General features: G+C 39.1%; 1 protein-coding gene and 1 long non-coding RNA gene across 2 annotated transcripts; both read right to left on the bottom strand.

The window, feature by feature from the left end:
- Positions 1-33,959: 33,959 nt before the first annotated feature.
- Positions 33,960-38,645, bottom strand: LOC145721324 (uncharacterized). The gene is made up of 2 exons (XR_014145003.1): positions 37,522-38,645; positions 33,960-34,321 (listed from the first exon to the last, which is right to left on the bottom strand). It is a non-coding gene; the product is annotated as an uncharacterized LOC145721324 (long non-coding RNA).
- Positions 38,646-58,723: 20,078 nt separating this feature from the next.
- Positions 58,724-68,967, bottom strand: RWDD3 (RWD domain containing 3). Its single transcript, XM_006727865.3, has 4 exons — positions 68,853-68,967; positions 61,204-61,691; positions 59,306-59,421; positions 58,724-59,207 (listed from the first exon to the last, which is right to left on the bottom strand). The coding sequence occupies exons 1-4, from the start codon at positions 68,935-68,937 to the stop codon at positions 59,093-59,095; spliced, it is 804 nt and encodes a 267-aa protein (XP_006727928.1). The 5' UTR covers positions 68,938-68,967; the 3' UTR covers positions 58,724-59,092.
- Positions 68,968-72,089: the final 3,122 nt, after the last annotated feature.

The following is a 72,089-nucleotide window of genomic DNA, read 5'->3' as shown; positions in this document are numbered from 1 at the left end:
CACATCCAAATATTTTCATTGTTATCTATTTATTTTTCTAAACTATAACATCACATCAAACGCTTGATTTCACCTGTTTTATTACTTAGAATTATTGCCTTTTAAATTGATTTAAAGAAAAATGTGGAGAAAAATATCACAGGTGGTATGTAAGCATAGCAAAGTCATGAAAGAGAAATAGAAATGACAAGTTTAAGAAACAGTATCCTAGAAAATCACTCTCCATCAGGGCTGAGTTCTTAATTTTTAAAAAGAAAGGCATTTCTTACAAAAATTTTCAAAGAAAATTAAAACCTCAAGAAAGGACAAACTATTTTAATTTTTACTTTTCTCCTGGATGCATGGAAAACATTTCTCAAAAAGAGGAAAAGCACCACAGCACAGTGATTTTCCTTGAATGCTGAGAGTAGATTCGGAGCAGACATTCTCAGGAAGATAGGGGAATTTTTCCAGAAGGTACCTCACAAGAAGCCAAGAAAGGCAAGGATAAAGAAGAGCTTTGGCCAAGTGGTAGACATGGTACCTAGTAGCTCAGCAGGTCACATCAGGGCAGGATTGGGCTGATGCTGACCATCAGGTGAGGGCCACCCACAAGGAGATTCTGGGTGGGGTCCCAGAGGTAGAAGCAAATGAAGGTGCCTGAACAGGCCAGCCATCCTCCTCTCCCCATGCTCCATGCCCTCCACATCTTGTGCTTCCCCTCCCTGCCCTTCTACCCTCCTCCTGTCCTTTTTCCTTTTTTTAAGATTTATTTATTTATTTGAGAGGGGGCAGGGAGGGGCAGAGGGGGAGGGAGAGAGAATCTAAGCAGACTCCGCACTGAGCTGGGAGCCCAACGCAGGGCTCGATTTCACAAGCCTGAGATCAGGACCTGAGCTAAAGCCAAGAGTCAGAGGCTCAACCAACTGTGCCACCCAGGACCCCGCTCGTCCTGTCTTTCACCAACTGAACTGACTACAGAAACATAGAAATCTATTATTTCATTATTTACTCTCTTTATATAAAGTTTTTTGTTTTTTCTTCCAAGTTTGAAATGCAGATGATTTTAAAGCTTTATATTTCCAGTTCTCCAAAAAGGCAGGATTAGTCTAAGAATAACCCTAAGTTGGTTTTCACTTGTATATGGTTCTAGGATATATATTCTGTATGATTCAGTGCCTCTCCCACCCCCAAGACTGAAAATAGAGCAATAATTAGTGCTGGAGCAAAGGGACCCTTTCGCCCTCTTGGCGGGAAGAGTAATAAAGGTAATATAAGAATAACTAATGGACTGGAAGAAGACAAAGACCTACAGGAGGGATGCTTCTGAGAACCATTGCATTTTGGTGTTCTTTGCAGTATTTTGAAGAAATCATAGCATTTCAAATGGTAATCAAGGGAACTCTAGAGTAATTAACTATGATGAGAAAATAGACCATTCTTAGAATGCTTCTTTAAACCCTTTTCCATGTGAGCTATACCTCCTAGAGCAAATGCTGGAATGAATGGATGGGATAGAGCTGGGATACTCACATCAAATTCTTCAGAGCCCTGCAGGAGCTGGAGGTGGGGGGGGGGCAGGAGCTGTGGGGTAAGGAAAAAGGCATTATGGGACAAGCTCCGGGGACTCCACCATCTCCCCTCCTCCCCCCACCCCCACCCCCGACCACAGCAACTCCATCGTTCCCTGTTTTCTGTATATGGGAATCACTGAAGATTCCATTTTTTAAATAAAAGGATCCCCCTGTTTTTAAAAGTTGGAAAATCAGGGGAATAGAAAAATTCATGTTCCTGGATTGACCCTGGGAAAACAGAACAACTCTAAGGATGGTAAATATTTCTTCCAAGACTGATCATTTCTTTTTGATTCCTCAAAAGGCTCATTAAGTTATATCCTGCTCCTCTGTGACCTTGGAAATCACTTCCCACTCCCCATACCCCCTGCTCCTTGCAAGGTGGAAGGGACACATAGATCAGATTGATTGGGTTACTCTCCCTACAATTTTATGTAAATTTGCCAAAGAACTAAGATCTCTGTTCTGACGAGAGTCAGGCAAGTTTAAATAGTTCTCACAGACAGAGCTGACAAAATTCACAAGTAGTTTGGGTACAAGAGACTCATTAATTTCAAATGGGCGTTTGATTCCCAAAAGGAAGACATATTTCATCAGTTGGAGCATTGTGATGTCACAGAGGAGCTTCATTAGTGTGCCAGTTAGAAGGTAGTCACAAGAGGAAGTAAAATGAAATGTAAATAACTGCCTAATTAGGTGTCCATGAAAACTGAAGAGCCTCCAAAGTCGTTAGAGATGACCGTGCAAGGCAGGCAGCTACTCAGACTAAGAATTAGTGCTTTTATAACCTTCACAGCAGGAAGGTAGCTGGGGGATTCCACATAAGTCCCCAGAAGCCTCATTAACCTGGATGAAGCGATTCAAGGCAATCAGGTGTGACATCATCCACATGGTTGAGGTCCTCTATAGCAGTAGTTCTAGAACTTCTTGGGGCCATTCTAGTAGAATAGAATACTCAGGGGCACCTGGGTGGTTCAGTCAGTTAAGCATCTGCCTTCAGCTCAGGTCATGATCCCAGGGTCCTGGGATCGAGTCCCGCATCGGGCTCCTTGATCAGCGGGGAGCCTGCTTCTCCCTCTGCTCCTCCTCCCCACACTCTTTTGCACTCTCTCTCAAATAAATAAAAAAAAAATCTTTAAAAAAAAATAAAAAGAATAGAATACTCAGGAATCACCTCCATGCCTGCCAAGGCGGGGGTGGGAGCAGGAATAATGAGAGGAAATTTTATCAAAAGGAATGAGTAAAATGTAACTGATTTTGACAAAGGGCATTGCAAGTATTTAGTTCATATTAGAACCATGCAGATACAGTCTTGTGCCCATGAATATTACAAAAGTTAACCCACAGACCAAACAGACATGAAGTAGACTTTAAACCGTAAATTGAAACCTTCCACTCAACTGGAACATTAGAGAGCTCTTTTCTCCTGCACTCGGGTGTTAAAGCTGTTGCTATTTCTCCCATCTTTCCACCCCCATCCTTGTCTACAAAATAATGTCCAAAGTTCCTAGCATGCATCGAGGCCCCTTCCAGATCTCCTTTCCCTGCCTTACCTCTCACCATGTCTTAGGCTGGTCCCTTATACATCTTGCAGTCTGTGCTTAGTCTAGTTATGCCCTTTTATCCAAAGTCTCTGAATGCCAAAATCATATTTATCTTTTAGAGTCTAGTTCAAACTTCACTTCTTTCCCTGAAGAGTTCATGATTCTTCCATTGTGTTACAGACACATTTCAAGCATCTACTTTAGCATCTTATTCGACCAAGGGTGTGGGGAGAGCAGTTCTCCCTTGTGCCTATGGTCAGATGTATTGGCAAAGATCTAGAAATCAATGGTGTGCAACCAGGAATTGTGCACGCGGGGCATTGAGAGGGGTCACTGAGTAGGTAGCAAGCCCCGGGATGATGGGAAAGGAGGATCAGAGGACAGTGTGGGGTTGGCCTCCTGCATCTATCCCCAGCCTACCCCCATGGATACATGTCTAGGTCATATCGACTGAACTTGAGAGTGTGAATTCTAAAGCTCAGTGCCTGCATTCAAATTTCAATTCTGTTACATACTAGTTGCCTTGAGTGAGTCAGTTAACCTCTCTAGCTTCAGTGGAGATGGTAATAATAGCATTCCTGCCTCATGGTTCTGTCATGAGAATTATACAAATTAATTAAGTTAATGAATACAAAGCTCCCCAACAGTGCCTGTCACACAATAAGCATCATATAATAAGCATCAGCTATTATACTTAGGAAGAGAGATGACAGTTAAGTAAGAAACTGAAATGCTATAAGGCCTTGGGGCACATGCAGCACTAACTTGGAACCACTAAGTTGAGAGAAAACAAAAAATAGGTGTTCTTCCCACCTCTACCGTTGACTGGAAGCAGCACGGCACTTTGAAATGGTGGCCTCCAGTGGGAGAGGAAGCCGAAGGCTCCAGGGCTTGACAGGGGCAGCGGCAATCAGAGAGATCGATCGTCAGCAGCGACAGCAGCAGTGACCATCAGGAGCCGTGGCCATCTCTGCGTGGCCTTTGTGGTACCCAGAGGTGAGGTGGCAAGACGTCCAAGGGGTCCAGTGAGTGCAGAGCAATGTAAGTGACAGAGGAGCCTGGTGGAAGTGAAGCCACCGGGGGACATGGTAACTGTCAGCAAAGGCAGTGATAGCAGCATAAGAAGGGTCAGTACTCAGTGGACACCACAGGGTAAGACACCGGACTTACCCCCATGCCTATGAGAAGTATTCCCTGGGTCAACCAGAAATACTTGGGAGGTGGGCTTTTGCCAGGACACAGAGGTCCTCTAGTGGTCCAACGAGCTCAATTCCTCAGATTATCATGGGTGTGACTTTATGTTTACAGAAAGGGAATACTGAGACATCATTAAAAGCACAAGCTTTGGTTTCAGACAGGCTTGTACTTCAACTCAAAGTATGTACTAGGCATCTGTCCTGTGCCTCAGGCTCTGCTCTAGTCGGTGGAAATACCACAGTGAACAAGGCAAATACGATTCCTCCTCACATGGAGCTACCTTATAGAGCGGGCACAGACAATAAGCAAGTAAGAAAACAAATCAATGGGATCTTGCCTGTTTAAGAGCTATGAAGGCAATAAGACAGGTGATATGGTTTACAGATGGCGTAGAGAGTGCTACTTAAATATGGCAGCCAAGTTGAAGTCTCTCATTCACAGTGAGGGCTAATAGCCAGGGAAGATCTGGGAACAGAGTGTGGGACCCTAAGGTAGGAAGACTTGGCATATTAGAGGAACAAAGGAAGGATAGTAAGTCCAAACAATGATCAGCAAATGATGGCACAGGGGCCAAATCCAGCCTGCTACCTGTTTATTAAATAAAGTTTTATTAGAACACAGCCATCCTCATCCCTTTGTCTACAGCAGCTTTCATGCTATAAAGCAGAGTTCCCACAGAGACTGTATGGCCGGAAAAACCTGTGAGAGTTACTACCTGGCCCTCTACAGGGAGCGTGCCCACCTCTGGTCTAAAGGCTGGTGAGCAGGCTGAGTGAAAGCAGTAGGAACTGAGTTGAAGGGGTGTTGGCAGGCGGCAAACCGCAGACACTGCAAACTTGCATTATGTCCCCATGTGATGGAGAGTCCCTGGAAGGGCCCAGGCAAGGGAGACGCGTGATCTGCTTCATGTCCTCCACTCGGGGAGCCGTGTGGAGACAGGCGGCGGGGGCCAAGTGGCAGCAGGGACACCAATTAGACAGACGCTGCTGAGCCCAGTGAGAGGCGAAGGTGCCTCGGAGGAGGATGCCATCAAAGCAGATGGGGACAAGTAGTCAAGACGTAATGTCCCCAGGTATAATGGGCATGAGAATCCCAACTCAGCCGGCAAATGGCCGGCGAGTGACTCTGATGCTCTCAGCCTCAGTTTCTCTTCAGTAAAACCCTCAGACCGCTGTTGTGTGGATTAAATGACAAACGCACCTGAGGTATCTGTCAGAAAGTAAGTGTTCAGTAGACGTTGGCTGTTATTGTTCTGCTGTCGAGCCGCTGATGTTGACTGGTGAGGCCCATGGAGCGCTAGGTCCCACCATGGCCCTCGCTGGGCTGGTTTCGTGGCAAGCTTCTCTCCCTGACTAGATCCGTGAGACAAGGAAGCTCTTATTCATCTTTCTATCCCCCAAACGGTGCCTGGCACATGGTGGATTGTTAATAAATGTTTATTGATTAAACTATCAAGTTGTTTTGTTTTGTTTTGTTTTTTTTCGAAAAAAGGAAAGGTATTATTCATTCTGCCATTTTCACCAGAAGTGTTTTGTTTTTAGGGTTGATATAGCATTTTTTTTTTTAAAGATTTTATTTATTTATTTGAGAGAGAGAATGACATAGAGATAGCATGAGAGGGGGGAGGGTCAGAGGGAGAAGCAGACTCCCTGCTGAGGAATATGTATTTTGGAGCCTGATGTGGGACTCGATCCCGGGACTCCAGGATCATGACCTGAGCCGAAGGCAGTCGCTTAACCAACTGAGCCACCCAGGCGCCCGATATAGCATATTTTGATGACACAGAACATTCTGGATACAGAGGTAGTTGTCTGGATACAGTATCTCTGGATACAGAGATACAGAGGTAGTTGTCTCTAAGGAGAACTAGTACCCAGCATCCTCTCTGGTGCAAAGGGAAACCCAGATACTGCTCCCCAAGAACCTCTAAGCTGACAAAGTATGTCAACGATCATAATTATATATTAAATCTGTACTAAAAAGTCACCATGCACAAGAAATTCAATCATATCAGAACATCTACATATCAAAAAATCTCTGCCACAAAGTGGACCCAACAAAAATCAAAAACCATTGTTCTAAGTGTCAAATTGTTTTCCGACTTTTACTTCGAACCAGTTGGACATCCCGACGCCTCGTCCAGCCATATCAAAGGAGCCCCCTTTTTACATGATTACCTTGTTTCTTGTATGGATTCATTTTTCTGCCTATAAAACTAAAAGGATCTCTCCCAAAATTGAAATTTCAGAATTTTTGGTCAACTTTCTTGTTCTTTGACACACCACTTAAAAGAAAGACTGGAAATCTACCCACCACAAAGGAGTTAAGTTTTCCCATCATGAAATGATCAGTGCTGTCTAAACAATTGTTTCAAATGAAATTAAGTCTGACATACACATTCTCAGATGAAATATGATATTCATAAAGTAGATACATACTTTGTGACATTTTTATTTTTTAAAAAGGGGTCAAATACCACAATGGTTGTAAAATACATATTTCAAAACCCTGAAAGGGCCAGCCCAAATTAACCGTTAGTAGGCATATTACACTTATTGCTCTATCTAAAAAATTAAGTAGAATTCCTTAAAAATCAAAGTGAAATGGAGAGGATGTCTCAATAATGATCACCAAATCTGGCAGTGCTGTGCAAACTTATTAATTTAGCCAACAAACTCCGAAAGTATAGGAAACTGAAAATAAGAAAAATATTTAAAATAACAGAATATTAAAATGAGAATCCCCAACAATAGTAAGGGAAAAGGTGGAATCCTTGAAACATCAGTGAGTAGCCATGAGGAGGGAGTTGTTTTTTTTTAACACGAAGCCTGGCATCTCACAAATAACGTATGTTCCATATTATGTGGCAGTTGCTATAGTAACAACCTTTATTTTCTGAAACAGTACACAGATGTGTACAACATACTAACTTGCTGGTTATAAATTACGGCTTTTCCCATAGTTCAATAACTTAAGAATTCTACGTTTTTGAAATCTCAGAAGTTCTGTTGTTATTAAATTTCTTTTATGAGATAATTTTCCTTGTACTTTCAAAATGAGAGTGTTCCCAAACAGGCCAAAAGAAAGGAGAGATGAGAAAATGGGGTATTTCAGAGAGTAGCAGCAGACTGAGGACTGTTTTCTACAGAGCCTGGATGAAACCCACTAAAATGAGAACATTATTTTAATGAATTAGGCGTCATGTACAATAGTGATGAGAAATCAGTCGCTGGCAAAATGATGTTACAAATAAAGTTATGAATTGATTTTTTATTACAAGATGCCATATTTACAGTTTTAAAATAAATGAAGATTATTTCTTAGAAATGTTACGAAGTTGGGGCGCCTGGGTGGTTCAGTCGTTAAGCGTCTGCCTTCGGCTCAGGTCATGGTCCCAGGGTCCTGGGATCGAGCCCCACATCGGGCTCCCTGCTCCGCGGGAAGCCTGCTTCTCCCTCTCCCACTCCCCCTGCTTGTGTTCCCCCTCTCACTGTATCTCTCTCTGTCAAATAAATAAAATCTTTAAAAAAAAAAGAAATGTTACAAAGATTAATATAATTTTACAAGCGACAACAGTGTGGGGGAGTGAGTTAGGCTGGTTACTTGACTTCAAATGAAGTTTTTTTGAATCTTAAGAAGGCCTGAGTCTGGGAAAAATGTCTATTCCTATATTTAATAACAGATTAGCATCCCTTTGTCAGGCTACAAAACAGAAGAGAGTTTTACTGATTGGGATATTTTTCTTTTTACATTTTAACCTTAATCAACAAATATTTATCAAGTGCCTTCCATGTGCAGGGAGCTAACTGTCCATGCCTAGATGCATGTAGATATGTGTAGAAACATAAATTACAGGAAAACTGAGTTCTGTAGATGTTTTTTTCCTGTTCTGAAAATTTACATATGTTTTCCATGTGCTGGATCTGAATACTTTCTTAATAGACGGTTCACATTGTAGATTTATAAACCTTGTCAAAAAGAGTCATCTCTGCAGCATTTATCAGGCTAAAGTTTATCACCTGAGAAACACATTTGAAAATAAGGTTATACATTTAGCATTTACAGTTAAAAGTCAACTTTCCAAAATGGTGTGTGTGTGTATATACACATATATATATTTCATATACATATACATTTATACATATATATACATATATATATATATGTATATATATTTCTAGATATAAGGAAGGGTGCAAGTATCCTTCCGTAGAAAGTAACAAAGTAACAAAGCACCCCTGATTTAGAAAGTCCCGCAATTACAATGCTAATAGATTTACCTAACAAACACAAAACACTTGGAAATGCTATTTCAAGTGACAATACAGTTAAATTCAAATTCAAAATTGTCTTATAGCAGCAATGACAGGATGAGAAACAACTGAATACCGTGCAGACAAGAACAAATCATTCTGAAAAGCTTGCACCATTAAGTGGTTGTTCAAAATTTTTGCTAATGCTTTCCACACACACACTCCTTTCTGTAGCATTCTGAGATATATTAAAAACAGGACCATGACTAATCCATTCAAGTCCTGACGTTATCAGAGAGAGAGAGAGAGAAAGATTTAAGTTATCACCTAATGGGGGCTTAGAGGCTAGAACTCGGAACCCAAAAGAAAAAGAGTACTTCACTGTTAGATGCATTTTAAAAGTATTACTTAAATTACATTTAAGTCATCAGATAATTATGAACTTTCTTCTCTTTTATATTTATATGGCATATTTATTGAATTGCACAGTATGCTTTTACAATAAAGTGCTTTTTACGTTGCCGCCTTTGTTCATCCAAAATAAAACTGACAGTTATCCTTTTATAAGCTATTCCGAGAACATTTTCTCTTCTTTGAAGCTGATTGATGCACTACTTTAAATGTTCCTGCAAATATCTTTTCAATTCAAGTTTTTGCATAATGTAATAAGAAGATAAAAGAATTCTATACTTCAACAAGAGACATTACAAAGCAAGTAGAGACATTATCAAGGGCATTAACATGCTCCTAATAGCAATAAAACCTTTTAACTGTCTGATGTAGAACATGCTCCCACCAAACCACCACATATTATGGTAATTGGCTCCAATTTCTGAATCTTACGTTGTAAAGTTACAAAGAGTTAGGTAGAACTGAAAAACAAATCCAGGATGCTCATCTTGTTAGCGTTCCGGCTATAAGATGTTTGCCTGCTACCTTGAATGAGGACTGGTCTGGTCTGTGGAGCTGTGCTTCCCTGTGCTATCATATTTTTGCATCCTATCTCATTTTTATTCCTCCTGACTCTGATATAAATACACATTTTTCCCGCAAATAACCCTTTTCTAACTCCAAAACATCATAGTAACACAAACAGCATTTTTCTCGGAATTTCAGTGTAACAAATGGGTTCTCTGTTCATGCCTGTGTCACCTCCCATTCACTTTATGTGTTCTCTCATCACAGGAAGATGCAATCGGGGAAAATATTCCATGAGGATGCTTTGATTTTTCTTTACAACACACTACTAAATTATGTGAGTAGCCTCTCCATTGTGGCCGAGAGGAAATATAATTTCCAACTAAAGTTGAGCCCAGATTCTGTTAAATTAAATAGCATAGAAAAAAAAGTTCTTGGCTTTATTCCTCTTAGATGGGAAGCAGGGCAGTGGAGAATTGACACGAGTCGGTCCTTGGTGATTAACCTGCAGTTTATGGTTGTGTTTCCAGGTGACGTGCCCATCGCGCACAGGAAGGTTCTTGGAGGCTGTGGAGAGCAGCCTGTCTGCTTTGAGAAGTGCAGATCTATCAGGATCCAGAATCGGGCTCTGAAAAAGCTGTCATTTCATGTCTCTAAAACAGCCTCTGATTTAATGTACAAGATGTCAAGAAGTAAAGGACAATAAAATAAAAGCCAAAAAGGAGAACTATTTCAATTAAGAGTCATTTCTATACCAATTCTTGGAAATCACGTAAAATAAAAACTGTCAGAATCAATCTGTGTTTAAAAGGTTGATTTTTGTGGTGCTTACACAGAAACTGCAAGACAGAAAAAAAAATACAAATTATTAACAGAGCAATTGAACCTTAAAAAATTCCTTTCTCACTAGATAGATATTTGGTTATTAAATTTCCCTAAGGGACCCAGGGAAAGCATTTGTATAGCAGGTGCTGGGAGTTGGGAGAGAGAAGGAAAGAAATAAACCCTCATACAGAAAAAAGTAACAAATGTGAGCTGCAGTCCTATAAGAAGGAGTTTCATGCATTTCCAAGAATTGAATATTTTGATTGTCAATAATTAGAAGCCGCATATAAGACTTTAGGAATTTACCTTTTATTGTCATGATTTTCCAATGGTGTTTGTCCTTTTCAGAGAAAGATAAATATTTCTTCAAGGACTGCCCTGCCACCCCAGTAATCAAATATCTTAAAGGTGAATTGAGAAAAAAAATCTTGATGAAATTTGGGGCAAACTTTTAGCTAAGAGTATAATAATAATAATAAAGATATAAGCATCGCCAAAATATAAATAAAATTCTACCAAATGTGACTTCCTATGGAAGACACAAATTTATTATTTTCATTTCTTTTAAAAATATGCTGTTTAAGAAACATGCATTATAACTCCATCCTCCTCCTGTCCTTAGAATTTTTATGATGTTATCCTTTTTATTCCGCATTTTCTATTGAAAGAGAGATTGGGCAGGGAAAGAAGAGGTGAATTCACTTGCTGTCCCCAGTTGATATGTACATTTCAGGGAGATGCCCCTTTCCACAGTCTATTTCTGGTTCCTTTATTTAAAAAAAAAAAAATCAAGTTTCTCTGAAGGGAATACTTTCCAGAAGGAAATTCACTCCCTTCTCATCAAATCAAGAACTTTTCTTAAAGTAACTCTACCACAAGCAATAAGAGGAGCAGGCTAAGTACTGCCTCCAATCACAAGAAGGAAAATAACAAAATCAGCTCACTCATGATTTCCTTAATATACTTAAAAGAGATACAATCCCACTGAAGCCTCTAAAAATAAAAATGAGGAAAGGGCAACTTTATTGATTCCCTGCAAACCAAAGAACGTGTAACTTATTGATAATACTAAACACTATCTAAGCCTTTAGTGATTTCCAACCAAAAGTCTGCCTCTGAATGAAGGTTTAAATCGTCGTATTAATATATTAGGGGGGAAATTATCATGGGAGACACTTGGAAATTAATTAAAAACCCGGCACTCAGTTTGTTTGTGAGAGGAGATAAATATCACACATGGGAAATGATGCCTGACAACCGCCATAGTTTTCAGATCCAAAATTAGACCCTGACAGCTACGTCTTTGTATGACTCTCCTTGGGGTATAATATGCAGAGATATAGAATGAGAAGATTTCTGAGAGAAGTATTTATTACTGACACTTCCGAAACATTCCACGGGTGGCATCAGCAAAAGCAAAAGCACCTTAGACAGAAATGTCAGGTTTTCTTCCAAGATTTTTTTTCTATTCTTCTTCCCCCCTTCCCATCCCTCCCTCCCCATGCACCACCAACCCCCTTCTTCTCCAAAATATTATATTTTTTTAGAAGTTCAACAGCAGCCCCTGGTGGAACTCAGCAGTTGTTTCAGCCTGAGCACAGTTGTTCAAGAAACTCCATCCCTCCTGTCAATAAAAAGAAAAGTCTGTCCATGTGTAGATCACCACATCTGAATGCTGTTACTACAGGTCAAGAGATCAGAATGCAACCCCGAATGTACAAAAGCTGTGCTTTGTGATGGTAATTTTGACCAATTTCAGTAGCTGAAGTTTTGAAGAAAAAAAAAAATATATATATATATACATATATATGTAACAAACAATAAACATCTGTCTCAAATGTCACATTCATTTTATGCATAAAGACCAATAATGAACTGCTCGTGAATAATGCTTACCAGGGTGCGTGGAAATGAAGAGATCCCTCACGCATGAGCCAGTGGTCACCATTTTGTTTGGCTCATGTTGTGACAGAATCAGCTTTGTCACTTAGCAAAATGAGCTATACAAAATGACAATTCTATGCAAAGAAGGGTGTTCTCTGGGTCACAGCTCAGAAAGCACCACAGAATGCCACCATCTAGCCCCATCAAAACGGCAAGCTAGACTTAACAAGAAAACCTACCAAAATGCTCTTCAGAGAGGCCATGACTATTCCTTGTCCTGCTTAGTTGGCAGCAACAGATTATCAGTTGAGGACAAGGAGGGAATGTGTTGCTCTTTGCATCAGGCACGGTAAGTCTGTGCCCTTCATAAAGGTGCCAATCCAGCTTCCCCGCCTATGGGGCCATCTGCCTAGAGGGCAGTCACCTTTGTCTTAGCACAAAGTCATGGTTCTGTTGCTAAACCCTGTGCCTTTGGGGCTGCATCACTGCAGAGGAGTTGCTTTTTCCTCGTTCACACAAAGGTGCCATATAGGCTAGAGGTAGCCTTGGTCCTAGACAAGGAAAGAAGCTTGCTTCCCTGATCCTCAAGTGTGCCAGGGTTGGGGGACACGGTAGGCACTCACCCTCCATGAGGCTCATGCTAAGACAAAGGAACAATTGGCAATTTACTCAAAATACCTAAGGTTTACTTGAGTAAATTTACTTACCATCTTTCACTTGTGTGTTTTGACTTTCCTCTTCTTAAATGATGTAGTTTATTAAAAGGAAAAGAAAATAGAACTTTTAAAGCTCTAAATAGCTTTATGATAAATACTAGAATAGCATTTATATGTAAAAGTGGGGTTTTTTTTTAATTTTGCAAGTATTACACTTTACATTAGCCCTTCCCTTGCCCCTGAATTCCCTTACATCTCTTGACTAATCTCACGGGAAACCCAATCAGTGAGTTGATGTGTTGAGATCAGAGATAATCCCATGACAGGCTGCTTACTGAGAAGCTCATGGGCACTGTATCTGACACAGGGGAATAAGAGGTATAAAAAGAAATAATACTGGTCTCCAGTGAGTTACAATCTAATGGAGGAACTATATCTATCTGGATAATTTTAATATAATGTGGTAGCAGCAAGCAGAGTCCTAACAGACACAATGAGGCCCTTAGCTGGCCTTCTGTAGGGATAACACTTGCACAAAGTCATAAAGAAACTATAAAGGAGCTATAGAAAAGAAAGGTAGAGGGCAAGATAGGAGGAGAATCCCTAGGACCCAAGGGTGAGGGTGTAACACTATGTGGTATATCTGAAGAACTCTGGGCAGTTTGATCCTGCCAGAGCATAAAGGACAAGATGGCACATGTGAGTAGAGGCTATCAAGGTGGGTCGGGCCAGTCATGGAGAGCCCACCTGCCCTCTGAAGGAGATTGGGATTGTCCTTTAAGCCATGGGGAGCAATGAAAATACTTCTGTTAAGGAGTGGCACAGATGGGGATGGACTGAGACTGAAGGTCAGAAGGCTGGTCAGGGTTTTTTGTGATTGTCCAAGAGAAAGAGGATAAAGGGGGGTGCCTGGGTGGCTCAGTTGGTTAAACAACTGCCTTCAGCTCAGGTCATGTTCCTGGAGTCCCGGGATCAAGTCTCGCATCGGGCTCCCTGCTCAGCGGGGAGTCTGTTTCACCCTCTGACCCTCCCCCCTCTCATGCTGTCTCTCTATCTCATTCTCTCTCAAATAAATAAATAAAATCTTTTAAAAAAAGAAAGAAAGAAAGAAAGAGGATAAAGGCCTGAATCCTGAGGGTGGTAGTGGGTTTGGAGAAGAAATGGTAGGTTTCAGAAATATTCAGAGATGAAAACCGAGAGCAGTTGGTGACTTAATGGATATGAGCACTGAGGGGGCAGTCTTGGATAATTCCCAGGGTTCGGGTGTAGGAGACAACGTAGATTTTGATGCCATCAACTGACTTAGAGACCAAAGGGCCCAGAATAGGTGTGAGGGGAGAAGAAGACACTCTAAAGTAGTACTTCTCAAAGTATGCCCTCGGGTGCCCTCCCCTGGCCTCCGGACAGCTCCCTGGGACCCTGGTTATTAACACCGCCCACAAATGTCACGGCCGGAGAGGGCCTCACAGAGGAAGTCCAACCACTTTCAAACTGTGTGCTGAGGGGGTCCAGGGGGTGGCAGAGCAGGCAGGGCTACAGTCTGCCTTCCTTGATTCAACCCAAGGGGTCTACTTTTCCTATTGTGTATATTAGAGTTCTTCAGAAACTTCAGTTTGAAAAAGGAAAACCACAGTTTGGAAGCCACTTTCTCTCACAGAGAGGAAACTGAGGCTCACAGAAGTTAAAATATCTTGCCCACAGACACAAGTCTGTAGCAGAGGCTGAGCTAGATCTATGGCACCTAGTTTAGCCACCTGAATCTCTCTGTGCTATGGTTTCCTGCATGAAGTAATTGTTTACTTTTGCTGTGCTTTATAAAGTTGCCAGAAACCTCCTCACTTCTACCATGCTCTTAGCAATTTCCTCTGTTTTAGTCTTTCAATAAATGTTTATTGAGCATCTTCTGCATGCCAAGACCTCTTTTACTGAGACCACCTGAGCATTTGGGTTTGGATCTCCGGCTGTAGTCTGTGATTCTCTGGTAGAGCTCTGAAGTCCAGCTAGTATTCCACTGTGACTGGATGCAGTATGACCCAAGAAGTAGATAGGTATACTGGGGATTATTTTAGCCCCAAGTAAACAGTATTGTGAGTTTCCTAATTCACTGGAGGATATAGCTAACTTATGTTTTTTAATCTAGTTTTTGAAAATACATTTTTTTAAAAATCCATGAAGCTCCTAATGTACAATAAGGTGCTATTTATAATTTTTTAAGGAATGACTTTTCAGATGTTACATACATGTTACTGTGCTCCATACTGGAAATAATGCCCCAAAACTCAATAAGCTTAACTTTATGAAACTTAGAACTGATATCTGAAGTAATTGCAGGATACATTGCTTTCAAAAAGTGAGAATTCAGAACTTAAACTTGATAACCCTTCTTCCGCATCATATAACTCAACAGCTGTTTGTCCCAATAGGGTAATTCCTAAAACAAGGAAAAGCAAATCCCTGTTCAACCTAGAGAAATAAATAAAGAGAGAGACAAATGTGAACTGAGGGGCTTTTGATCTATCTCTCAAAGACCATTCCATCTTGAGAATCTTGTCACAAGACTTCTAGAAGGGAATAGTGGGCTGCCGCTCTGTCAGGTGTATGAGTCAGGGTGGGCAACAAGAAGCAAGTAGGGGAAGCCCTCCTGCTTGGCCACTGCCAGAGCTGGGATCCACACAGGTCTTTCCAGGAATATTATATAACATCTTAACTACAGAAAGAAATCCATTGCTCTGTCTCTCCTCTTGGGAATTCCAATCTTCATCTTATTAAATTCCCTAAAATAAGGGACCAGGGAATCAGTCTTTCTTCAACTGCCCCTTTATACACCACCACCTCACCCCAATCAATCTATCATTTTCTTTCTGTGCTCTTTCCATTTGCAGCTAAGTCTTAAAATCAGAAAATCTGTGTACACCAACATATATACAACCCAATTAGTTCAAAAAGGGCATTAAGAGTACACTTATCTTAATGAGCACTGAGAAATATATAGAATTATCAACTCATTATATTGTACACCTGAAACTAATATAACACTATGTTAATTATACTTGAATAAAAATAAAAAATAAATAAAAACAAAGAGCACTTGAGGACTTAGGGTTTACAGGCAATTCTAATAAAGGAAAGATAGAATAAAACTGCTAGGTTAGGTACAAAACTGGTTAATGTCCTCAGGGTAATTAATTAAATCTTTGAGATTATTTTTTCCATCAGACAGAAATTTACAAGTTAATGGTGTAACCTCACAGTTTCTGGGCTCTAATCAAATAGTAAATGGCAAAGACAAGCATAAGTATATTCTCCTAGAGATTTTATAATTTGGGGGTGAGCCAATAAAATATAAATAAAATATAAATAAAACTGTGTGGAGGTGAGTTGCAAGTAAGAGAGAAGGGGAAAGAAAGAAAAAAATCCAAGATAAAAGCTCAAAAAGATGTCAAGTCTCACCTGTTCCAACCCCATTTCCTTAGAGATGAAAAATCCAAGTCAAGTAACTCGTCTAAGATTATCCCACCCCACTATTCTCACATAGCAGTATGGCTGAGGGTAGGGGGCAAATAAGCAAACAAAAAAGTTTTAAAAATCAAACAAAAGCTTATTGGCTCCACAGGTCCCCACTTACACTAGCCTCCTTTATACTGTAAAGTGTGCTAGTGAATGGGCACACTGAATCTTGATGGAACAAGCATTTATTTTATCACTTGTCCCCATTGCCTCTCACACTGTCCTCCTCAAGTAAATCCAGAGTTAACGTTCTTTTGAGATGATCATGGTTTGGTATTTTGGTCTAGTATCCTAAAAAATCTTCCTTCATAGCAATTTCTTTCATCCCCTCAACAAAAGTTAATTGGAAGCTTACTATGCACCAGCCACAGAGAGTATTGAGAAAGAGAGTGAGTTCTTCTGCTCTCTCATCTGCTTACAACTTTGTCACTGTGTGTCAGGATGCAGGAACCATATGTCTTTCCCAAATCCAATAAATTTATTTATCTATCAGCTTTTTTTATACCAAAGGTTTAAAATGGTTTAAAAATCCCTTGAAGCTCATCTTCTGTGTGGTAAATAACAATATCGGTATATTACCCCTATGTTCCTCCTTTGGGTATTCCAGCATCCTCCTTTCTGTGAATTCCTCCAAAATTCTGCCCTCTAGACTGGCCTTGTCTGAATGCAATGACATTGAGTTCCAAATTAATGAAATTCCACATACCACATGAAGGCTCACTGGGAGCATTTAACAAAATGAAGTGCCTTGGTAAGCTCTTCAAATTCCTCAGAGTCCAATGACTGAAGATAATCCAGAATGGAGAACTGAATGTGGCTTAAAGACACAAGGTAAATGGGGCATAGAATTTTCTGTCAGGTCCTTAGAAGCATCTGATGAAATGCTATTAAAAGGTCCAAAACCTTTAACATGACTATGAAAATGAACATAGCCTCACATACCTAGGATCGAAAGAAATTATGTTGGGCCTAAAATACAGTTGGTCACCTTGTTGTTGAATAAAAAAATGGAAAATGTGACCCAGCTCTGGAAGGCACTGTTCCTAAAGGTTAAGAACATGGCTCATCTAAGTAGTCAATAAATATTAGCTATTATTACTATTTCTTTTCTGAGCATTTCAACTTACTGCTTATTACTATGATTAAAAATATTACACAATGCCTCCAATAAGTCTGTGAAAATTTGCTTTAATTATAATGTTAGATATAATTTTCTTTTTGGAAATAATAATGTACCATATGTAAAAAAAAAATTAATCTTATGCTTGCCTCCCTTGCTTTCCAGCCCTTTTATTAAATTTAGTTATGATAGGTTCAAAAGCCAGAGCAAACATCCTGTTAGTTAGAAACATTCTACTCACACCAGGAAGGTCCAACTGGCATGAGAGATCAACTACAAGTAAAGCACACTAAAGATTGCCTGAAACACATTCTGACACAATCCTTCTCTTTCAAAACAATCAGGCTGCTTTAGAATACCTAAGTGAGAAGTACTTTTCCAAGTAACAGAAATCAGTAGATTTAATCACATATTTATTAAGGTAAATTTTGCACAAAATATTGTGCAAGTTGCTCTGAGAAAAGTTACGATACATGTCCCTGTCCTCAAGGAGCTTGCTGTCATGAAGTCCATATCCTCAGAAACTTTTAGTTCCACACTCCTCCCAGCCTATTCTGAATAAAGATGAAGAAAACCAAGTTTTTTTTGAAACTATAAGAAACCTTTGATTCAATCACTATGTCTCATACCATAGCTTAAAGACTATATTTTCCTTTGTGTATTTGATATTTGAGAATAATGAATTAAAAAATTATTGGGGAAAGTAGGTCTGTAATTGACCTCCTAGGGAAATGACGTGAAATCCCTTCAAAATTCTCACCAGGAGCAGAAAAGAAGTGGATTCAGATACAGCATTCTGAAACCTTCCCAAGCTTTCTCCACTGGAATTCTAATTAGTAAGACCCCTTTAAGCAATTTTAAAGCTGCTTAACTTAAATACAGGAAGTGTTTCCTTGGGCTCTATAATACTTTTGCAGAGCTGATCCTATTTCCTGAGATTAAATAGAAGAAAATTCTTTCCTCAGGAGACTAAACTGCACACAATTAGATCATTCACTAGAATGTTCATATAAATTCAAAATATACCATGGTTAGAGTAAATGTCTTCTTCATAAAAGGTAACACCCTAGAAATGCTAAGTGGAGCCATGACTAGTTTTACTCGAGTTTTGGTCTTTGTGGGGTAAAAGTTCTCTGAGAAGAATTACTGAGGTGCTAACTCATTTTGACAATGAAACCAAGTACAAAATAACTAAAACAAAAAAGAATTTAATCCTTTTTCCTAACTAAAAAACATCTGTCAATATTTTGCTTCTTCAGAGTTTTGCTTCCATTCATAAGAATAAAGCTGTACCTTTTTGTAATCTAATTCTTACTCTTTGTACCACTTAACACTTAGCAGTAGGAAAATTTCAGAAGCTTAATACCAAGTTACTCAAAGGGCTGGTTGGTAAGGGGAGTGGAAAAGGATATGCTTCTAAAACTTTTTTATTGTCCAAGAAAACAAAGGGGAACACTTTTCAATCTCTTGCCATCCTTCTGTAAATGTACATCACCTCACTAAATTTGATAGCTAAATAGTGTTCTGACAGTGTTGTTGAGACTTGTATGTCAGATTTAGAAATGTTATTGTGGAGACTTACTTTGATGGTGAGATTTTAGAAGCTTATCTTCCTCCTAAACAAATGTATTATAGAATGATGGATAACAGAGATTCAAAGGATTACAATGAGAGATCAAGGAGTTCACCTGTAATATCTATCGCATTGACAGCCGACTTTATTGAAGTTTCACAATATTAACTGCCTCTCTGTGGACTGGCTGAGCCGGCTAGGTGATTATCAATTTATCACCAGTCAAAACACAGATTGCTTCATGTACAATGTCTGTGGCATAATCATGTACCTTAAATCCGATCAAACTAGAATGATCCTACTAGGATGATTCTTATAAAAGTGAAGAAGAAACATTAGTGGGGAAATTCTCTAATGAAATTATGTCTAATTCATGGTTGATAGAACATCTTTACTGGAACCTACATCAAGAATGCACTACTCCAAAAGGAAGTAAAACAAAGCCCAGGAGTTAGGATGCGGAGAACGTTAGAAACTATTACTCCTTCTTCCTGAGGCTTGCTTTCTCTAACCACTCACTCCCACTTCCGAGACAGCAAGCAGGAAATTGACCAGTCTTTAAAATCACCTCCACAGTGCAAGACTTGCACCTTGAAACTCCACTTAGCATTATGGGAACTAACTGAATTACATGTAGGAAATTATCTGGTTAACAATGGACCAGCACTGAGATGCTTACATTATATCTTTGACTCTATAATCAATATAGCAAAAGCTTTTAAGTGTTTTACATTTCCACCCTATTTCCTGTTCCTATCCTCTAACAAGGTCTAGTCTTTCTCCACATATTGAGTTCCGTTGTCAGTAGCCATTCCAATTAATATTTGTTAAATGCAGGAGTGGAAGGAGAAGATTTTGGTCTTGGATGTTTGTTTGATCAGGGCAAGACTTACTAGCTACACTAACAAACACTTACTAACCACTTACTGTGGTACTAATCTAAGTACTTTTCATATATGAATTCATTTAATTTTCTTAACTACCCTGTGAGGAAAGTACTATTATTTTCCCTGTACTATCAATGAAAAAAGTGATGAATAGAAATATTATGTACTTGTCCAAGATTACCCAGCCTACAAGTTGAACCAAGCAGATGAATCTACAACCTTACAAATTCTGAGACCCAATTATTTTCAGTCATAGACTGATTGGATTGAGTTGCTCTGCTCTTATTCCAGCTGCCTACCATTGTATAAAGTTAACCCTCTCTAGAGAAAAATAGCACCATCCAGAGCCTTTACAATTTTTCATGCAAAGTTTCTGGCACTCAACAAAACATTAGCCGACATACCAATAAATCAGAAAAAAGAAAAAAAAAGACAATAGAAATAGGGTCACAGATAATTCAGATATCAAAGTTATCAAACATGGATAAATATATTTAAAAAATAGATGACAAGATAGCTTCACTAGAAAAAATGGAATCCATTAAAAAATAACCAAGTGGAAATTCTAGAACTGAAAGATACAATAATTAAAATTAAGAAGTCAACAGAAGGGTTTAATAGCAGATTAAACACAGGTAAAAAGAGGATTAGTACTGTAAGATAGCTCAGTAGAAGATATTTAGCCCAAAAAACAAAGAAAAAATAGAATGGAAATATAGAAGACAGTGCAAGAGACACATGAGTGACGGCAAAAGTGTAATGTAAGTATAACTGGATATCCAGAAGTACGTTCAAGAGGGAATGGGGGCCAAAGCAATATTTGAAGATACAATGTCTGAGAATTTTCTAAAACAGACAAAAGCTATCAAATTCCAAGCAGGATAAATAAGCTACTAGTCACATCATAATAAAACTGCCAAATGGCAAAGACAAAAACTAAGCCATAAGAACAGCCAGATGAAAAAGCATATTACCTTCAAAGGAGCTACAACAATGACAACTAAGTTCTGAACAGACACCTTGGGAGCCAGAAGAAAATAGAATGTATCTTAAGTGCTGAGAGAAATTTTGACAACTTAGTAGTCTATACACAGTAAAAACATCCTTCAGATACAAAGACATCAAAAAAAAAAAAAAAAAGGATTTGTTGTCAGCAGACCCATACTAAAAGAAATACTGAAGGGGTTTTTAGACAGGAGGAACATGATCCCAGATGGAAAGACTGAAATTCAGGAAGGAATGAAGAGCAACAGAAAGGTATATATGAGTATAAATATAAATGACTATTGACTACAAAGCAGTAATAATATACTATGAAGTTTAAGATACATGATTAAAATGCATGAGAGCAGTAACTCTCATAGCCAAAGGGGATAAATGGAATTAATATGTTATTAAATCCTAGCATTATCTGAGAAGTGGTAATTTGTATTAGACTCTATTAATTAAAGATGCATGCTGTTATATCCAGTAAATATAATCCCAAATATATCCTTACATTACTTACATTAAATGTAAATGGACTAAATACTTCAACTGAAAGATAAAGTTTGTTCAACTAAATGAAAAAATAAAAATTCAACTGTACATTGCTAAATTAGCACATCTGAAATTACAGAGAAAGAGTGCAGAGATATATAAACACTATCATTAAACATAAAAAGGGACATTTCATAATGGTATTTAAAAGTTAATCTCCCAGATGTGAAGATGAAAAAATGATAAAACTAAATCATAATTTAGGGATGCTTATAATTATGATAAGACTCTTTTTAATAGCAAGAGCAATTAACAAAAAATCCAAGATAGGGATGCCTGGGTAGCTCAGTCAGTTAAGTGCTAACTCTTGGTTTCAGCTCAGGTCATTATCTCATGGGTCGTGAGATGGAGCCCCAAGTCTGGCTTGGCACTCAGTGGGGAGTCTGCTTGAAGATTCTATCCCTCTGCCCCCACCCCCCACTCGCTACTCACATGCTCTCTCTCACTCGCTCGCTCACTTGCTCTCGTTCTCTCTCAAATAAATGAATAAATCTTTAGGAAAAAATCCAGGATAGTGGCATGAGAGAGAACTAGGCAGGAACATAAACAAGAACAGGGCTATCTTTAAGCTGTGTTGTGGATTCACAGACTCTTATTTTTCTATTATTCTTTAAACTATATATATGTGATACATTACCTCTCTTTTGTGTGTATGATTTATTTGACAATAAGAGAACTTTTTAAATAGTAAAAAAAAAGTTAATCTAGAAAGATGTGACAATTTTAAATTCAGTCTCTCAAAAAAGTAAAGCAAAAATTAGCAGAACTAAGGAAACTTCAATAAACTTTGAAAAATTACTCACTGAACAATCAGGCTAAATAATATATTTTTTTATTAATATATAATATATTATTTGTTTCAGGGGTAGAAGTCTATGATTCATCAGTCTTAACAATTCACAGCATTCACCATAGCAAATACCCTCCCCAGTGTCCATCACCCAGCCACCCCATCCCTCCCACCCCCCTCCACTCCAGCAACCCTCAGTTTGTTTCCTGAGATTAAGGGTCTCTTATGGTTTATCTCCCTCTCTGGTTTTGTCTTGTTTCATTTTTCCCTCCCTTCCCCTATGATCCTCTGTTCTGTTTCTCAAATTCCACATATCAGTGAGATTATATAATTGTTTTTCTCTGATTGACTTACTTTGCTTAGCATAATGCCCTCTAGTTCCATTCACGTCTTTGCAAATGGCAAGATTTCATTTTTTGATGGCTGCATAATATTCTTTTATATATATATAAAATATCTTCTTCTTTATCCATTCATCTGTTGATGGACATCTAGGCTCTTTCCATAGTTTGGCTATTGTAGACATTGCTGCTATAAACATTGGGGTTCACGTGCCCCTTCGGATCACTACATTTGTATCTTTGGGGTAAATACCCAGTAGTGCAATTTTGGGGTCATAGGGTAGCTGTATTTTCAACTTTTTGAGAACCTCCATACTGTTTTCCAGAGTGGCTGCACCAGCTTGCATTCCCACCAACAGTGTAGGAGGGTTCCCCTTTCTCCACATCCTCGCCAACATCTGTCATTTCCTGACTTGTTAATAGGCTAAATAATATATTATATAAACTTGATTTAATTGACAGATATAAAATTTTCCATCTAATAAGGAAACGTGAGACATTTACCAAAACTGACCACATTCTGGGCCATAAAATGAGTTCCTAAGTCCCCAAACATTTCAAAATATTGAAACCATTAATGTATTCTTGGAACCAGTGGAATTAAGCAAGAAATCAGTAACCAGATAAAAACTAGAACATCCACAAAATATTTGGAAATTGGTCAAAGAAGAAGTCAGAATAGAAGTTAGAAAATATTTTGACCTAAATGATAATGAAAACATGACATCAAAACTTGTGAACACAGGTTAAGCTGTGCTTAGTGGGAAGAATCAGTGACAATGGTTATTCGAGGAGGGATGATGGCTGAGAAGCAGCATAGCAGGGGCTGGTAATGTTCTATGTCTTGCTGGAGGAGGTGATTACATGAGTATTGTCCCTTTGAGAAAAATGCAGCATGCTCTACACTTACGATTTGGGCATGTTTCTGTATGTGTGATTATACTGCAAGGAAAAATTTACTTTAGAAAAAATCAGGAATTATTCCTGACTCTTCTTTTTTCTCACACCTCACATCCAGATCATCAACATTTCCTGTCAGCTTCAATTCAAAATTTATCCAGAATCTGGTCATTTCTCACTACCACCATTTGCTAATCTTATATAAACCAACATCATCTCTTTCTTGATTCATTTCCCTTTCATATCTGGCCTTCCTTCTTCTACCCTTGCTCCTTATAGCTGATTGTCAACACAGTCATTAGGGTAAGCTGTTAAAGCTGAATCACATTACGTCACCACTCTCCCCAAAACTGTTCAATTGGCGTCTCATTTTACTCACAATAAAAGCCAAATAATGGTCACGACTACGTCTCTACATCATCTGGATTGCCATCCAGTCACCTACGTCATCTCCTACCCCCCACATCTTGACCACTCTACTCTAGTCTTACTGCCTCCTTGCTCTTTGCAAACATGACAGGCACATTCCTGCCCCGTTACATTTGTACTCATTCTTCCACGTGCCTGGATGTTTCTTCCACCTAGATTCACATGGCTCATTCCCTCGCTTCTTCAGATCTCTGCGTAAATATCACCTTCGTCCTTGACCATAATCATTGCAATTTCTTCCACTACCAACAACTTCCAATCCCTTTTCAGTTCAATTCACGAGATATTTATCCAGTGCCAATGTGAGACAGGTACTTAGGTGCTTAGGACAAATAAGTAAACAAAACAAAGATTCTTGCCTTCACGGGCCCTAGATTCTAAAAGGAAGAGACAAACAATAAGCATAGACACTTTAATTATACAGTGTGTTGGAGGTGGATAAATGCTTTGGAAATAAAACTGGGACAGGTCAAGGAGCATTTGTCAGACTGTTCAGAGGGCATGCGGAAGGAGTTTAAATTAAATTATAAATAGGGTTTTGGGAGCAAGCTTTATTGAGAGGAATGACATCTGAACAAAACTTTGAAGGTAGAAAGGAATTAGTGACTTAGATATAGGGAGAAGAATGTTCATAACAGGGAGAACAAGTGCAAAAGCCAGAGGTGGGAGTGTGCCGGGTATGTTGGAGGGACAGTAAAAAGGTACAGTGGCTAGAGTGATGGGTAGGGTGAGCAACTAACTGTCCAAGTTCACCAGGGACTCAGGGGTTTCCTGGGATGTGTGACTTTCAGGGCATCCAGGGCAAACTGAGATGGTTGGTCGGTCACCCTAGTGAGAAAGAGTTGCAGGAGTTGAGATCAAAGAGATAATGGGGCTGAATCATGAAGATCCTTGAAGACCTGGTTTTTAAAATGACGAAAGTAGGGAGCCATTGGAATGTTTTGAAGAAAGGAATGACATAATCTGAGTTACATTTAAAAAAATCTCTTTCGGGCACCTGGGTGGCTCAGTCGTTAAGCGTCTGCCTTTGGCTCAGGTCATGATCCCAGGGTCCTGGGATCGAGTCCCACATCAGGCTCCTTCCTCGGCGGGAAGCCTGCTCTCCCTCTCCCACTCCCGCTGCTTGTGTTCCTGCTCTCGCTATCTCTATCTCTGTCAAATAAATAAATAAAATCTTAAAAATAAATAAAATAAAATAAATAAATCTCTTTCTATTGCTGTGTTGAAAATGGGACATACAGAGACAAGGGCAGAAGAAGTGACACCATCCCAGATGCTATTGCAGTAATCCAGGTGAAAGTTGATGGTGGCTTGGACCAATGACTTCTTAGTAGAGATGGTAACAAGTGGTCAGCTTCTGGAAAGGAGAACAAATAAGATTTCCTAACAGATTGGATGAGGAGTATAACAGAAAGAGGAAGGATGACTTCCAGGGGTTTGATCTAAACAACCGTAAGAATGGAGTTGCCATCAGCTGAAGGAAGAATGAACATACAGCAAGTTTGACAAGAAGAAAAATCAGCCCTATGTTAGACATGTTATATCCCCTTTTCTGCTTCATTTTCCTCCATAGCTCTTACCAACACTGACATGCTATGTATTTTATTTATTTATTATTTATATTCACCCACTAGAATATAACCTCCAAGAAGGCAAACACTTTTGTTTGTTTTGTTCACTGCTCTATCACTAGCTTCTAGAATAAATTCATCCACTATGTAAGGATTTACAGAGTGTCTCCTAGATGATTGGAACTGTGCTAGGCTCCAGGAATACAGTAAAACATGACATGTTCTTAGGATTGCCAGGTAAAATACAGGATGGCCAGTTACATTAGAATGGCATATAAATAATGAATAATTCTTAGTATATGTATGTCCCATATTCAAATACGTATGCCCCATATGCAAATATTCAATTATGGGACATAATTATACTAAAAAAATATTCATTGTTTATCTGAAAATCAAATTTAACTGGGCATCTTATATTTTTACTTGCTAAACCTCAAAACCATCATGCTTTCTGCATGTAAGGAGGCTAAATGATAATGGGATATACAGAAAAATAAGCAGTCTATATATAATAACTCTAGGAATACAAGATACCATGGGAGCTTGCAGGAAGGGTATCCACACATAGACTGTGGGGGAGCACTTGAGGAGCTTCCTGAAAGAAATGACATTGTAATATGGTAACTGAGAGTAGAGTTATCTAGTTGAAAAGGAGAAGAACATTCCAGGGTGATGGAACAGCATGGGCCAAACTTGGAGGACAGAGAGACGGTGGGATAGTTGCATAGTTGACCTGGTGTCTCAGATGCACCCCAGAAAACACAATTGTGTAAGATGGGAATTAAAAGAGTATCACCAAAAAGCACACTTGCCTGAGCAATTACTCTATCAGAGACCTGGGCAAAGGCCAGTCAGTAAACATGGGCACCTGTAGCCAGCAGCAAGAGCAGTGAGGGTGACCATCTTCCTGCCCACTAGGCAGTCGTGGCAGCAACAAGAGGGTTCTGAGAGTCACTGCCCACCAGCTGCATTTCACTGGGCTTGACTGTCATGACCAAAGACAGAACGGAGAACAATTCTCTTCCAGTCCATCCTTGAGATAGTGACTGTGTTCCCAGTTCCCCCACAGGTAGAAACAGGCAGATAGAACAAAACCTACTTTTATATACAAAACAGGTAAACACTCCTGAAAAGTTGGGGGAGGGAAGAAATCCTGTAGGAAAGACTGGAATTTCTGTTAGCAAAATGGCTAGAAGTTGGTGCCCTTCGCAACCTCTTTTGAATCCACAGTCTGGCGACATTTGAATTCCACAAGAGTATGCATTCTCAGCAGGGGTGATCCAACTCCCAGAGAGGGGAAATTGGTTCTTGGATATTATATTGGTTTGTTTCCCTGCAGAAGGCTAGAGTACATCAACTGATCTATAGTGTATCTGTGGTTCTAAAATTACACCAGGTTTTGGTGGAGGAGAGTTTTTTTTAAATGTCTAAAAAGGCTACTTAAAGATGGCAAGAATGATAAAAAAAAAAAAATTTGATAAACACGGAACTAGAGCAAAGCTCTACTTAAAGGATGGAGACCAGGTGGGTGTGAAAGCTGTGTTCTTCTGGAAGAAGGGTAGGGGGCAGAGACAGAAAGGAGCAGGAAAGGAAAGCATTCTGGGTGGTGCAAACAGCAAATGCACAGACTTTCAGAAAAAGTAGAAGGTAAACAACATAAAATGCAGGAGCATGGTCGAGTAAGATAAGGTCCAGGAAGGCTTTATTGGATTTAGCAATTAGGAGGTCACTGATCATTTAACCTCTTTGTGCTTCAGTTTCAATACTTGTTAAATTAAATTGAAAAATAATCTCCAAGGCAACTACAGCTCTAAAGACTCTCTCATGCGGGCTGGGTCTCTTTACACATAGAGACACACACAAAAACACATCCACACACTTATAGCCACTCCCAGCACACATGCTAATCTCTTTCCTTAATCTAATTTTCTTATCTCTCTGCAGCTATATTTGCCTTTGGAGAATTCCAGTTCTCTTTGTTTAATGATAACAATGCCTTTTAAAAATCAGTTATGAGAGTCTACAGTTCCCCAATAAGCTGAGCTGCTGGACAATAAACTGGTTAATATTAGTTCCTAAAAAACATTCGTAATGCCTTGTAAATACCTTTTATAATGCAATAAACTCTTCAGAATGTGACCAGATTTTTCTTTCACTTTAAAAAATGATCTTAAAGCCCAGATTCACTCAAATGGGGCAAAAAAAAAAAATTATTTCCTCCTAAACTATCACTCATTCATTAAATATTTTCTAAGTGTCTACTATGTTCCAAGCAGTATAATATGTGGTTGGGAAATTAACAGCAAATAAAATAAACAGTCTGTAGCTTCCAGGAGCCCAGAAGGAGGAAAGTAGGGGAATAAATGAGAAGTTGGTAATATTAACACCACATAGTCACTGCTATCATCTGGCCACATGGGTATCACACCCGAGCCTTGGACGTGCTCCTGAAAATAGAGCTCTGAGGAAGAAGTAAAGTATCAATTTACCGAAGAGAAAGATGGTGGCTTGGACAACAGCCACTCTAGAAAGGGGAGTTCTTAACCATTTGGGGGCCAAAGACCCCTTCTCAGAATCATGTATTTAAATGCCTAAAACAAGAATGCAAATGCAACCAATCATATTGAAATACGGTTATCATCTTAAAAATTTGTGATATGTAGTATTTCTTTACTAACACATTAAATAACCAGACCCAGCAGCTGTCTTAATAACAACTATAATTTTGAAGCAGTGATAAGCACAAATGGCATGTTGAGCTACTTGTAACCCCATAATATGTTATAAAAATATCTGTGATTTTTATTGATGACAAAGTCACAGATACTATTAATAATTCTGTGGCCTGTTGCCTACATTTATAACTGAACAGAATGTGAATTTTCAGTTAAAGCCTGATGAAAGTAAAGAATTATTTTACTATCTAAATCCACAGGCCCCCCTGAATTCCATCCAGAGAACCCTTGGTCTCTGCAGCCCCCTGTTCTAGGACATTAAACTCAATCAGGATTTTCTCCTTCAATAACATAGCTCCATAGTCACTTCTAGAGCTATAGTTCCCTCATTGGGATTTCCCAAAGATGTAGCTTGTCCATTATTTGGGGCACACTGCCATCCCATGGCTCCTCCTGAGGAGTTTAGTGTTAATAACATCCACAACAAAGCAGCCTTTTAGGGCATTAGACCAAACCTGCAAATTAATGCACTGGCTCATCACAATTCATTAATCAAACTCAGACTGGATTTAACAACAGATTATTAAAGACTCAAAATTATACCCACAGAAGAAAAAAAAAAAAAACAGGCAGCTCCCAGAGGGTCAAATGTAATGTGAATGGTTTTGCATAAAACCATAAACCTGCTATTAAATTAAAAACAGGAAAAATTATGCCCACTGCTTATCTCCATTTTTTTTTTAAAGGAATGTTACGCTAATTTATTTCTTTGCTGTTCCTGGTTACACAGTAAAAGACTAAAAGGTTACAAAGCAGTGGTTCTTTTGATGTTTGGTTGAGCAACTTACACTAACATGTACTGACTGAGGTAAAGAAATTAATGAAATTACTCCCATAATTCATTACTAATGGAATACTGTCAATGCTTTCAACTGACAGTTCACACAAATCCTCCACAGACAGCGAGACACCTCATGGAGACTGTAGGGCTCACTCCTTCTGCTCAACAAAGCAGAACTCGGCTGCCTTGTGCTACAATTTTACTGATCTCTCACCTCCGTGTGTTTGCTCTTGATGAGCAGGTCTGTTCTCTCTGGGAACAAAAGCAGGAAGGGGAAACAATGATTGGAATTTTTCTTTCTCTTCAGGGAATTTAGGGAGACCCACTGGGGATTCCCAACGATGTATAAACATTCAGAATGCTGTAATTGGGCAGATCACAGAGCTACAACCGGCTGTGCAATGAATTTTGCTAAAGGTTAATATTTTAGAGCAGCAATCATAGATAAAGAGCATAATCCTAATAAGAAGTATGAAAAAAACTAATTTAAAGAACTGTATAATTTTGTGACATCTTTGCTCTTTCCCCATTAGGACTGAATCATTAGTTCTTCCTGTTTTTGCAGAAACAGAAGCAAAAATTACTAGCACACATGCTGATTGTAGGTAAGTGACATTTCTGGAAATACAAAATGTTTTATTCAATGTAGGTACCTGTTTGATACTATAGAGTGTTTTGGTCTTAGTACTGTCTAGTTTAAACTCTAAACTCCTAAAGGGAAGGGTCTATGTCTTTGTTATATACATAAAAATAATTAATAACTTCTCTTTGAAGATAAACTCCTATCTAGACGCTGATCATATCAAGTTGGTATAAAATGATGCTGTGAGTGAGGCAAAATAGGCCAGTGATCATATAATATATGGATAATACAAATTATATTTAGATATAATAGAAAAAAGTCCAAAATAGTCAACATATTCAAAACACTTTATAAAAAACTTTTTTTTTTATTAAAAAATGACTTGGGTTTGGATTTTGCTCATATTATTGTAGTTACATCATGCAGAGTAAATACATAGTCCGATTCTGTCATCCCCTTCTCTCAAACCCTGGCACACTTTCCTGCCCGCTTGGGATCCCAATCCACCTCAACACAGCATAGCAAACAGCTTCCATCAATTGCTCAGTGACTTCTTAAAATGAAATGTATTCACTCTACCCAGGCACCGTATCTGGCACATGGTAGGTACTCCGTATTTACTGAAATGAAAAAATCAAACTCCCTCTCCTCTTTCCAAATGAAAATGTCCTATGTTAGGATTGTCATTCCAAAATCAATCTAACCACTGCTAATTCCCACAAAGTGTTATCATAGAGATTAACTGCAAATAAGTGGCTCATAAACATATCTTGGATTTTTGCAGTGAGCCTCCAATCTCCTGCAGATGCTTATTACCTTCTCATACGGAAAAACAGAAGCAACCAGAAGAGAAAGTTATATTTATTTGAAAACACAATTGTAAAACCCATATCACAGAAACAAGGGCCATTATAAGCCACCAAGATTAACAAAAATGAGGCAGACTTTAACTTTTGAACAGGAACACTTTGGGCACAAGAGTATGACTGCAATCCCTTATCTCTCTAAGTAATAAGTGAGTAAATCCTAACAATAGTTACTGAGGATAAAGCCCTTGCTTTGAACCAGGCATCGGCCACTTGGGTGATGAGGAACAACAATACTACCATGTGGACATTAACATCACTACCTTACTGAGCAGGAAATTCAGAGAGCTTCCACAGCTCACCTGAGCTCATGCTAGGAGCTGCAGAACCAACGTGAAAAGTCACATCTCCTAAGGCATCTGGGTGGCGCAGTCCGCTAAGCATCAGACTCTTGGTTTGGGCTCAGGTCATGATCTCAGGGTCCTGGGATTGAGCCCTGTGGTGGCTCCATGCTCAGTACGGAGTCTGCTTGGGATTCTCTCTCCCTCTCCCTCTGCCCCTTCTGCTCATGCTCTCACTCTTTCTCTTTCTCACTCTAAAATAAATAAATAAATATTTTTAAAAATAAAGTAAAAGCCACATCTCCTGCCTCCAAAGCCCTGTGACATGACTACTCTCTATTCTGCTGCTCTTCTCTCAGACCCCTTCCCATGTGTGCCCTCCATTAGAGCTACTTCCAACCTAAAAACAGTCACAGAAGGAAAGATCTGGGCTCCATACATACCTTTGTGCTAATTCTCCGTAGACAGCCCACAGAATATTAAGTGGCAAAATAGCAAAGTGCTAAACAGTTAGGCTATGGCATCAGGTTGCCTAGATTAGCTTCCCAGTCCTCTGACTTCCTTACACGGACAATGGGCTCTTCTTTGCGCCTCACTTTTCTCATAAGTAAAATGGGAGTGGTAACAGTACTAACCTCATGAAATTTTAGTGATAATTAAATAGGTTAGTAAATGTGAAATGCTTGGTGCCTGACATAGAAAGTGCTGAATCAGATGGAGATTTGGTCATCTACAGTTCAGAATCTTCATTGACCAGCTTCCAATCACCAGATTTTGCTGGGCATCTAATACAGTGCAACCTCAACAACAAAATAGCCTGAAAGTAGTTTTAATCTAAGACCTTACGTTGTAGATTCTTTGCCATCACAGACAATTTGGCACTTCCTCCCTAAGTCCCAGTGGTAAAACTCAGCACTCCACCCCCCACGGGAACACTTAATCCATCCTGAGGACTGAGAGGCCCGGAGAAGTTGATCTGTGTCCACTATTCATTTTTAATTTTAAATTATTTCATGTTTTCCCTCAATCAATCATTTTATCTTTCTGGGCTTTAATTTTTCAACTCTTGAATACCGAGGGGTAGAGATGGGCAGTTGGTGGTACAAACAGTGGGCAAGAAGGAATCTTCACCAGAGATGTTATCTCTGAAACCACTAGAGCTTTCAAGTTAATATAGTCTTTTAAAGTGGAAGAAAGAGGAAGCTAAAACTGAACAGAATGTGAACATTCCAGCATACAAATGTAGAAATTCAGGCCCAAGATCACCCAGCCAATAATTACAATTTTGAGATTTGAACTCACAACCTACCGTCGTCAGGTGCCTACTATTTTCACTTCAGCCTGCCCTTCTAATGAAAGGAAGAATTGGAATATCCTCTTTCATTACTATTATTTCTTAGCTATAGCTAATTAAAATACATTATAGCTATTAGACTCTTATAGCTAATTATATAATAATGATGATGATGATGATATATTGACAGCATAGAAATCTCTAAATTATGAGAACAGTGAAATATCACCTTCCACGCTGGCTCCAACATACCATAAAACTAAGAATCTAAATATTTTATAATTATTGTTAGAACTGATGCAGTGCTGAGTTAAAAATCATGAGTCACATAATGTCCACACCTATATGACCTGAATTAGTCCTTTGACAGAAGACATTCACTGAATGAATGTTCAATAAACACTTGTGTTCCCTGCCAAGGGGAAACTTTTTTAAAAAATTACTACAAGGTCAAGCCAATGACCTCTGTAGATCCTGGTGGCAGAGAGTCTAAATCCTTTCCTCTTGGTTGGAGAAAGCACAGGGAGTCAGGTAGTTTACAGGAGAGGATAATAAGAAGGAAGAATACACAGTAATTGAAGGTAAACTGAGTACGGTGTAAATCCTTCTCTGAGGAACACATCCCTTCATCCCTTCATCCCCTAAATTTATCCCCAGGTAAAAATGTCCAAGTGACAGAGACTCTCACCACAAGTCAAAAATCCATCTGACCATGAGTGAACCAGGCTGCTGAGCCTTATCCTAAACTATATTTTATAAAATCATTCTCTCTGGATCAATAAAATGCAAATGCTAAAATTATCTTGTTAGCCATTAAAATAAAAGTAACCTTGGGAATAAGGTCGTCATTCTTAATTAAAATGGGTTTTTTAATTCCTTTAACTGACTAACGTAGATACGAATATTGTAAACACTTAGCCAACTAAAGAAAGATTCTACCCATACCCCCAATTACAGAACACTTAATTTATATATGATGCAGCTTACAACTATTTAGCAGTATGGTTGGGCTAAGTCTCTTTGGCCTACTTTTTAAATGATTAAATACTCTCCATCCAAGTAAATAGACGTCTTCAGAGCTGCATTTCGCACGATAAAACATTCTTTAAACACATAAGCCTTCGCTCAAGATTTAAGAGGGAAAAAAATCTTAGTGACAGTACATTCATTATGTCTTTATTAAGACTGGATTTTTCCATACAGTTATGCACAGCTAAAAATAAGGCTCAGTTTAATAACAAAGCAAGCTTTCCTAGTACTACAAAAATTATAAAATTTTAATGTTTAATGCATTCCTTAATTATAGAAAACTCTGCAAAGAATAACATCCTTGAAATTTACTATGCAAATGCTCTTAATTTATGACAAATTGCTCTTTAAAACACAAGTATTAAATCTCTATTAGATTGTTGAGGTAACGTACTAATAATGCATCACCAAGATCTTAAATTTCTAAGTGGCAATGCTGTTTGTTAGATGCAAACAAGGATTACCTTAATTAAAATATACTATCCCCAGCCTTTCAGCAGATTTAGCTCAGTCTTTATATAGGACAGGTTCATTATCTACCTCAAGTTAATAAAAGTATGACCCACTGTGGTTATTTCCTTTAAAATTTAATTTTAATTACTATTTTGTTAATGGAAATATAGCACTACAGAATTGTGAAGATGATCCAAAGGCAATTTTGAAAACTTAATTAAAATACCTCTTGAAAGCTTCAAAAGGAATTTAACACTTACATGGTTTAATAACTGATGGCCTTACAAATACAGCATTAGATACCAACTCTATAAAAAAAATCACTGAATGAAACATGCTTTAGAACTCTAGCACTGCCTTAGTCTATATCTTGAACTAATGGTGCAACTAAATAGGTATAAACATAAAACTTTTCCTTCAAAATTTTAACATTAGACAAAGGTTCTTTTTTTTTTTTTTTAAAGATTTTATTTATTTATTTGACAGAGAGAGACACAGCGAGAGAGGGAACACAAGCAGGGGGAGTGGGAGAGGGAGAAGCAGGCTTCCCGCCGACCAGGGAGCCCGACGCGGGGCTCGATCCCAGGACCCTGGGATCATGACCTGAGCCGAAGGCAGACGCTTAACGACTGAGCCACCCAGGCGCCCCTAGACAAAGGTTCTTAACAAAGAAATGAAATGGGTAATCATTACATACCGCCTTCACAATACATAAACCTTAAATGCATTCAGAGTTTTTGCATAAAACCATTGGGGCTAAATCCAGATAATTGCAGATGTGTTCAGTTTGTCTTCTGATCCTTCAGGACCTGAATATAGAATTAAAAAGCTGGTAAGATGTTGTATAAAATTCAGTACCAGGGTTTTATTAGGCAGCTTCCTCTCCAATCTAAATTTCAAAGGTTTACACATATATTATTGATCTTATCTGTGAAAATATTGGTTCAGTAAATAACCTTTAAACATAACACAATCCATAGATTTTATTGAGATTCACTACTCACGAAAAAGATAAGAATATGAGAAGCAGGGTATAACAAAGAGCGTGCTCCGGGGAAGAAACAGAGTCTTTGTGATATTCAAAATATATTCAGCAGCTCTTATATTACGAACCTCCCAATGTTATGGTTCATAATGCAATGTGCATTTTTGTACCAGACCACTTGACTACTTCCAGTAAGTAAAATCCCTGCATTCATTAGCAATAATGAATTTTTCTTCTTATAGATCTATTTAATGAAAAAGGCATTTTTCCAGACACCACCCCATGCCCCTCCCTCCAAAAAACCGGTATGCCATTTCATTTAACATAAAGTCAGGGATCTATTCTTTTAAACATGGGAATTCCAACTTCAGAAATCAAAGAAATTTTACTAAAAGTGAAAAATAAACATATGACTAAAATAATGACATAACAATTAAGTTGAGGTAACACTGATTTCTGTAAATCTATATTAACCTTGAAATGTGATTTAAATTCACACTCACAAAAACAGCCTAATTGAACTAACTAAAGAAATTTTATAAAAATAGTCCATCTTTTGGTATTTTTTTTTATTTATTCACCACACAGGAAATTGCCAATTTATGAGTGAGTTATTTTCTAAGAGTTTACTTACATGTCAGTTTTTTAAAACTTAAGATGAATATTACCCTAGAAGCAATAAATAAGGATCAGGTTCATCCTAAAAAAAAAATCTATAAAAGCCTTAATTTAGCTTTATAGTGTAGCTGAAAGACTTGCAATGAAATACAGCAGAAAGAAAAACTGTTTCAATACTAGTAATTAAAGCACATGGAAAGTTAAATTGAATAAAAGATAGTTTATTATTCTTAAATGCTCTGGGAATAATAGACTTAATTGGAAGAGAAAGCAAATGTAGATGAGACATTTGTGAGAATTCTGAAGGGGACTTCTGAGCCTTTTCAAGGTCTCTGGAGGTTGTTGTCACCAATTCTGTATCAGGTCTTAATTTCGTGTGAAAACATAACATTTATTAATTATGCAGTGGAGGTGAGTTTAAAAAATGAGTGCTTTTTTCTCTTCTCCTTGCAAGTATTCTCTAATATTCACTTGATTTTTATCAACAACGATAACAGTAATTTTTAACTGATAATTGCAATGGGAAAAGAGGGATGGTAGAGATTTTCCTGGAGACAACACACACTCACGCACGCACATACATGCACGCTTGCCGGAAGAAAGGAAAGGAGGCAGGAAGGAACAATGGAAAGGTACTGGAAAGAAGGGAGACAGGGTTAATAAGGAAGCCTGTACATGAAAGAAAATGGTAACTTGAGGTCTGTTGGTAGGAATGTTTTATTCATTTGGTTGGTTGGTTGTGTGAGTGTGTGTGCATAAAACAGAGAAGAAAGAGATGGGGAGAAACCAGCTCAATTTCCTGACACCCATCCTTCCATTTAAGTTAGTGTTTTAATCTCGGCTGTTTCTTTTGAGAGTAAAATGTACCAAAGTGGTGGATGATTCATATGATCCCTTACATTCAAAATACAGTGGCTTATGTTTATATACTAATGAGCATTGAGAAGCGACATAATCAAGAAGCCTTGGAATAATTCAGTTTTTGCATAAAACCACAGTGGTTTAGCTATATTATTACAAAATATTTTGTTTGTATTTTGGTCCTCCAGGACCTATGGAAATTACCAAGCTGATAATGTACTATATAAAATTCAGTACCGGAGCTATATTATGCAAAGACCGAAAAAAAACAACCCCCCCCCAAAACAAACAAACAAACAACTTAGAGCTTTTAATATGCTCATGTGCACTGGGACTCTCTAAGAATATGTAGTGCTTCCCACACCAGTCTAAACTTTTCTCAAGGGGTATCTGTCAGTGTTTGCGTTCTGTGAAGCACACTCTGGGAAAAGTAGAGTTAGAGTCAGTGATAAGACAAAGATTCCCACTGACATCCCTGTTGTCCAAGAGTGTTCTGGAGGATCTAGCCAGTGTGGTGAAATGGGATAAAGAAATGTGGCATACATCAGAAAGGGAGAGATAGCATTATTATTCTTTGTAAATGATATTAGAAAATCTGAGACAATGAATTAACATCTATTAAAACTAACAGAGAGTTTAGAGGAATAACAAAATATGAAAGAAATAATTTTCACTTATACTAACAATCAGTTGGAAAATATAATAGGAACAAATACTCCACTCATAATAGGAATTTAAAACAGAGAAAGAGAGATCACCCAAAAGAAAAATGGGCAAAGAATATTAACAAGCAATTAAGAGAAATATGCAAATAGCCAATTAACATATGAACAGATGTTCAAATGCAATAATAATCAAAAAAATATAAATTAAAACAAGATACCATTTTCCCCTTATGAGAACTGAAATGATTAAAAACGTGGGCAATATCCTATGTTGACATGAAATGTGGAAGGAAAAGACACCCTTCTGCAAGTGGTATTACTCAGAGTCCAGACAGGAAATTAAGAACACACCCAAATTGGGTAATTTGAAGAGCATTTAATAAAAGGGATATCCATAACGGTGTCAAGCAGGGTGGAGGGCACCCACAAGGAAGAGGGCAGTCTCCAGGGCTAGAAGCAGAAAAACAAAGAGAGCAGAGAGAACTGTAACCTTAGGTCTGGGAAGGCAGCCAGCCCTCCATAATACCACAGGAAGAGCCAAGGAGAAGCAGAACCTCTTAATTCTCCTTCCTTTTCATCTCCTGCCGGTGCCCCCCATCCTGGACAACCCAGCCCAACCAGAGGCCTGAAGGTAAGGGACCTATACTCCCAGCTGAGCCTCTCAGAGCACAAAACAGGGTAGAAAAGGTAGAGGGCACTCCCGTCCCCAGGGTGCAACATAAGATATCTAGCATGTAAGTGTTAGGGAAAGTATAAATTAGTAAAGCCAAATTGAATGATAATTTGGCAACATATATCATAAATTTAAATATTTACATATACCATAATATTTGTTTAGTCATTAAAAAAAGAAGAAGAAACAGTGAGAAAAATATCAAACCATTAGCAGAGGTTGTCTCCAAGGAAGTTTGGGAAGGAAGCTCAAGGTTGTAAGGTCAGCCAGATCTGGGTTTGCATCCTGACTCTAGCTGCTCATTCAGTATTTTTTTGACTGCAAAAAAAGAAGACAGGAAATCAAATTGAGTTGAGGAAGACAGTTTTGATCAAGGCTCATATCACCAAACCATGGAGAAGCTGGGGGATAGGTCTGCCTTCAGAAATACCTGGATCCAGGGACTCAAACCTCATCAGGTTCTTCTCTCTCTTCCCTCCATCCACTCTTGCTCTCCTCCCAGAGGCTACCAGCTCTGCTCCCTCTGGTTGGCTTCATTCTCTCAGGCCAGCTGTTACCGTAAGTTCAATCCATGGCCAAACACAATGATAAAGGTACTTTCTTCAAGCCACAAGGCCAGAGAGAAAAGAGTTTCCCTGGTGCTTCAGTTGGAAATTCTTCCAGAAAATGCCACTGCTTGGACAAGCCTGGATCACATGGCCAACCATGACAGAAACGTATGGTAAGCCACAGGACCAAGGGCATGATGATCGGCCCTTTCTGGTACAAATGCCCGACTCTGTGGCCAAAGGACATGAGAATTTTGATTAGCCTCCACTCTACCACAACCACATGTTTGGGATAGAAGAAACACAATCTCCCCCAAATAGAAATTTTCTTCTGGACAACAAAAAGGCAAATAAATACTATATAAATGATAACTTTGGACGAATTACTTAATACCTCCGACTCCCAGTTTCCTCATATATGAAATAAAAGAGGTGATGGTGCCTATATCAAAGGATTACTGTGGAATTAACCCTACGTGTTGATCTTATTCTCTTACTGTTTTTTTATCTCTGTATTTTCCATATTAGTCTATTTTTTTTTTTTTTTTAAATAGGCTCCATGCCTCGCATGGAGCTCTACCTGGGGCTTAAACTCACAACCTGAGATCAAGACCTGAGCTGAGGAGCACCTGGGTGGCTCAGTCTGTTAAGCGTCCAGTTCTTGATTTCAGCTCAGGTCATGATCTCATGATCTCAGGGACATGGGATCAAAACCAGGTTGGGCTCTGCATTCAGTGGGGAATCTGCTGGAGATTCTTTCTGCCCCTCCCCCCCCACCACATATGCACTCTCTCTCTCACACTCTAATAAATAAATAAATCTTAAAAAAAAAAAAAAAAGACGAGCTGAGATCAAGAGCTGGATGCTTAACCGACTGAGCTACCCAGGCACCACATATCACTTTATTTTTTAAAGAACACGTGTTACTTTTAATCATGATAAGAAACCTGTTTCCATTTTGAGAAAAAAAGGAGAGGCCAGCTACATTAATTTAGGAAAAGATGTCAGGTTAAGTTAATTACTAATTACTTAACAATTTGTATTACTTTTATAGTGACTATTTACAAAAAAACTACAACTAACAATTACTTCTCTGTATGTTTTGCATACCTTATCAAATTTAATGCTCACAAAGACTTCATGAAGTTGGTGCAATCCCCATTTTACTGACAAAACTGAAACGCAGAGAAGTAAACTAATTTACCCAAGGAGACAAAGCCAGTAGCTAAGAGAGCTGCTGTGTAAACTCAGGTCTTTCTAAAGAAGAGGTCAGCACACTATAACCTGTAGGCCAAATCCCACCTGCCCCCCGTTTTTCTATGGCCCACGAGCTGAGAATGGTTTTTCCACTTTTTAACTGTGGAAACAAAGGAAAGGAATACTGTATGACACATAAAAATTATGTGCAATTCAAATCTCAGTGTCCATCAGTAATGTTTTATTGGAACACAGTCCTGCCCATTTATTTACATCTTCTCTGTAGGCTTTCGCGCTACATTGGCAGAGTAGAGTTGAGAGAGATCATGTGGCCCGAGAAGCCTAAACTATTTACTATCTGGTTCTTTACAGAAAAAGTTTTGCCAACTCTGGTCTAAATCCCAAACACATTATCTGTCAAGGATCTTTCGCTACCTATCCGAATACTGCCTAAAAATTATTGCATGCTGCCACTAGGAGGTGTCTGGTGGCCCAAGCAAGAGTATTTCCGTGCAAGAAAATAGAAGAGCACACACAAGTTCATCTTGGGGCAACAAAGAGCAATAAAGGAGCTAAAAATGTCTGTAGCCATACCACCCTGACTGACCTGATCTTAGAAGCTGGGTAGGGTTGGGCCTGGGTAGTACTGGAATGGGAGGAGAGGTAAAGAATGCACCAATTAATGACATCTGCTCAGGACAGGGTAGGGGAAGAGAACGGTTATTGGTTCTCAGTGGCACGTGGAGTGACCATTCACTTACATAAAATGTTGAATTCCTGAACGCAAGATCACACATCATTCACAACACCTAGTGGGGGCAGAAACCTTTTTTTGTTATAAAAAGTTTAGAAGTAAATCCTGCATGACATTCTAAGTTTATAAAAGTAATCTAAAGAGAGGCGCCTGGGTGGCTCAGTCGGTTAAGCGTCTGCCTTCGGCTCAGGTCACGATCCCAGGATCCTGGGATAGAGCCCTGCATCGGGCTGCCTGCTCGGCGGGGAGCCTGCTTCTCCCTCATCCTCTGCCTGCCCCTCCCCCTGCTGTGCTCTCTTTCTCTCTCTGTCAAATAAATAAATAAAATCTTTAAAAAAAAAAGTAATTTGAGAAAGAAAAAAAGGAGGTGGGGGAGGAGTAAAGAATGATCTATTAAAATTCTTATAACAGAAACTAAAAAACTTTGAATCTTTGTAAATATCAGAAGATAATCTGCTTTTCACTATACATAACAAATATGGACTGCCAGATTCACAGCAACCCTAGGGAGTTTCCTCGTGTATTCCCTGCTTCATTTTACCAGAACTATATTTATACCATCCTTGGAAAATAGTTATCTACTATTTTCTCAAAAATCTCTTAAGACTGTACAATCACGTGTGTTCAGAAAAGAATTTCTCATAACCTTTATACTTAAGTGATGTTTCTAATATAATCAAAATATCAACATTAAAAATAATTTCAATCAGAGAGATGGAACAGTAAATCCATACTTGTTTTATTTCATCATCGACTTACTGTGTAGCTTAGATATATATGAATGTTACCTAGGCTCTAAGTTTTTTATTTATAAATCTAAGGAAATATGGAATATTTTAAGAATTGGACTTAGACATAGTGTGAATTCCCTTATGGTTTCTGACAATAGATGTCAAGTAAGTACAGGGGATTCTCATCAAGGTATCCCTACACCCTATTTTTCAAAGTTAAAAACATGAGTTCCCCTAAGAGAACTAAGGAGCCACTGGGCCACAGAAGAATGAGTAGTAGACAAGACAGATTGTGAGTGCTAATCACAACTTAATCTCTTAGCTTCTGCTTTCTCTATTTTTTTTTTTTTTTTAGATTTTATTTATTTATTTGACAGAGAGAGAGAGCCCAAGCAGGGGGAGCAGCAGAGGGAAAGGGAAAAGCAGGCTTCCCGCTGAGCAGGAAGCCCAACACAGGGCTCGATCCCAGGACCCTGAGATCATGACCTGAGCCAAAGGCAGATGCTTAACCAACTGAGCCACCCAGGTACTCCTGCTTTATCTACTTCTGAGCAGTTGTGTGTATTTGATATATTGAAGCCCTTTATGCACTGCTAAGTGCTGTAAGATGTGAGTTTGTGTTATTGTCCTCAATAATTGCCCTTAGGATCTGAAAGGCAACTGATTTAGAAACACAATGCATTGCGAAGACAGAGCCAGACCATCTTTAAGCAAGTTTCTGATGTCTGCTTAGGGTTAAGTGATCATGGCGTATATTTCACATGCAGCATTACAAGTAGGAATTAAATAGGAAAAGGTTGATGGGTTGCAGGAAATAGAGAACATCTCGTTCTAACTAACTCACGGTTTCTTTGTCTCACTGGGTTGATAAAACCACGGTGAAGTCTTGATTGGAGATTGCATATTACCTGGCAGGCAGGTTAACCTTTCTACACTACAGGATTTGGGTTCAAAAGCTGATGACAAAACCACCATGTGTCTAAAAACTGATCTTTTCAATTCTACTGTGTAAGCAAGTTGAAACTGCTGGGCCTGTTAAATAACCCCTGAATCCCATCAAGATAATTGAAGCATAAACTGAAGATAAGATTTATATGGCAGACAAAGTAAAGAATTCCAGAGCACGAGGCTCTCCACCCTGTGCCCTCTTCCTAGCTCAGTCTGACAAAAAGCAGATTCCACCGCCTTTGCCCAGATCTACTGAAAGGCGCAAAGTGTGCACTTGGAAACCAAATAAAAATGTAATGCCTCAGACCATACTGTTAAACATATATTTTATAGATATCTGGTCTTACGGAATTTTCTTGTTCTCCTTGTATGTATTTTTTGTGTAGAGAAAGGATAAGCAGATTCCATTGTGGTCTCTTCTCGTTTGGTTAAATGTTGTAGTATTAGGCCAATGATAAGATACCAACTACTTTTATTTAGAAATTATTTTAGTTATAGACAGTGATCTGTTTGGCTTTGTTCAAAATCAGCTCCAGGATGATCCTTCTTACATTTCCATTAACTATGAAATTAAAGAGAAGAGGCAATTTTTAAAAAGAGAAATATTGCTTTTAGCCTGAAATCCTAAGTGTTGAGTTTCTGCCTGCAGTGGGTTTTTTCAATTAAATTATAAACCATGGGTAATAGAGATTTATAATGGGAGTGCTGATACAATCTTAACTATAGGGAAACCATCCCACACGCTCTATGCTGTATATGGATGGATTATTTGCATTAAATTATCTTTAGGGAATGCAAACAAAACAAAGAAAAATGTAAAGCTTGTCGCATTATTAGCATAAAATCAAAGTCCTTGAGTGCATAATTGTTCCATACCCAAAGCATTAACGGATTTTATTCTGAGTTCAAAGACCTCCTAATTAATATGCAAAATGGCCTCATTTTGTAAGCAAGTTTGTTGTTTTTTTTTTTCCTTCTCAGCAAAGAGACAGTTCTTTGCTGGAGGAAAATACTATGAAGTGTAGAAAACACTAATATTGAGACAAAAGCCCACACATCCATATAGCCAAAAACAGTAACAACTAGATGCTATTAGAATATTTATTTTTCCTCAGTCTATGTATAACTATAAATTGTATGTTTAATCAAATAATACCTAGCTTTTGGAGATTAAGTGTACAAAATATAAAATGAATGCAGTCTTTCTCTAGAAAGGATCACCTATTTGTACGTTTTTTTTTAACTATTAAAAAGAAAGAAAATCCAATAGAAAGAGAAATTTTGGACCTAATAATATAAATTTAAATTATGTGACTCCAAATCCAATTTTACAAAGCAGTCCTCTCCAATTTACATGCCCTCAGTCACCAGGATTGTAAAAAGAAAAAAGAATTATTAAATTACACAATTTTTTTTAAAAATGTACCAACAAATGGATGATTTTCCAGAATTCTGACTTTTCAGAATGCTATCAGAATACTATAATCCTTGGAAGTGATTTACTGGGTTATTTTCTTTAATAAATTTCTTTCCAGTATGGACAGTACAGAACAACCGATTTTTATTCTGAGTACTTATGTATTTCTAAATAATTTATGCTCTTTAGAATATTTGACATATGTTGTAAATCAAACTATAACCACCACAACACTGTCATGTTTTAGAAAATGTAGCAATTTCTCTTAACGAAGAAATAATGTTCAATGAAAGAGATATGAGGTCTTAAAATACGGTGCAGTCTCTAATGTGTCTTACTCATTTGAGCAATGGCACATCAGTCTACAGGACTCAACCTCCAGCTGTCACACCAGGCTCACTGCCTGATTAGAAATAATCCTCCCCTAATAGGCAGTATTCATGAGGCCAATGTTGATTAAGAATCTGCTATGTGCCAGGGAGTGTGCTGGGCTCCCCATCATTACCTTTATCCCATTTGGGTTTCATATTTTTATTTTGCATTTATATTTACACACATTTATATTTACCAACTGTAACCTGCTACTGCCAGTTTTGAGATTATCCCATTTAGCAGTGCATTAAACCCTTAGTCAGAATGTTCAAGATGTAAATTCATGCCATGCATTTTAGATAAAAAGTTATTCTTTCCAAAAGTCTCCTAGGGTTAGTGAAGAAAGAAGGATAAACAATTTATTAATGTCTTTTTCAAGTTCTTAACACATAATCAATACTCAGCAAATGAGAATGAATGGTTAGATGACAATATTAAACCATAAACCACTTTACTCAAAATTTAAAAAAGAAATGTGTAGAATGGAAGTTTAAAAGTTATATTTTAAAATGGAAGAAACACAGATTATATATTTAAAACTTTACTTTGAATGTGAAAATGCTTCCACTTATTAAAATGCCTTGTCAATAGGAGATTCTGCTTCTGTCTCATTAAATAAGTATGCACAGGTTAAAAATGACATTTATCATACACTTAAAGAAAAAAAATCATGTTTCAAAGAGACTTGATTATTTAAAACTTGTTCAACCAGTACCACAACATAATGGCTGAGTTTAAAATTGTCTTCACACTTTTACCCAGGAAAAAATAGCAGCCTCTTTGCTAACTCTGTAAACCCAAAGGTTGAAATCAACGTTGTTAATGACAGGGGAAAAAAACTCTTTGATTATTTTTTGTATTTTTAAATGGAATGTAACAAAGCTTTTCATTTATAAAGCACTTTACAGTTTACTGAGTGTTTTCATACAAGTCACCTTCTTTTAAGGGACTTAGGATGCTTCCGTGAAAAATTACTACCCACAGATCACTACCCATGACAGTTCTATTGGATTTCTAGCTAGTTAAACCACATCTATAATATAGAATTCAATTCCAGGTGCCACGTTTTAAGAGGGACTTTGACCAATGAGGATGTAATGAAAGGCAAATGTCCAGGTGAATAGGAGAAGCTATAATTTTTGATAAATTATTCAAGCAACTTGGGAAGCAAAGAATAAGAAAAGGTATAATATCTGCTTTCAAATATTTAAAGGGCTGTCATGGAGAAAATCGTATACTAATTCTGTGTTGCTCCAGAGGCCAGAACTAGGATAAAAAGCTGGAAGTTAAAGAAGGCAGATTCTGACTCAGTGCAAGAAGGAACTTCTTATGCACTTGTGCTGTCCAGTAACAGTAACAGCTGCCTCATAAGGGTGACACCAGGCTCCGGAGGTTTTCAAGCAGACGTTGGCTATCTGTCAGAATTACAGCTTTTAAAATTTCCTGCACTGGGTAGGGAGTTGAGCAAAAACTCCACGTTTCTCTCTAAGTCTCAGATTCTACTTTTCTAGAGAAGGTGAAATATGCAAATGCAATGTAAAAGATTTTTATTGTATGCTTATTTCTCTAATAGCAAGATGTTTTTAAGTTTTTTTTTTTTAAATAAATATAAGACTGTGATACTCAGTGCTTATTCCCAACTAAAAAGAGTCATTGAGCTGTTAAAAACACCCAATATGTATGAAGCAAGTTTCAGGCATTGGGTCATGTACATTCTATTCAGACATAAATAATTGCAATCATAAGAAAACAGCTTTCATTTGTGAAGAAACCCTATGATCTTACAATGTATACATGAGTATATATTTAGGGATAATTTTACAACTCAAGAATAAAGAGTCTCTCTCCTCTCTAAAGCACCAGAACAGAATGGAGCAGATATTTCCCTGGAGACTGTAGCTATTGGACAATAATTGTTTGCTTGGCTCCTTGAGGTCTCCTTGTATTATATATAGGACTAAGGAGCTAATATAATTCTCTTCCAAATGAAGATGTATAGGCCTATGTCTTAGTCCTGGTTTTGCTACCAGATGTATGAATGCTCTTAGGTAAGTTACTTACTTCAGTACCCTGCTTTAAAAAAAAAAAAAATGGAATTGGATTAAACTATCTTTTTAACTCTTCCTAGAACTTCCTAGTTCTAAGGTCTATGACTTCTATATACATGATACCCCAGTCAAGCAGTCAAACACTGTCAACCTTCAGGAACAAACTATGAGCCTAAAAAGAATTTGCGAAGCCTGCAACTGGGTGAGTGAGTGGAAATAACAAAAAGAAAAAAGAGTTGAAGTTTAAGAAGACACATTGTGATTGGCTGTCACTCTCATTGGATGATGATGGCTCTAAAACCTAAGCCCTGATACCCTAAAGTCATAAAATTTGGAGGAAGTGGTAAGAAAGGGAGAAAAGAGACAGCAAAGGGGAAAAGGGGAAAAAAAAAAAAAGAAGAGAGGAAAGAAATCAATAAGCAGCCAATCTCTGTGATGGTAGAGATTAAGGGAAGCATCAGAAATGGTGAGTAGGAAAAAGAGACAGAGGGGAAATGGAGCAGAAGGAGCAGAAAGAAAAAGGAGGAACCAACACTTGCAGGAACATGAGGGCAATGGGGTCCATGCAGTAGAAGTGGAAGCTGAGGCTCTTTCACCTCGATAGACCAGGACCCAGCTTTCTTATATTGCAAGAGGCTGGAGTCCGGGCTGTTAGTGACGGCCCCCATGCAACGAGCTTAGATCATGTTCAATCCATTCTGTTCATCAGATGAGTGCAAAACATCGTTAAAATGTTTTCATCTCTAAAATGTTTCCAAAAGAGCCTTGGAACTGACCTTTGGATCATGGGGAACCTTATTCATCCAAGTTAACTGAGATGCTCCCTGGTGCATGGAGTGGGTTCATACACAGATTTACATGGATGATTTATAAATAGATATAAAGACCTTCATACTTGAGGGCCTAGAACAAAGCTCAAGCCATAAAGAAATCAAATACATTCTGCCCTTCTCTCTATTCTCTTTCTACTTGGATTTCTTGGGAATTCACATTTATGTGGGCTGACGATGTAAATCCAGCCGTGGGCTTAAAGAAAACCAAGAAGTGAGCAAAAATTAAATCTGCAGATTTCTCTCCATTTTTTTTCCCTGCGTGTTACTTTCATAGGAATCTGTGTGTTCTGGAAAACTCCAAACAAAAAGCTTAAGTCATTTAGGTCGACTGGAGATATTAGCACCATGTAAATTTCCAATAATTATTAGTAATAATTCTGGGAAACAGAAAGATGATAACAACAAAAACGAAAGCCCACACATTGGGGCGCCTGAGTGGCTCAGTTGGTTAAGCATCTGCCTTTGGCTCGGGTCATGATCCCAGGGTGTTGGGATCGAGTCCCGCATTGGGCTCCTTGCTCAGCCAGGAGTCTGCTTCTCCCTCTGCCTGCAGCTCCCCTTGCTTGTGTGTGCACGCTCGCTCTCTCTCTAACAAATACATAAAATCTTAAAAAAAACAAAAGCACACCAAATCGATGTGTACTTTATTAAAACGTGGGAACATAAACTACAAACGTGCCAAGGTGATATTTCCCTGAAAACAGTAAAAGCATATTTATCTATAGGATATGATGTGGGATGGTATTTCGCACACACATTCCCCCTCACACGTTCTTGTATCCCTTACCCAGCCCAAACAGCTTGGGCCTCCCACCTCCTCTAACGACAGGAAATGGCTGTTGAAGCTGAACACAGGTAAACAAAAGAATGAAATTCTTAGGCTACATGTTTTGAAATCTTACTTCGAATTAGGAAAATCTAGGTTTCTAAGAACTCCAGGCAACAAACTGAAGCCATAACTAAGGGATCTGGACTAATTCACAATCAGTCACGTTTTGGCTTCTATTATTTTACTAGGGTTCAATCTTCAGATCCTTCAGGGCTGGATTGGATGGCATATGATAGAAAACTGAAGATGGGGCCGAAAGCCAAAAAGGTATGTTCTTTGACATTAAAAAAGCATTTAGAAGGTAGCTCCTATTTTCAGCTCCATTTTCACCCTCAAGCTCTCCTCGTCATCCAAGATTGCCACTGGCCTTTCAGCCACTGTGTCCACTGTCCAGGCGGCAAAGGGAGGAAGCGCCAAGGCGCGGCTCAGAGTGAGTCAGCACCTTGAAGAGCCTTCCTGGAAGTCACACAGCACTTTCCTTTACTCTGAATTTAGTCTTATGGCCATAACTAGCTTCAAGGGGAGCTGCAAAATATAGTTTTTATTCTAGATAGTAATGTATCCAGGTAAAAATTACTAAGAAATTACTTAGAAAATTACTAAGAAAAATTTATTAAGAAAGGAGGTTAAATGGAAATTAGGTAAACACCTAGTGACCTCTACCACCACTAGCTTTTCTCTTTCCCGGGGACATAATATTCTCTGGGCAGGGGAGGGGGCGGCGAAAGGGATTTTAGAGGAGATGATCTGGGGAGAGAGACAGCAGAGCCTGGAGATAAGCACAACCAACCTGAAAGGACCAAGTGCACAAAAGCAAAGGTGGTATTCAGAGACCTTCCCCTCCCTGAGGGGGCCCCGGGACCCTCCAGTGGGCCCCAAGAAATAGCATAGGAACAGAATCTATGCTCTCCCACGATCCAGGCTCCGTATGAGTGAGCACTGTATCTCACCAGTGCGGAAGAACTGTGTTAGTCAGTCTGCCCACTGGTTTCTGACTAGGTCTCCCAATGGCTGCTGTTAGTGTAATAGAAAGAGCGTGCTCCTCTAGGCCCTGAGGCTTGCCATGATCTGGGTGGGCAGTGTCCCTTACAGGGGCTCTGGACATTCAGAATTCCCCTGAAACAGAAATTATGACACTAAACATCAAGATGGGTCCTGTGATCATAGGTTTGGTTTGGTTTTGAGTTTTTAAATGTATATTCATAGACACACAAATAAGTCTTTTCCAGAATCCAAAGGAGGAGTTGAAATTTCTCTAGCAACACCATCTGTATTCATTTCACATAACTCAATATTTACTGAGCTTCTAATAAGCAAGTTTCTACCCTCAGAAAACTTCCAATCTAGTAGTGGGGACAATAAAAGCACATTTAAAACTGTAACATGAAGTACAGAATATACTAGGAAAAAAGCAAGGAAGGGGTGCCTGGGTGGCTCAGTCGTTAAGCACCTGGCTTCGGCTCAGGTCGTGATCCCAGGGTCCTGGGATCGAGCCCCACATCGGGCTCCTTACTCAGTCAGGAGTCTGCTTCTCTCTGTCTCTCTGTCTCTCTCTCTCTCTGTCAAATAAATAAATAAAATCTTAAAAAAAAAGAAAAGCAAGGAAGAAAAAGCAGAAGAAGGAAAAGGAAGAACTAACCTCAACTGAGTCCTACTGTGGGTCTAACACCGTGCTAGGTGCATTTGTAACATTATTTAATCCACTGATAAGTCTAAGAGGTAAGGAAGTGGGATCATTCTCATTTCCATATGGGAAAATTAAAGCTTGCTACAAGAATTTAGACCAAACAACAATTACTGATCAAACAGTTTATAGAGGGAAACATTCTGAAAACAGAAAAAAGGTCAATAGATAGTTGGCAGAAGAATGGACAAGAGGAAAGGACATTTCAGGAAGAGGGATGAGCCTGAATATACACAGAAGAAAAAATAAGAAGTATTAACCAGTTTAGGTAGGTCAAAAGGATATGTAGAAGATAAGTGGAAGATAAAACCAGAAAACAATGCTTTGTGGTCAAATTGAGAAGATATTTGAAAATAGCAGAGTGAAGAGTTTACAACTCACCCAGTAGGAAATGGGAATGATAGGGTTACCTGAGGAAGATTTACGTAGTCCAGATCTACGAAGTCTTTTCCACAATTCCAAAAGCAAAAGTTCTAAAAATCAAAAATGCAGGACGTTGTTTTAGTTCTTTTTTGATACTCTGCCTGGAGGCAAAAGCCAATCTTATCTGAACTCATTTGGCATTAAAGTTTAACATGAACAATACAAGACCATTTATACTTTTTATTTATCCTGCTTAAAGTGAATATTCATACACTTCACTGCAGAAAAACAAGATTTGACTACAGGACATTACCCCAGTCCCCATTAGGGAGACTTTGTAACATAAAGTATCTTCTCCACATTACCTTTCTAAAACTCCAACAATGGAATAGAAAAATCTGCATTCTGAAACACATCTGACCCCAAGTTTTATATGAGGGATTATTAATGTATCGGATGGGTCAGGGGGAGAACAGAGATGAGCATACTAGATTGGAGACTTCCAATAGTCCTGGCCAGAAAAAGCTTTTTGTGGAATTTATTACTGTGGCCAGTTCTGACTCAAGCGGAGCCATTCAGGCCAAAGAAAACTACAGTTTGTCAAGTTAACTTGTTTTGTAAACGGTATCTTTCTTACCAATGCTACTACAGATTCATATCGGTCTTTAATGTTTTGTAGCCTTGGTACATGGTAAGAAGAGACCACAGTGAGTTAAGCAGCTATGAACTGAAAGCCACATTCCTCTCCTCCAAAAGCAAAGCTACAGATGGCTTCTTGAGAGGTGTGTTGGCTGATTGTATGTGTCAACTTGGCTGCACCACATTGCCTGCATATTTGGCCAGACATCATTCTGGATAGTCCTGTGAGGGTGTTTCAGGGTGAGATTTGCATTAAAATCGGGGGACTTTAAGAAAGCAGATTGCCCTCCATACTGTGGGTGGACCTCATCCAATCATTGAAAATGGGAATAGAACAAAAGGCTGACCTCCCCCAAGCAAGAGGGAATCCTGCCAGGAGACTGCCAACAGACTTCAGCTGCATCACTGGCTCTTCCCTGGGGCTCCACGCTGACGGCCAGCTCATTCCGCAAATTTGGGGTTTGCCAGCCTCCATGAGCCAATTCCTTAAAATAAGTCAATATATATACCCCATTGGCTCTGTTTCTCTGGAGAACCCTGACTAATCCAAGAGGGACGGAAGGAGTAAAGCAACATCACTTCAGGTGATCTGAAGAAATTGAAATCTATGATCCAGGTTGTTTGGAAAAAAGCAATCTAGTCCCAAACCAAATGGTGGAAAGCAAACTGACTTAGGCATTAGATTGGCTGAAATGACAAAGTGATCAAAAATGAAGATTCCATTCCCCAACTTTTCTCATTTCTTGATCATTTTTGTACATCACAGGCAGTTTTACCATCTGTAGACATTTTTGTCTGTCATAATATGGGGGAATTGCTCCTATTTTTAATCTGTTTATTTCAAATTCATTTTTATGTCCTACGCATTCTATAGCAGTGACACTGGAAATGCAGTTTTTCGTTTATCAAATTCAGACATCCGTGCATCAACTGACAAATTAAGCTATCGTACCACAATTCCAAAATTGTTAACATTTTCATCCTCTATAGCTCTGTGTGTACAAGTATTTGAATGTTGCATTTTCCCTTTTGTATAAAAAGAAGTGGAAAATAGCAAATTAAGGGGTCAAAAATAATTCTCACAAGCAGAAGGCTCATAAAGTTAGCGTACCTGAAGTAAGACGGAGATCATTTGGCATGCGAAGGTAGGTGTACAGCTTCTGTTGCAGCAGCCATCTTCACTCAGCTGAACCCATTTCAAACAGGCCATGTGCCTTCAGGCCTCGGGTCTTCTGCACTTCAGAGTTCCTACTGCCTGGAACTCTCTGCTGCCTACTTTTCCCCGGCTTGGTCCCTTTCATTCAGGTATTGGTTCAAATCTTAGAGAAGATTGCCCTCACAGCTCTACTTAAAATAGCCTATCCTTCTGCACCTGCCTTCCAAATTTTCTATGTGGCTGAGCCAAGCTTTAAGATTGGAGAAATTGCTATTACTTACAAAGATTTAAGAATTACCTTCAATATTTTTCTTATTTACTAAAAATATTGTAAAAACTCTGGCATTTTTAAAAGCCAAGCCCGCCTTTATAGAAGAAAAAATATAGAAATATACAATAAAGTAAGAGGAGAGCTTAATGAATGACTCCAAGGAAATGTCTGAGAAATGAGCACCTGGTCAGGAAGTAGAACATAGCCATCTCCCCCTGCAAAAAAAAACTCCAATATATGCAACCTCAACCACAATTCCATTCTTCCCCCCTACAGGTAACTGCCACGCTGACTTGATGCAAGATCAAGCTCAAGCAAGTCCTGAAGGCTCAGGCAAGCTACATGATCAAGTGGCTCAGATGCCTATAGCAACTCTGCTTGTCTTTTAGTTTTAGCGGGTGAGTATGCATCTGTAATTGAGTGTCATTTGTCTGCTTTTGAACTTTTAGAATTATATGGTTCATGTTCTTTTGTGTTTACTTCATTTGTGCAATCTTGCTTTTATAAAAGGAATCCACGTTGTTCTATGTGGTTATACTTCACTCACTAAGTTTGCTCTATCGTATTCCATTGCCATGAGTATACCACAATTTACTTATCCATTCTGTGTTGATGGATGTTTGGGTTGCTTCATTTGGGCTCATAAAAATAATATTGTTATGGACATTCTTGTAGGGGTAACCTCACACATTTATGCACATGTTTCTGTGAGGTATATACCTAGAAGCAGAAATGCTGGGTTATAGGATATGGAATTGTCAGTTTTTCTAGATTGTATCAAACTGTTTGTTCAAAGTACTTGGGTCAATATATACTCCTGCCAAGGGTATGTCAGTGTTGGTCTTGCTTCACCTCTTTGTCCACTCTTGTTATTATCCGACTTTTAAATTTTAGCTCGCCTAGTGGGTAGCTAGTGGTATCATTGTGGTTTTAATTTGCATTCCCCCTGATTACTAATGACATTGAGCAACCTTGCATACTGTTTTGGCCATTTGCATGTTTTCAGTTGTGAGGTATCTATTCAAGATTCTTTTGTCCATTTTTCTATCGGGTTGTGTATTTGTTAATATTCTGGAAATGAGACCTGTATCAACTAAATGTTAAATGCCTTTTCCCATACTGTGGCTTACCCTTCCATGTTCTTTAATGATATCTTTTGATGAACAGAAGTGTTTTATTTTAATGGAGTCCAATTTACCAATCTTTCCCATCAAGATGTTACTTTTGTGTCCTGTTTAACACTAGGATCTGAAGGTCAAGAAAATATGCTTCTGTATTTTCTTCTAAAATATTTTTGCCTTTCACATTTTGGTCTCTAATCCATCTGGAATTAATCTTGGTTATGATGTTAGGTAGGAGCAAAATTTTTTTTCTCCATCGTTCCAGGACCATGTTCTGTCCTTTCCAAGTGCGATTCCTATAACATCCCCACTTAACTCACCAGTTGGGCTTGGCAGAAGCAGATGCGTCTCAGAGAATGGCTGTAGAATATCAAATTTAGGTAGGTAATTGACTCCAATCATAATTGCTATTCCAGATGTAGTCTTATCCTGCCGCAAATCAACATAGCCCTGAGTACTTGGTATCCAGCTCTGGATCTGGCAAATGCTTTTTCTCGATATCAATTTGTAAAGCCCACTAGAAGCGGTCTGTTTTTACCTAGCAAGCACAACCTGACACTTTGACTTCATGACTGTATTTTACTTTGGGACTATGTCAGCTCTCTGGCTCTGGGTCATAATTCAGTATTCAAGGACTTCATTCATTTTAACATCCCTCTGAACATCAGGCCAATTAGACCTGGTGAACAGAAGGTAGCAAGTACTCTAAATACCTTATCCAAAAGAGAGAGATAAAAACCCATAAAAATTCAGAAGCCCATCAGCATGATGAAGTTTTTAGGGCTCCAGTGTTTCCAGGTATATCCCAGGATATCCCATGTTGCTTCCCTTTATACAGCTGCCACTAAAGTACAATGCTTTCTAGGCATCTTTGGATCCTGGAGGCAATATATTTTGTATTTGAATGTGATTTTCTGCCCCATTTGATGATTAACCCATGGAGTTGCCTGTTCTGAGTGGGGCCCAGAGCAAGAAAAGGCTACAGATCCCAACTGCTGTACGAGCTGCCTTGCTGTGTGGACCTTGCAACCCAGAAGACCCAGTGAAGGTCAACGTAGTTATGGCCTGTGGTGATGCTATGTAGAGCCCCTCACAAGCACAATTGAACTTGGGGTTTTAAATCAAAGCCATGCTCTCTTTTACGTATAATTACCAGTCTCTTGAAAAAGAGCTCCTAGCTTGTTCCTAGATCTTGGATGAGATTGAACACTTGACTGTGGAATACCAACTGACCATGTGACCCGAGCTACCTATATCATGAAATGGGTATTATTTCATCCATGAAATCTTGAGTATGTACAATGAAGTGATGTGTACAAGATCAAGCTCAAGCAGGTCCTGAAGGCTCAGGCAAGCTACATGATCAAGTGGCTCAGATGCCTATAGCAACTATTGCACAGCTTCTTCTTGGTGTCATGGGGAGTACCCATAACTTGTTAACTGAGGAAGAAAGAACTCAGGCGTGGGATATGGATGGTTCTTCACAATATGCTTCAGCAATTACCATTCCAGTCTACAGTGTCTCTGAAAGGTGAAAGTGAAATCTTCTCAGTGGGCAGAACTTGGAGTAGTACTTCTGTCTACTTTGTCTAGGTAAAGAAATGTCCATGGTGTAGATCTACAGTATTTCATGGGCAGTGACTAATGGATTGGCCAGGGAATCAGTCACTTTGAAAGAATGAGATCAGAAGACTAATGACAAGGAGATCTGGGGCAGAGATATGTGAATGGACCCCTCGGGATGAGCACAAATATGAGGATATTTGTGTCCCATGTGATGTTTATCAAAGGGCAACCACTGTGGAGAAAGCCTTCATTGATCAAATGGACAGGTTGACTCATTCTGTAGACATCAGTCACTCTCTTTCCCTAGCATCCCAGTGCTTGCTCAGTGGGCTTTTCTACAAAGCAAATATGGCAGCAGGGATGGAAGTTATACATGGGCTCAGCAACATAAAATTTCTCTCACCAATATTGACCTTGCTGTTATCACTGCCAAGAGCCTAACCTGCTATGAACAGAGATCAATGCTGAGCCACCAGTAGGGCCTCACTTCCTGGGAGATACCAGCTGCCTAGTGGCTAATCACATTGGATCTCTTCTCTAGTGGAAGGGCCAGCAATTTGTCTTCATAAAATACTTATTTTGGATATGAATTCCTATACTACTACCAATACAACCAATATTATAGACATTGTGAGAGCACAATATAACTTTTTTTTTTTTGAAGATTTTATTTATTTATTTGACACAGAGAGAGAGACAGCTAGAGAGGGAACACAAGCAGGGGGAGTGGGAGAGGGAGAAGCAGCCTCCCGGCTGAGCAGGGAGCCCGATGCGGGGCTCGATCCCAGGACCCTGGGATCATGACCTGAACCACAGACAGATGCTTAACGACTGAGCCACCCAGGTGCCCCCACAATATAACTTCTAAATGAAATATTTATTTCACAATAAAAGAAATGTAGCAATGGGCTCATGACTATGAAATTCATAGGTCTTTCCATGTACCAAATCACCCAGAAGTTGACTAGCTTTATAAAGTAATATAATGACCTACAAAAGACTGTTATTTGGCCAGCTGGGAGACAAAACTCTGAAAGGTTGAGGTGCTATCATACAAGATAAAAAAAATACTTTGAATCAGTGATCAGTATAAGATGTATTTGTCCCACTGCCAGAATACAAGGGTCCAGAAATCAAGGAATAACAATAGGATGGATTTCTGCCCATATTATATTTAATAATCCACTCACAGAATTTTTTATTCCCATCTCTGTAAACTTGGGCTATGCTGGTTTGGCAGTTAGTTCCCATGGAAAGAATGTTTCTACCAGGGGACACAAAATGGTTCAAATGAATTAGAAGTTGAGATTGACACTTGAATATATTAGGCTCCTTATGATACTAAACCAACAAGCAAAGAAAGAGGTTCCCATGATGGCTGGGGTGATTGATCCTGATTATCACAGCAAAATTGGGTTACTGATACACAATGAGGTCAACAAGAACTATGTCAGGAGCCCAGGGACTTCTCTCTTGGGTTGCCTCTTAATATTTCTTGTTCAATAGTCACAGTTAATAAGCAACTCAACTACTGAGGAGTTAGATCCTTCCAAAATGAAGTTTTGGCCACCATACTAGGTAGAGAGCCTTGACCAGTGAAAGTACTGACCAAAAGCAAAGAATGCAGTAGAGGAAGAAGTTATAAATATCAGCTGTAGTTTCCTGACCAGTTGTAGAAATAAGTACCAAAGTACTCATGAAAATTTGTTTCATTGCTTGTTCTGTATATCTTTGTATATATTAACTATTTTTCCTTCCCTCTTCCCTCAAGTTCTTCCCTTTCCTTCCCTCAAGTTATATAAGAGATGGTGGTGGTGGTGAACTTTACAGTTTCATCTTTGGGTTTACAGAATATCCAGGGGGAATTGTGGAATTGTAATTGAACTAGAATTAACACCAGTGAGTATAATAGTAACTGATGGGACTTTAGTTCTCCCCCTTTGGGGGAAAAGGTGAAAATCTCTTCATTTGTACAAAAAATAGTTAAATCTGCATGGATGGAAGCATAATAATTGTCTAGAAATTTAAATATGGGTAGGGAGTATGTGGGAATGCTTAATAGCTAAAAGGGAAGATTGTGCTGGTTACTTGCTATAGGTACTCGGGTCTCTCACCTCTCACTTCACACACACACACACACACACACACACACACACACACACACTCCCTCTCTCTCTCTCTCTCTCTCTCTCTCATCCTCCTATATTCTGTGGTTCTTCTGGGTTGGGATATTCAAACTACATCTCCCAGACTTCTTTGCCAGGTGGATTCCTGTTGGGTTTGGTCAATAGGAGGAACTGCTGGAAGATCTGAAAGCAGCACAGGTACCAGCACCATGATAGTTGTTGGCATTTGCTGTAGTGGTACCAAGTGGCAATTCCAACAGACAAAAGATAGTACCTATCAGCAGCTTTAGCTCTGGTCCAGGCAGCACCATGTGAGCAGATCTGGGACCAATTACAACAGCAGGTACACACTCTTGGCAATTTCTGAACTCTGACGGCATCACCCTCCCCTCTTTTTCTTTTCTGTCATCCAGTCCCGTTCCTTTTCCTTTTTGCTCTTCCAGCTTTCTAACCAATTCCTGTTTTAAATTCAGTTTGAAATACCTAAGCTGGTTTCTAATTTTCTAATTGGGCTTTAACTCATTAACCAGTCCTTTAATTTTCATATTTTTCAGTTCTAGAATTTGTTTGTTTTGTTTTTTTGTTTTGTTGTTTTTCAAATACAAATATACCATATCACCTTTTACAGTTTCTAATACCAGTTCCAAGTTTGGCTTTTGTCTACTAGAACATACTAAGCATAACTGTTCCATGATCTATGTCTAATAATTTCAGCATGTAGAGTCCCTGTGGGTCTATTACTATTGTCTGTTATTTCTGTTGTTTCTCCCTGATAGTATCCCTCTTCATGAGTCCAATTATCTCTGATTATTTGCGGGATATTGAATTTTAAAATTACTCATAGATAAAATTTGACACCTAGGATAATGTTATCTTCCTCCAAAGATTTGGAGGATATGGGGGCATTAGAATCATGGACTACTTTAATCCAAATTCAAAGTTTAAGACTTTCTGGACCTAACAGAATCCTCAAAGTTTAGCTATAGTACTAGGACAATTAGTTTATTTACACTTCAGTCTTACTCTTACAGTGTAGTCCTTCAGGGGTCCCAGCCCTTGGCCTCACCTCTTCTTTCTTCCAGAAGTCCTAATTATCTTTTCATAAGTACCTCAGGCTGAAAAGAAAGCATCAGAGTTTGAGGCAAAAATATCAATGGAAACAATTCTCTTCTTCTAAAGTTAATAAAATACCAAAAAAGACTCTTAAAGACTTTTTGCATATAATTTTAAATTTTCTTTTATTCAGAGATGGTCAAGTTAAATTTATATAAGTCTCTAACACTGTCAAGGTCAGTTTTGCATTCTGATGTGTATATTTGTGAAAGACTCAGATGTAAACATCCATGAAAGTAATCATAACCAATACTTTTTAAACATAATTTTAGCAAATAGAAATTTAATTAATTTGGAGAAAGTCACTACCAACATTCAGTTTTGCCTGATTCAAGTTCTTCTCTAGGGGTAGAGGGTCAAATCTGAAGACAAAAGTTTGGAGGAGAACCACAAAGCATGGTATGGAAAACACCTGAGCAGAGAAGATTCAAGGTAAAATAAAGGACTAGCAGTTCTGTTGTGATAAAATTCAGACCAGCCCCCTACTACTTCTACTGTGACAGCCTCGATGGCAATAACTTTTAATCTCCTTGCTTAGTAAATCAAATGAAGCAGTAATAATGACCAGCCCCAAATTTTCAAGCCTATTTTCAGTTTAGCATACCAGTAGCCTAGCTTCTCCTTGCCATATGCTGTTCCCATAGAACAACCTAACTACATTTACCAGTTCTCCAAGAAAAAATCATAAACACCCGGGAATGAGGTAAAAGGAACCAAAAATCTTCTCATTAGAACCCCATAAGATGATCAATAGGTAGGTATAATTTAATTATAAGGGTGCCTGAAAGTGAGACAATCAGATTGAACCACCATGGTCCCAGAGAAGCACTGTCAAGAAACACTACCCACATGCTGCAACGTTTCCTCACTTATGTCTCCCATCAGCTATGATTTTATAATGATACCACTGTACTACACAGATTGCAAGGAGAGGGATTTGCGTGGCCCTTCCTCCATCACTTGGCCCCTTATTTTGGAAGCACAGTTGGCTTTATGAACACAAATATCCTTTCTCAAACATAAATGCCTCCTTACACTTTTGTTACAGATTGTAATACAAGCTTTCATTTTATGGCTTCTTCTCTCCTTGGGTCATAATAAATATATTTTAAGATTATCACACTTTAACAGATTTCCTAAGAAATAAAAAATAGTATCTCTATATCATTTCCTCCATCCAACAAGTCAAGTTCATTTTATGTGAAACATTTCTCCCCTTGTAAAACCAGAAGGTAAGTTTTCCCAAAAATTATTTTAAGGCACACCTGGGTGGCTCAGTTGGTTAAGCATCTGACTCTTGATTTTGGCTCAGGTCATGATCTTAGGGTCGTGACATCAAGCCCCATGTTGGGCTCTTACACTGAGCATGGAGCCTGCTTAAGATTCTCTCTCTCCCTCTCCATCTGCCCCCACAAAAAATAATAAGAATTTTAATTTAAATTGACTCTCTAATCCTACAACTAACAAGTACCATGCTATCTAGGACCCCAAAGAAAGTGATCAAAAATCACATTCTATAGAACTTCTTTGGTTTGTATTTAAACTAACAGTTTATGCACTTTCACAAAGAAATCAGTGTTATATTTTTCTTAACATTCAACTTAAAACATCAGACATAATAAGCTGAATGGGGGAAAATCGTGATCAAATGCTAAAAATGTAAACATGAAAAAAGTAAACATGAAAACAAATCTTTAAAAAAAAAAATTCATTTAATTACAAGAAAATTGGCCAGAAAATTGCACAGTTCCAAACAAATCCTCTATATAATCACAAGGGCTCATTTACCATCGTCATTTTATATTTATCTTTCAATAACATTCCATCTATTGAACCTAGCCTTTACTGGCAAAAATTAGAATACATGGGTGTTTTTACTGTTTAATAGTCCATAAACAAAATGGGCTTTTTTTTCCTGAAGTTAGAATGGTGTCTATCATTTTGCTTCAGAGAAACTTTGTTTTCTTATGAGGATTTCAATTAGCCATTCCCCAAACCCACTGTAAAACACAAAACAAAACAAAACACCACTGCTGTCTTACTAAGATTCCTATCTTTCATTTCATTTTACCAGCCCGAGCACAAATTCAGAGAAAAGCTTCTTAAGTCCTGCAGTTTCAAATTCCTTTTGTAACTCATCCAACGATGAATACTCTTTGACTTCAAATGCCAGAAACCTGCATTATACAAGAGAAACTCATGAATATGCCTAGATTTGTCAGAGTATAATTATCGATTCAGTTACTTTTCCATCTGCAATAGTAGTAAATTATACCTTTTGTGTTCTGTCTGTACTTTTGTTTCAAACAGTACACTAATCATTTTCTCTTTGCATTTCTTTCCACTTGAGTCCACATCTACTTTGGAGGTTTTCTGAAGAATCAGGTACTCCTAAATGATAAATCAGTACATTAAATACATATCTTACTCTGAATCTCCAAGTCCTAGTTTTAAAGGAGCCAAGAACCTGCAGGCTTATTTTCCTGCCTAGAGTACTCTCTTTCTGAATCCAGCAGTAAGAGGGCTACAGTGTCTTCCTATACCAGGCAGCAGAATGTGTTGGTAGAAGGTTTAAATCTGGACTTCGAGGCCAACTAGATCTGATTCCAGGCTAAGCCGTCTGTGCCTCAGGAACCTACTCCACAAAATGGTACTCAGAACGGCACCTACCTTACGGGAAGCTGTGATGATTAAATGAGTTAATACATGCAAAGTGCTCAGAGGTCAGCCTGGCAACACATTGCCATGGCACAATTAATAGTACCAGCTAGTGGCAGTATTATGACTACTTTTGTGTCTGAAAGAACTTAACAGGCACACAGCACTGACCATTCCAAATTGGATGGCATCTATAAATATGTACCTGAAATTCTCAATCCTGATATATAATCTTAAAAAATTTAACAGAGATATTTACATTAAATGGCACTTTAGGGAAAGCTCATAAAAAGGAAAAAACTCTTTAAATAAAAAGTACTAATTTTGCACATTAGCAAAGTTCTAGTCATACGAATAAGTACTTGTTAATTAATTGATGGATCCAACCTGAGTAACAACATTTGCAAAACAGCTGCACTTAGCCTAACATTCCTGAGCTGGCTTAAAGAAAAATCTGAGCCTTTTAGGGAAATATGAACAAGGAAATTAATTTGTATTCATTTTGTCAGTCAGGAGTTTACCCAAAATGTCAAATTTTATAGATATACTATAGATCACCTTGCAATATCTGGTTCTTTGGTCAGACCTCAAACCAAGATTTAAATTAAACTTTAATTATTTGTGGTATCTATATGCTACAACGCCAGCATGAATCTGGTGAACCAAATGCCAAATAAGTATTGTGATAAGCGCTCATCCTGAAAAAGCTAGGTAGTTATTCTACAAATCTTTCAGATTATAGGTTGTGCAAGCTAAGTCTGTTTTGAATAAATTCAATTGTAAGTATTCTTGACCCAACCCATTTGAAAGCATAAACCTATTAAGTGATTTGTAGCGCTTTCAAGATTTAAAATATTAATAAGCAGCTTTCCTCGTCTGGTCCCACATAAAACAGGTTAGATGAGTTGAGCATGCGAACTTGGAGAACCTGAAGAAGATGATGATTTTGAAAGCAGCTGCTGAGACAAGTCAGGTGGAAAGCAACAGTTAGGTAGGAGGTGACAAGCTGACAGCCTAAGGAAGCTACTACTTCCACTAACACTAAATCCTGGTTACGAGGGACCAGCTCCGCTTTCCAGGTGTTACAGAAGCCAAATTAAAGTGTCAGGATGTGTTTTTAACCGCCAAAAAGTTAAAACTTTTACACACTACCCACAAACAGACACCTTGCTGTGCCTGAGGGATGAGATACAAATATGCACAAACTTTTAGTGCACATTTACAAAGTTGAGGCGCAAAGCTAATTAGAGAAACAAACATTCACACACCACAGAGATTTTTTTTTAATGACCTATCCCTTTCATTATGTGGAATAATTTTTAAGATATAATTTACTTATTCTTCAAGCTTTGCAAGTTTGTAGTTGTAATTAGGAAATAGAGATATTCTTTAAAAAATGGAGATCCATTAACATCTTAATGATTAATCTGTCCCACTGTCACAAAACACACTTACAGACACACCATTTTAGCAGAAAATAGCCAAATTCATATTCAACATTAAACTTTTTGGCACCTTGATATTGCTTCTGTCTCCTTGTAGTAAAATCAGTATTATTTTACCCAGGAACATCAGTCTTCCTGTCAGCTTTAAATCGGAAGCCCACTTCTCAACAGTTTTGACATATTTGGTCTTTGCTCTCATGTGATCTAAATGCACAAGAGTTAGCCACAGCCCATCATCCACAATCGTGCCTGTTGCAAAAGTACACTTTGCACTGCCACTTCCAGTGTCTGGTTGGTTGAGGACGTGCCTGAGATTCTGCTGAATCCAGAGAACCAGCTCGTGAACCATAGGTTCCGACGAAAGGTTCTCTGCTTGCTTAAGTAACTTCTCTTTCACAGTCACGGACTGGGCCCGGGTCAGGTGTTCGGAGTGAACCGAGATACCAGGTAGACACGAAGGGTAATTGAGTGGTAAATGGAACACCAATTCTAAAGGTACATCCGCACCTGTAAGTCCTTCAGCTTTTGTGAGAATTCTGAACACGGTCCCATCTGTCTCTGGAAAGCATCCAAAAATAATGATTAGCTATACATAATTCAATTTGAATGGCACACTAAGAAGTTAAAATTTTCGTTTCCGATGTCAATTTATGTTTCATGAGAGAACTGGAGTTACTTTACAAAGGAGACACATAATCCCAAGAGAGCCCTGATTTACAGATTATCTCCTTCAACCATACACATATACTCATGGAATCCTGTATCCCAGCACCCAGGGCTTCTGTGGCATTTACATTCACCATTGCCCCATTTTTATTCAGGTTTACCAGAACGGCTTCTCATCACACAACTTTTTTCTACCCTCACTTAGTTCTAATTCTGGAAACTCAAAATAAACTCACATGAACATTCAGAGAAAGAGTGTTGCATATCTATAAGATCAGTGATTAATTTAAAAGTTACACAGCGCGTCCAAGGAAGGTCATCGTGTTGCAAAACCAAGTCAAAGCAAACACTGGAATGCTGTGTGGCTGCAGGGCCCGAGAAACTGATGACTGTGCATGAGACAGTAACTGCCTGGCCCCGCTCTTTTCTGACTTCAAATGTATTAGTATCAGTGTAACATGAAGGTAGCAGGATGAACTAAAATGGGACGGACATCAATTCAGCCCTCTCTGGCTCCACGAGGAGGAGGAGGGAAGCACACACAGGCTAGGAGATGAAACACTGCTCCCTTTCAGATTTGCTCGACTTCACCCCTCTGATGTGTTCCACACCGCTTCACCCCACTTCTCAAAAAGTTGATAAAACGTCAGGCTGATTCATTCTGCAGGGGGCAGAAGCACACAGATCAGAAGAGCAGAGTAGAACAGAACTGGGTGCAGACGAATCTCTTTGAAGCTAACTTGCCTCTCTCTACCCCTACTTCTTTCACCACATGCCCTTGTTCCATCCTCCTTCACGAGAGAGGCAGGCAAACCTTCCTCATTTTCATACCTGGATTGCTGCTCAATAGCCTCAACAACTGGAACCTGACTGTGTCCCCCTTGAAAGAACCAAACAGAACATTAATATGGCTGTCTAGCCATCTGATTCCATTTATATAAAAGCTCTTGTTACAGATGTTGATTCACACGGGACCAAACACATATGCTACAAAAAGGTTTTTGTTGTTGTTTTAATAGACTCTTTGGTATCAGATGCAAAGTACTACTATTTTAAGACACCACCCTGAAACACAGATAGCAACCATTATGAAGACCACATTAAAATGATACAACTAAAATGTGTTTACATGAGTAAAATGGGTACTGTATAAAGAAAAATTTTCCAGACCTAACTTAGTACATTCCTCTACAATCCATCATGTTTCTCAAAACCCTTCTTTCTTCCACCCAGTTCCTTATTTTTTTATTTTATTATTAAATAGGGTCCCTATATGTCAGTTAGATCAGTACACTTCACTATGTGAAATGGGCACCATAAATACCTACAGACAACATATGACCAAAAGACTGAATAAACTCTCCAGAAATCCTTTAGGGAGCCCACTTTCTCCTTCATAGGGGAGGCATAACTTCTGAAGAACTTCATATATTCATATTATTCATCATTCAACGAACATCACATCTCTAAAATCTGTCTTATGGTTCCCATGGTACTTTGAACTTATTTCATGGTACTTTCATACCAGAACTATTATGGTTGAACCTAATGAACTATTTTCTTCACCACTGGAATATCTCAAAAGTTTCTTTTTAGACAACAACCAAGAAATAATTTTACAAGTTATAAGAAACTTTTAAATTTTACAGTTAAACAGTCTGAGCACTAGCTTGTAACCATGGGGCTCACAGGTACAGAAGTCCTTGCTACCTGTGATAGGCTAAAAAATGGCCCCAAAATGTGTATGTGCTAATCCCCAGAACATGGCAAAAGTGCCTTTGCAGATGTGATTAGGTTAAGGATCCTGAGATGGGCCCTAAACGTAATCACAAGTGTCCTTATAAGAGCAAGGCAGAGGGAAACTGTACCACAAAAGGCAATGTAATCAGTGAAGTCAGATGCCATGCTATTGGCTTTGAAGATAGAGGACCATGAGCGAAGGGGTGCAAGAATTCAGCTCTAGAAGCTGGAAAAGGCAAAGAAGTGGATTCTGCCCCTAGAGCCTCCAGAGGGACCACATGCTTTCAGCCTGGTGAAGCTGATTTCAGACTTCTGACCTCCAGCACTACAAGAGAAAGAATGTGTGTTATTTTAAGCCACCACATTTTTGGAAATTTGTTATAGTAGCCACAGGAAACTAATATAGTACTTGTGTCCACAAGGCAAGCTTTTCCCTTCAAGCAAGAATCCCTTTCTGATCAAAACTCTGAAACCCACAGTGTTCTCCAATCTCTGCCATATAAGTACCCACCTATTCCTCCCCAGTGCAGGTAACCAACTGACAGAAACAGGCAGTCCAGGGAGAAAGTATGAAAATGCTATTGAGCTGGCCTTTCAAATCCTGACGAATTTGTATTTTTCTCTCTTAGTGATTTTCTGGTCCTAGTCAGCAAATAGAAAACAAGGGAGAGGGACACCTGGGTGGCTCAGTTGGTTGGGCGTTCAGCTCTTGATTTCAACTCAGGTCATGATCTCAGGGGGGTGGGATCAAGCCCTGTGTTGGGCTCCATGCTGGGTGTGGAGCCTGCTTGGGACTCTCTCTCTCCCTCTCTCCACCTCACGTTCTCTCTCTCTCAAAAAAAAAAAAAAAAGCAATGGGAGAAATCTTTACTTTTGCCTTAGAAAACTGTAAAATTATTAGTTATATGTTTAGAAGAAAAGTTGCTTTGATTTTTTCAAGAATTGGGAAGGATTAACATTCTTCCTAATTGGTCTTCTCAGAGACAGCGACTCCCTGCCCATTCCCCCCCACACACAGACACACACATACTGGGGCTGCAAACTAAAATTACACAAAATGATGTTATCTCTATAGGAAAATGAAAAGCCCAACAACAACCCCACTCTGCTGATATTTAATGTGGTAATAAAATTATACATTCTTTTAAAAACTCATTTTCTCCCTAAAACTCCAGAAGTATGTATATTACCCTGCTTTCACATCTGCTTTAGTTTGTACATGCAATTAAACTGGCTCTCTCTCACATCAGAATTTTTCATATAACCACATGTACCGTCAATCTGATTTTTTCATTAAAAAAGAGATACACAAAAAAACAAAGTTGCCTCTATCTGCTTTAAGACTATTAACAGCTTAGAAAGAGTGATTAACAGAAAAATAATCTGCTCTAAATCTCATGCTAATCTTTGCCCCTCCCTGACCTCAAAAAACTCATTATTAAGTTTAACTCACAAATTCATCATTGTCAATAAACATCTATGCCCCAGAAAACTTATGCTTGCCCTAGAAAACTAAAATTTTCCTAAGTTCCAAGACTATTTTAATCCAAAGATCCTACCAAAAGATGTAGGCCTTGCCCCTGGTTGAAATTCACATAAAAATTCCCTAGTTGTTTTTTTTTTTTTTAAGTCACCCTGCCTTATAATAAGTGTATCAATTTCATAAATAAAACACTAACTAAAATAGGTTTCAGACCTTGTTCTTCCCTATAAGTACATGAAAGAAATTATACACCTAAAACATACCAAACAACAAAGTTTCAAACTAGAGAAACTGAACTGAACCCCAAATTCCACAGCAGTGTTATTTTTAAGGATTTCCCCTATTTCATAGTCACACAATAGGAACTTAATGAATGCTGTCCAATAACAGAAGACATTGGAAAATGTAAACAATTTAATAGAATGAGTTCTTCAAGATTTATTTAGAGCCCATTAAGAAGCCATATACAACTGACTTTCCTTTTACTTGCTTTTTTTTTTTTTTTTTCAATTTTTAGATATCTTCAAAGTAAGCCTTTGTTCAGAAAACCAAGAAGCAGCACCCAATCCCCTCTTGTACTTCATTACATGGGGCTTTCTTTCCTCTTCCTCCCAGGCAGCTCACCACAAGGATGCATCCACTCGTGCTTGTTTTTATGCTATGGCTGGATTTTTATATGTGTTTAAAATGTGGTTAGAGAAAAAAAGCAAAAGGAAAACTAAAAATAAGTGAAGCTAAAAGTGGCAATCCCATCCTTTAGAAGTCAAGTTCAAGGCTGAATTGGTTTTACAGAGGTGAGCACAGTACTGACAATCAGCAGGAAACAGCTGAGCAGATTTAGAGGGGTCAGTGGGTGACAGTGATGATTCATTTTGCAAGAGGGCCCAATCCAATCTGAACATGAGTGTTAGCAGAAGACAAAAATTCACGCTGAAGCTACTGTGCAAACATATTATATGATATTGAGTCTTACATACCTCCCATTTTACAACTTTTTGATCCACAAGATAATTTCCAGAAATACGACTCCACATAGAATGAGCACTGACGACAGCAATATAATCTGTGACCCTTAACTATCTCATCAGGAAAATAAGGATTTATAACAATATCAATTTCATCTATCTGATAGGTGTGCACACATATGAATGCCCACACACTCCCCTTCAAAATTACTCAGAACATAAGTTGGGTGAGACACATCTCCTTTCTCTGGGTGCTCATTATTGCTCTTTCACAAGTGTTATCCTTGCTAAGAATTATTTTCCTCATGCAGCAACCCCATCTCTATCTAAGTGTCCATACACTCTGGTGTCTGGTAGTTACTTAACCGGCCTGAGCATCCGTTAACTTCTCTATAAAACAAAGCTAAGAGTACCCCTCACCAAGTAAGATGCATTTGAAGTATGAGGTACATGGAAGGTGACCCCATTAAACCTGGCACCTGGCCTGACTGCACTGTACAGGGAGGGGTAGAATATTTCTGATTTGGTCTACCCACAGCACTCCATAGTAGACAGCAATGTGGGGGTTTACATCATTTGCACCCGTAAGAGAGAGTTATACCTGATGCTTCTTACTATGAGCTTACTATAACCACTATAACGAGGCCATGTGCTTAAGTCCCCTGAAATTCCCAGCACAAATTAGCCCAACCTAACTGATTCCAATTAGTCAAGCTCTTCACTCTTATGGTTGACCCTTGGGTTGGCAGCCTAACCCTTCCTGGGCAACCTCATACCAGAAGTACAATCCCACCCACAATGTCCCACAATGTTCTCCTGATTCCAGGGGCAACAAGAAGCAGCATTATTTGCAGGGAGGCCAGAATGGAACTGATGGTGTTAAGAATGTTCTGGTATCAATCTTGTATCCTCCAACCCAGGCTGACAGTGACCGTGAGAACGACAGGCAGCAGCCCGCTGTATGTTTACTGTGGTCTATTAAAGAAGGCCTTACCTTACCCTTAATTCCCAGTTGTGAACATCAAACATCGCTATTTCAATCACTGAATTGTTCTATTCTCCAATGAACCTTTCAGCAACAAAATGTCCTAAGTTGTTACACTGAATTCTTTTATAATTCAATTACTTATTGATGCCAGAATGCTGAATTAAATTAATTAGGAGGCATGGCTTGAAAGTCATGCTCAATTTAACAGCAGATAAAGGGTTCACAGTGTTCTCGCTATTAAGAAACTGCTCTCTTTCTTTCTATGCTTACTTTTTTAAGTTTTCTCTGACCCATCAGCAGTATCTTATGCACAGCTATGTACTCATGACCCGGCTCACTACCACTCCATCCTTTTTAAGGCGTGATGGGAAATCATATGTTCATTTTTCCAGGATATTTCAACTGAGCCATTATGAAAGAATTTAGAAAAACTGATGATCTCCTAAACAGCCTGCCTCAGGCAGAAGTAATTATCAGTAGAGACATGGAGACAGTGAGTAAGATGATGAAGAATTATGAATGCTATCCAATCAGAAGGGGGGGTGACAAGAAAACACTAAAAATAAATTATTTCATATGGATTGTCAACGACAGCTTCTATATAAGATGCAAGACAGGCTAGGCACTGAAAAGGAAGCAGCTCCATTACCCGAATTGGTTCACAGTGCCAGGTTCAGAACAGTGGTCACATGACCACAGGTGATGCAAGAATACATGAAAAGGCCCAGCTCTGGCTTCCTGTGTGAATAAGCAACCAAATGATACCATGAAACTCATCTTAGTCCTAGATGGTTTTCTCACAACACCCAGAATATTTTTAGACTACTTTCTTAAAGGTCAACCAATTTATGGTCAGAAAGGCAATTTTAATAGTTGCTGAAACATAACAGAAGGCTAAATCCCATGCCAAAAAATTTACATAATGTATTTAAAAGCTAAGTGAAAATTGGAAGTGCAGTTCTGGTTTTTACTTAATAGAAGTCACAGACAGGGACAGAATAAGTTTTGATAACTATTATCAAAAAATAGCCAAAAGAACCTTTCTAGACTAAGTTCCCAGAGGACATGGGCAGTGTCTTTGAAACCCTGTCAGTGTTTACAGGGAATCAGTACACGTGAGTTAGATCAACGCGCCCCCAAGAGCCTCTAGTTGACAGCCACCTTTCAGCGGACTAGAAAAACGCAAAAGAAGAACTATCAACTAGGAAACCTCACTGAGAAAAGGTTCGGAGAGAGCACTGGGCCAATTCAAGGATTCATTCAACAAACATTTACTAACTACCATATGCCTGGCACTGTCCTAGGTGCACGGAGTTTTGTGGTTACGTAACAGACAGGGTCCCCGCCCACCTGCAACTTGGCACACTCAATGCCCAGAGAGTTAAAACTGTGGTTGAGTGCCCTGAAGGAATAATGCACAGAGCTTACAACGGGCAAAATGCAATTTGGGGCAGTTGGGTTTAAACGGGGGGTGTCAGGACAGGCCTCTTTTCAAGGTGAGACCTGAAGTCAACACTGGCGGCCCGGGAAGCCGGGTGGAGTGCGTTCCGGGACCAGGGCTGCGGGCGCGCAGGGCCCGGCGCTTGGCCCGTGGCAGCGGGGCGGGCGCGGGCCGGAGGGGCGCGGAAGGCGGGGGCCGTCCGGCGAGCCGCACCGGCCTGGGCGCTGCGGTCTCCGTCCCCTGCGGAGCGCCGCCACACTGTTCACGATGGAGGGGGTCGCCTCACTCTCCCGCCTGCTCCCACACATCTCCAGTCCCGCTGCGTGTCGTTCCATCCTCAACTAGCCGGGTCCGCGAGGGTGGGCCCCGGGGCAGGGAGCGCAGTGCCGGTGGAGGGAGGAAGGACGCCCGGCCCCTCCCTCGCGGGGGTAGTCACCTGAGCGACTCAGCACTTCCCACTCGCCGGGCCCGCAGAAAATCGCTGCCAGGGCCGAGAGCTCCTCCCGGGCGGGCTCCGCCATGGCCGCCCCGCTGCCGCCGCCGCACCTCCCCTTCCGCCGCCGCCGCCGCCACCGCCACCGCCCCTACCGGCCCGGAGCGGCGCGGCCGGGCGGCCACTGGGGGGCGCCCCGCGTCTCCCTCGCGCGCCGCCCCGGGCGGGGACGGGGGCCTAGGAGTCCGCCCAGAAGCTCCTGCTCGCAGACTCGGGACGCCCGAAATCCCCTAACTTTAGCCCAGGCTTTGAACACCCACCATTCCCGCCCAGACTTGGCCCTGGACTGCCCGGGTGGACAGACTGGGCGAAAGGAACTTGACGGTTAGGAAGACAAAAACAAGCAGGAAAGTGACCAGTGAGGAGGTGAGCCCTGGTCCGGCTCAGAACTGAACTAGGTGTTGGGGACCTTGCAGTTAGCAGGAGATACTCTGTCCCGATGAAGCTGTTAGTGACTCTGGCAGTGTGAGACACCCGGCAAAGGCCCAGGGCAGTAACAAGCCCAGATGCTGAGCTGTGACTGGCGCTGGGACTCTGGACCAGGGCCGGATTCCTGAGACCTCTTTCTCTTAACCCGGCAAAAGCCTAGGACCTGCAGGTCCTGCCATTCTAAGGATGTTACTGGGGTGGCTCTGGACCTTGTGGGGAGCTATGCGCCAGGCTACTGGAAGCAACGTCTTAACCTTCCCCATTTGTCTCCTGTCTTCACAGGGGGCAGCCCAGACTCCTTGGCCTTGGGGGGTACATCAAGTGTATAAACGTAGCAAAGTCTAGCTTTTCAATATTACTCATTTTGTGATATTCGATGCAATACAAAACAGTGCGGCTCTTAAAGCCTAATAATGGAATGATCGTCCTTGAATCCAGCACTTCAGTTGAAGAATTTGAGCAATACCAAATGGGTAACAGAATTATCAATCCATTCTGTTCCAGCTTTGATTTAGTGAACAAGATTACAATGATCCTCTGTGATAGTTCTATCAGTCAGCGTGTTTAGCTTGTCCTTTTGTTTTTCTAAGTAACAATTTAAAATTTTGCAGCCCCAAGAAGTGGCTGGTCTAGCTCACTGAGGTTCCACAATTTTTTCTTTGTATCAGAAATAAGTTTGTAAGATAAATCAGAGAACTTAGATGGCTACACAGTGACTCCTGTCATTGACCTACAGAAGTCACAACAAACGGGGCTGATTTTAAGATTCTGAATCCATGTTACCATGCTCAACATCATTCCCACTGTTGCTAAAAAGAGATTTTAAAAAGAAAAAGATGCTGGCTTCCAAAAAAAGAAAGGAAATCTAACCAGATAGACTGCAGGAGAAATGCTTTTCGCAGGATGCCATGGGATTTCAGTGACCCCAAGTAATTAAGAGCACTGCTGTGCACATAATTGGGAAAGACAAAGGTTTATTTAAACTCATAATTATCTCTAATGTGGCCAATTTGTTTAATAATAATTTTTAAAATTTCTTTGAGTTATTTCCAAAATAGCAGTTCAGTAGGTTCATAATTAGCTTCTAAGGAGTTTGGTGAACAAAAGAATAAATTTTTAATTTAAAATATCACTTAAGTTATTTGATTTTAGTTTGAAGTCCAATGTCAGTATTAAAATACAAATATTGGTTATTTGACTTACTTATTTAAGATAGTCTACAAAAAATCAAATAGTTCATATCTTATTTTTAATTTCCCAAATTCAACATAATTGATATGAGTGAAATAATATGAACAGCAAGACTCCAGTTGTCAGAAATATTAGGAGGCAATCACAAAGCTTGCTGTCAGCTAGGGTTTCATGAAATTGATGTAAGAGTCCATCGATCTATTTAAAATTTTCTTGTCAATAGGTTTCTTCTTTGCTCTTCCTTTCTCCGTTGATTTCTTAACCTGCTTTTCATCCTCCATTTAGCATGTTTAAATAAAAAAGGAGTCCATGTGAATGTCTTTTAAATTGACACTATCCTAAGGCCCTGAAATCCCTCGAATGAGTTTCTACTCTCTGACATTTGGAAGAAATCATCACAGAGAAAGCATAATGTCAGCTTGATATTTCTCGCACTATGAAAATATCAGCTACGTGTCAAATATCTAAACCCTACCTTAATGTAAGAAATTTTCTTGTATTCACAGGCTACTGAAAAGTCTAAATATTTCAATGTGGAATGAACGTCTAGACATGTAGATGAATGTCTAGTTAGAACACGGTCTCTCTGCCTCTCCCTCTCCAATTCTTCCTCAAACAGTGTGTGATTTGCTAGAATATTATTTATACATGCAACTTTTCTAAACAGTTGTTTTACCAAGACCATAAGGAGGAGAAGTTTTAAATCTCTGACCTCCAGTTAAAACCACTAGCTCAGGAAACAGTTCTTTTAGCTTTTCTGAGAAAATACTTCTACTCACTTTATCACTGGGTAGTATGTAGACCTAAATACTCACACTGTATCTGAAAATGTAAGTCAAACCCCACTTGGGCATAGAAGTAAGAATACACAATTTTAAGAGTATTAGCAGAGGTTGGTTAAATGTTAGTATCATGTCAAAAAAGCTAAGAATACTGAAGTAGTGGGACATGATAAGGAAAATGATCATGTTAAGACTATAAGAAAAGTAAAAATACTTTTTAAGAACTACTAAGAGTATTGTATACCTGAAACTAATATAACACTGTATGTTAACTAACTGGAATTAAAAAAGCGAAAACCACTAAGTAAAGAACAAAAGAGGCACTGAATGCCAACTTGTGAAATGAACCTGAACTTCAATAAGCTGTGCTACTGGTTCTCCTAAAGAGTTTCTTATTTACTCATTTCATAAAATGTTCTTGGACACACATTGATTGTTGATTGGCCTGACCCTACAAGCTGAGTGTTTTGAGATACAGAAATGAAAGCAACAAGCCCTTGCTCTCAAAGACTTTAGATTTAGGTTAGACAAGTAAACACAACGAGCAACAATTACAAATTCTTTCACCACATTTTCTTATTGGTGTGAAGGTCAATGTAATAGCTGAAAGCAATGGGTGGAGTAACACGCGAAACTTCCCACAACTTCCCAGAGAAGAAATATGTTTGTAATGTATAGGAACATAGTCTGTTTCCAAAGGTACGTAAAGACCGGTGAGTTGGTCATAGTTCTTTTTGTTCTATTAAAGTGTGAAAAGTCACAAACTGATTTTTCACCA

The sequence above is a fragment of the Leptonychotes weddellii genome, chromosome 4 (assembly GCF_054177405.1).
Source record: "Leptonychotes weddellii isolate Sample4059 chromosome 4, ASM5417740v2, whole genome shotgun sequence".
Classification (NCBI taxonomy): domain Eukaryota; kingdom Metazoa; phylum Chordata; class Mammalia; order Carnivora; family Phocidae; genus Leptonychotes; species Leptonychotes weddellii.
Note: the sequence above shows the minus strand (reverse complement) of the source record. Positions and strands in the feature narration are given on the sequence as shown.

Bases quoted from the DNA above. Each gene is read 5' to 3' on its own strand.
- RWDD3 (XM_006727865.3), bottom strand. From the start codon at position 68,937: ATGGCGGAGCCCGCCCGGGAGGAGCTCTCGGCCCTGGCAGCGATTTTC. The intron at 61,692-68,852 runs GTGACTACCCCC...GATGCTTTCCAG, and splicing joins GGAAGTGCTGAGTCGCTCAG to AGACAGATGGGACCGTGTTC. The intron at 59,422-61,203 runs GTGCCAAAAAGT...TTTATCATTTAG, and splicing joins GAGACAGAAGCAATATCAAG to GAGTACCTGATTCTTCAGAA.